General features: G+C 44.3%; 2 protein-coding genes and 1 pseudogene across 2 annotated transcripts; 1 reads left to right on the top strand and 2 right to left on the bottom strand.

Annotated features, from left to right (window-relative positions):
- Window positions 1-7,553: 7,553 nt before the first annotated feature.
- On the top strand, window positions 7,554-15,084 carry LOC136496337 (uncharacterized; annotated as a pseudogene).
- Window positions 15,085-16,264: 1,180 nt separating this feature from the next.
- On the bottom strand, window positions 16,265-21,334 carry LOC136497354 (uncharacterized membrane protein At3g27390-like). Its single transcript, XM_066493150.1, has 10 exons — window positions 20,360-21,334; window positions 19,192-19,300; window positions 18,907-19,099; window positions 18,673-18,809; window positions 18,079-18,367; window positions 17,812-17,918; window positions 17,578-17,734; window positions 17,155-17,353; window positions 16,831-17,071; window positions 16,265-16,737 (listed from the first exon to the last, which is right to left on the bottom strand). Exons 1-10 carry the CDS (start codon window positions 20,451-20,453, stop codon window positions 16,482-16,484), a joined length of 1,782 nt encoding a protein of 593 aa, XP_066349247.1. The 5' UTR covers window positions 20,454-21,334; the 3' UTR covers window positions 16,265-16,481.
- A 3,013-nt stretch (window positions 21,335-24,347) lies between these two features.
- Window positions 24,348-29,430, bottom strand: LOC136497261 (uncharacterized membrane protein At3g27390-like). The gene is made up of 10 exons (XM_066493059.1): window positions 28,443-29,430; window positions 27,275-27,383; window positions 26,990-27,182; window positions 26,756-26,892; window positions 26,162-26,450; window positions 25,895-26,001; window positions 25,661-25,817; window positions 25,238-25,436; window positions 24,914-25,154; window positions 24,348-24,820 (listed from the first exon to the last, which is right to left on the bottom strand). Exons 1-10 carry the CDS (start codon window positions 28,534-28,536, stop codon window positions 24,565-24,567), a joined length of 1,782 nt encoding a protein of 593 aa, XP_066349156.1. The 5' UTR covers window positions 28,537-29,430; the 3' UTR covers window positions 24,348-24,564.
- Window positions 29,431-60,948: the final 31,518 nt, after the last annotated feature.

The following is a 60,948-nucleotide window of genomic DNA, read 5'->3' as shown; positions in this document are numbered from 1 at the left end:
TGCAGAAAAGTAGGGGTTATGCACCGGGGCTTGCCTGGATAAGATATATTAAAAAGTTAGTAGCTGCATCTTCAGATCATCCACCATCAGCTGAAAAACAAGCCCATTGCATCATCTCTCAGAGAGAATACCATCACACCATCTTCAGGAGTCCCAATCATCCTTCAATTGATCCATCATCGTACCTATATGATATGCAATGCGATGCAAAGACATAATTAATCGACTGCAATCGTGACTCATAAATACGATGTATGCCTCTCGAGTTAACGGACTAGTTCTAACGACGATCATACTTAGACTACATATATACTGTTGTCGGATAAGGCGTTATTTCCTCACAATTATTTTAGTTATAGAAAGCAAGGTGTTTCTTTATTTTATTATATCAATTTAATCTTTATTCGCAATAGGACATCATTATCTATTTAGCAAACTAGTTATTCTGGAGCAACCAAAACTTACAGTGAGCAGCTAATAATATTAGTAGTTAACTGTCAAATTTTTAGGGTCAACACTATCACCGATTTATCTCGAAAATTCCTACAAGTCCTTATTTTAATAATATTAGGCATGTTAAAATAATTAGAGAAATCCTAAAAATATACCTGAACCTATGCGAACAAAGTACCCTATTAGATAGATCATAATTTTAGAAACTTAACAGAACTAGTTTCATAATTTTTGGACCACTACGTAAATTTATATTGATTTTACAGGGTAACTAACAACCTATATTAGAAAAGTATTTTAGACAAAAGGAAAAACCATAGGATTTAATTACTTACAAAGAAATTTAGAATTAGCCCAATTCAACCCCTCCTCTTGGGCTATCTTGATTCTTTCAACGTCCTTATATTCGATTTTTATTAATAGCTGTATTAGTTCATTAACTAACCATTCTATATAAGCACATGTACTACTTTTAAGCAGGTTGTAAGCAATCAGATTTCTTTTCCATCTTCCATCTTTCATCTTTAGTTCTTACTACTGATGCTAGGCCGCAGACGAGCTGTACCGGATCTCTCGGTGATTCACGAATCAATGCCCCCAGTTGGGTACCCCGAAAATACACGCCCCGATTGTACCCTAGGCACAAGCAGGATCAACCCATCACACTCCTGTCTCGGGTGTCCAGGTCCTCATCCAAACTGGGACTCCAAGCCCCCGCCCCTGAGTCCTAGACTCAGCGCGGTGCAAGGACCTCCTCCACCAAAATAAAACCCTAACAGTCGGTCCGGAAAGAGCCGGATCCACGACAAGAGAGCAATAAGTCTTCCAAGCTGCCCATACACAAGTATGTGATTGAGATAATAAGTCTGTGACCTGCCTAGAGCCTTATGCAATGATCAGTCCTTAATCGACATAGACAGGGAAAACAGTGTAACCAAGCCATGCCCCGCGTCCACGGCGACACAACCTCTTACACCCACCAATACCCAAACCATAGCCCTGCCCGATCACCATTTTCGTTTCCACCATTTATATATTCCAAGTGATGATAATCCAATAATATATTTCTATCTCTCGTGAGTGACAGCCATCACTCGACTTCTACCGGAGTCCTATAGCATAGCATGCTACACAATCCTATCATACTAATAAGACTCATAGGATAAAGATATATGTGTAAGTGTGTTTCATTCAATTCCTTAAAACTTAATGCACAAATATAATTTAAACTATAGAAAAATAGGGGTTATGCATCGGGGCTTGCCTGGGTAAGATATATTAAAAAGTTAGTAGCTGCATCTTCAGATCATCCACCATCAGCTGAAAAACAAGCCCATTGCATCATCTCTCGGAGAGAATACCATCACACCATCTTCGGAGTCCTGAATCATTCCTTCAATTGATCCATCATCATCGTACCTATATGATATGCAATGCGATGCAAAGACATAATTAATCGACTGTAATCGTGACTCGTAAATACGATGTACGCCTCTCGAGTTAACGGACTAGTTCTAACTGAAGATCATACTTAGACTACATATATACGTTGTCGGATAAGGCGTTATTTCCTCATAATTATTTTAGTTATAGAAAGCAAGGTGTTTCTTTATTTTATTATATCAATTTAATCTTTATTCGTAATAGGACATCATTATCTATTCAACAAACTAGTTATTCTGGAGCTACCAAAACTTACAGTGAGCAGCTAATAATATTAGTAGTTTACTGTCAAATTTTTAGGGTCAACACTATCACCGATTTATCCCGAAAATTTCTACAAGTCCTTATTTTAACAATATTAGGCATGTTAAAATAATTAGAGAAAAATCCTAAAAACATACCGAACCTATGCGAACAAAGTACCCTATTAGATAGATCATGATTTTAGAAACTTAACAGAACTAATTTCATAATTTTTGGACCACTATGTAAATTTATATTAATTTTACAGGGTAACTAACAACCTATATTAGAAAAGCATTTTAGACAAAAGGAAAAAAACCGGCAGCCACCCCTAACTGGCTCCACAGCCCAACATGGCCAGGGCCAGCGGGCAAGCAACCCAGGCGAGGCGGCACACGGCCCAGCGGAGTGGCGCGCGGCGGTCCAGCGTGGCTACCGGCCCACGGGCGGACAAACGACGCCGACGACCCAGTAGAGGGTGGTGGTAGGCCGGCAGCTGGCACGGTCAAGCCAGGCGCGCAGGCTGCGGCCCAACAGCCAGCCCACCCCGCCATGAACCAGAGAGGGCGCGTATATTTTGCAGAAATGACCCTACAGTTCTACGAAACCGCTCCGTAGTTTAGTATACCCTATTAATCAGAGCCTAGCGTTACGCGTTTGGATCCAAAGAAAAACTCTATTCCCATTCCTCACCTTATCTTCTCCTTTCGATACAGAGCAGAGGCAGAGGAGCTGAGGAGGCCAACCGCCGGCCTCGGAAACGGCTCGCCGACAGCGGCGCTGTCGCAAGTCGGCGCGTGGGGTAGCGAGGGCACCAGCCACACCCGAGGGCATAGGCGTCACGGCTAGGGATAGCCCGAGGAGGTCTAGCCGCGAGCGCAGGCGACCGATAGGGCGCACGGAGGTAGGGGGCAGCGGCGGACACGCGACGGGTCATAGCTAGACAGGACGGCGTTTTCGAGTGGCGCGCGGGCCACGACGAGGTGGTGGTGCGGAGCACGCAGGGCTCGGGCGCGCTAAGGAGCGGTGGTCCAGAGCGACCATGGGGCGGCTCCGGTGGTGGGAGCTCATGGGTCGCGGCTGGCGAGGCGAGCTAAGAAGGGGCGGCACCGTGGATCAGCAGAATCGCCGCGGCGGTGGGGGCTCACGCGGGGAAGGGACGGCACCGACGAAGCGCTGCGGCAGCCGGGGGGCGACGGAGGAGCGCGGCAGCGGATTCGTCGGCAGGGCTACGCGTGGCTTCGGCGACGGGAGGTCCGCGGCCACAGCGCATGCTCGGGTGGCGAACTAGCGCAGGCTAGGGTGGAGCAGCTCTGCTGCGCAGCAGGCCCAGCGCGGGGGCGCGAGGAGCTCGGGCACACACGGCTCGAGCGCGCCAAAGGAACCGCAGGTTCATGCCAAAGGAACCGCAGGTTCGCCCGAGGCCGAGGCACGCGCACGGGGAAGGACTGGCGTGGAGGTGGAGCGGCGCTTGCGGCCTCCAGAGCGGGGAAGGAAAGTTGCGCGCGGGCTTGGCAGGCGGAGCTACGAGCGGCCCGGTGAACGGGCCGAGGAGCTTCGCGCGCGGGAAAACGCCAAGACGACGCAGGCGCCGTGGAGCAACTGAGGCAGCGTTGAGGCTTGCGTGCATGGTGGCCAGCCGCTGAGGGTGCTCGTCCTGAGGCTATCCGCACTTGTCCACCTCTATTTCCATCTCTAAAAAAGAATATTCTATCCTAGTCATCGAGATTCTCTACTCTATACCCATTTCTCCTGCACCCGTGTTATCTCTATCCTATACTCTATACCCACTATTTCATATTTTATTCCTCTCCATACCCCTTTCTCTCTCTCCCCAACTCTCTCTCACTCTCGCTACAGTGTTTGGCGTGTGAACAGCCGGCCTCTGGAAATAGCGCTCGCGCAGCCAGCCGCTACGCGCGCGTGCGCTTTACAGGCGCGCGGTGCAGCGTTTACAGGCGCGCGTGCGCGATGCAAGGCCCTTTAGCGTCCAGCGGTGCGGACAGCCTGACGGGTGCTGCGGTAAAGAAAAAGAAAGAGCAAGGAACAAGGCGAGCAGTGATCTGCAGAGGCTGACAAGACAAGGCAGGCAGAGAAGAGTGCACAGCAGCCGCAGTGAGCAGGGACACGCGCGACACGTACGATGCAGGCCTCCGTGCCGGTGTGCACTGCAGTTCATATCCTGCCACTGCACAATAATGATGCTGCTTCCTTCACATGCACACCGGTACATGGTTGTTTTTTGCCGCACAGTCCATCGTACAAGGGTAGCAGCTAGCAGAACCAAGTAGAGACAGACACGCAGAGAAGAGGAAAAGGGAGAGAGTGAGAGGCCAGTCTGGCACGGCCTAACTCGGCCCGGAAAAGCGACTAGGGACCGAGGCCTTGTTTAGATTGCCTCAAAATTTCAACTTTTTTCACTCTCTCGCCATCACATCAACTTTTGGACGCATGCATGGAGCATTAAATATAGGTAAAAAAAATAACTAATTGCACAATTTGGTTATAAATCACGAGACGAATCTTTTGAGCCTAATTAGTCCATGATCGGACAAAATTTGTCAAATACAAACGAAACGTGCTACAGTGTCCAGATTGCAAAAATTTGCAATCTAAACAAGGCCCGAGGCAGACAACGTTGCAGCAGAGAAAAGACACGTAAGAGAGGAGTAGCTCAACGAGCACAGTCTTATAGAGAGCACAGACAGGGACGTTTACTGCAGCACTGTCGGCACTGTTACACGTTCATTGATTTAGAGCTATTGTCATATATATATATATATATATATATATATATATATATATATAACGGTTCACTACTTTAGTCAATTTGTAATGTCTAGGCACCGGAAAATTTCAGCAAGCTCGAATTTAAATTTGATTCAAAAGCTATATATATATATATATATATATATATATATACCGTTCTATTTATTAATGGATTTTATTTTATTTATAAACGTTGTTTTTTATGCTTAATCTAATAGAACAAACCGTTTGCTATCGATTGGCCAGAATTGTCGTTCGACATTTCTAAATATTTCTACGCCCGGCGTGATTTAACTTGAGCGTTTACTTGAGTCCGCGAAACTAAGTCACACAGGATTCGCGTATCGCGTCGAGTACGTTTTAAATCAAAAATCCGCGAAACTCGTTTCGAAATTTTTTCTTAGACCTAAATCGCGGTACTAAACGAGCTCGTAACACCAGGAGTGTTACCATAACTTTACCTTCAGGTGGTTTCTTCCATCCTTCTCTGATTTTCATCCCCTTCTTAGAAGCCATTTTGTAATTCCTAGCTAGAGCTACGATCGACATAGCCGACCTCTATGCCCGCTGGATAGTCTCACCATGAGTGTATTGCCGCCGCTCCCACCAGATATACCAGCTTCCCACCAGAACCAGCTCAACCATGCTAATATCCAGGCTCCTGACTTTCTCTCCCCTTCTTATAGTTTCTTCTAAGACAATAGATCCTGACCGGTCTGTGCCAAGTAGAGAGGCTATCATACCCCAAATAATGCCAATCGTATTCCATATAGCCTTTGCTCGATCACATGTGAACAACAAGTGCTTGATATCTTCAGCCCCGTGTTGGCACATCAGGGCACCCATCCGTGACTGGAATATGCCGGTTTGTAAGGATAGCCCGGCAAGGAATAAAACCATGCAAAACCCGCCACCCAAAGATCTTAATTTTCCCTGGTATCTGCAATTTACACAGCCTCTTCCATGCTTGACTCCTCGCTGCACCGCTTGCAACCATCGAGTTGCATCTTGGCCCAAACTTCTCTCCCATTGGCAATGATAAGCTGAACGCATCGAAAAGATCCTGTTTATATTAAAATGTCACGCCACGATATCTTCCCTCCTCGGGGTGATAGGGATTTGCAAAATTCGGGACACATCGATTTGCAAAATTCGGGACACATCGACATCTCCACCTTTGAAATCAGATCGTTTCCCCTCTGCGTTTGGATCATAAAACAAAGGAAATACCCTTTGCTGATTAAAAAAAGAAGGAAAAATTGGTTGTGTAGCATCCAAAGATCGCGATCTCCGTAAAATATCACCGAAAGTTTGGCGCTCCGTAAAATACCACTGAAAGATTAAACCGTGAACTGAGAGTAGCATTTTATTAAAATGAAGTCACGGGAGTGACAGAAGCCTCCGTCGCACCTGTACGTGATGTTGTCGCGGATGCTCGCCGCAAACAAGAACGGCTCCTGTGGCACCCCGCCACCACGTGCGGCACCCGCAGGTTGTGGTTGCGCACGTCCTTGCCAGATAGGACTATAGGAGCACGCGCCAGGATGTTGGCTCGTAGAACCACTGCACCAGCGCTAGCAGGTTCCAGCGGCCAGAAGCACGCGTCCTTGTCGAGTTGAAGTAGCACATGTCCAGCAGCATGTTCCGGCGGCCAGAAGCAGCGCATCGCCTTCGCCACCGCTGGACCATGGCCCTGTCGGCGGCTTGGACGAGAACGACGAGGCGTCGAGGATAACATAGCTGCCGAGGGTGGAGTTAAAGTTGGCCTTCCACTTTAGGAGCACGCCATCGTCAGTGTCAGCTTGATGTGGAGGCGCTGCAGCTCAGCGGAGCACCTCGGAGCGCGAGTGGTGGATTGGTGGGAGACGTCCGCGACGGGCGTAGGCAGTGGCTCGGAGCGCCAGGAGACGCCCGCCGCGATGGGGGATAGGATTTGGCCGAGCGCGTGGCAATGCCGCCTGACCAGGACGCGCGCGATGTGCACGAACGCGCTACGCCCGCAGCTAGCGCATGGTGCAGTGGGGAGCCCGGTACAGCGGAGGAGGAAGAGGGCGGCGGGATCATCGGGATGACGCAGTCGACGCGGACGAAGACGGAGTCGACGAGCAGCACGAGTGCGTGGAAGTGGCGTGAGACGAGGGCACAGCTGCCGAGCGCCTTGATGTCGCCGATGCGGTTGAGGACGTTCCGCTGCAGGGGCCCTCCTCCTCCTCCTCCATACCACGTAGGTTACAGGCACACAGATCGGGATCGGGGAGAGGTGTTGGCGCGGGGCAGGACCGGGCGGGGCGAGAGCCGAGACGGCAAGGACGTGCGCAAGCACGGACGCTGTGACACGTGGTGCCGGTGGTGCCGCAGGAGCCGTTCCTGTTCGCGGCGAGCGTCCACGAAAACAACCCGTAAGAGCATGACGGCGTGACGGAGGCTACTTTCAGTTTCGTCACTTCAGTCGCTTTTATTTTAACCGAATGCTATTTTCAGTTCACGGTTCAATCTTTTTGTGGTATTTTACAAGAACACAAACTTACAATGGTATTTTACAGTGATTTTTCAATGGTACACAACCAATTTTCTAAAAAAAAAAAAAGAAATACGCACTTTCATGCCCTAAAACGCACCATAAGATCCTCACGACCCGCGGCGCCCCCCTCGCCCCTGCCCTCTGGTAGTCTCGTCTCACTTCCAGTGGCGGCCGCTTGCCCCGCTATGGCCGCCGCCCCGCCGCCGCCGTGGCCCCTAATGGCACACCGCGAAGGAGGAGACGCCCCCGTCTCCCTCTTCCTTGACACCAATCTCGGCACCCATCTCGCCCTGCTCGTCGCCCCGGACACAGCCATCCGTGGCCTAAAGTGTACTCCCCTCGCGCTTCTTCTCCCTGTCTCTTCGTACGGCAGGTGCCCATCGGAACTGATTCGTGTGTTGATCTATGCGCAGCGCAGGTGGCCGCGGAGCACGCTGCCGCCTTCCCCGACCTCGGCCCCGTCACCATCAAGTCCTTCCAGGTCCTGTTTCGTAGCTCTGATGGGTGTTCGTTTTTTAGTGAAGTTTTGTGATTGCAATCAGCCCATGAAGATCGCATAGACGCATTTTTTAGTTTGGCGGTAGAGTTAGTTATATTTCAGTGTTAACTTATTGTTTCTAAGGTTTTGTCGATTGCTTCTTTGGGTGATAAGGTGATTTCAATCGGTGAGGGTTGCATGCTGCAGAGGATTCTTGATGGACTCCTCAGTTGGTGCTGAATTAGTTGTCACACCTTGTGGCCCTATGAGGCCTGTGAATGTGATTTTCTCCATAAACATCAATAGTGCTGTAACTTTAAGTAATGGATGGGTGGTTCTTACATGTAATCAGCCATCTGCTTTGTTGTGTTTTGACCCCCATTAATGTGAATATTGAAATTCAAAAGAGAAGAGCATCTTTTAGTACAATGCTGTGGAATTACTATCTACTGCACTACATGTGTGCAGGCTTTTTTTTCATTTGTACATAATGTACTGCATGCTAAGTCAGTCGGTGTAACTTTGGAAGTCTGTAACTAAGTCGAATGACTTGTGATCTTATTGCAGTTTCATAATCTGGCTAAGCTGTGCATGCAAATTTTGGAAGGTCATGTCGGATGGACATTATTCTTAAGATATATGTAAAATTATGAAATTATTATGTAAATCAAAGGCATAAGGTCGAAGTCACTTATTGATAATTGAGGGAATAACTAGAAGTTTAGCATTTCTATCTGATTGTACCAAAACCTTGCAAAAAGGGTATTGTTAGCTTATATGAGTGTTTTTTTATTCACCAGGTCTGCCGGAAAGGTGTACTGTATCACCTCTCTGATTCAATGACAGTGATGAGTGTCTTCACCAAAATTAAAGGTGGGTGCTTTCTTCACGTCAATATGGCAGAGGCTACAACGGCCACACACTGCTGCCAAGATGCTCCAGCAACTGATGATAGAAGAGTGAGTGATGTTTGTCTTGGAATTCGTGTAAAGAACCATGTTGAGGAGCTGCCTGTGATGGCACCAGATGTTGCTTGTGATATGCTCTCTAGAGGTCTTAAAGGTAAACCACACACCCTAGGAATTATCTCTGGCATATGAAACATATTAAATTAACATTACTTCTTCCTAATTTGCTTGTTATTTATATGCTTGGTTGACTGCATAATTCATTTCAACTGGATGTTCAAGTTCACGTATTTCCAAAAAGAATCTTTATGCATGTCTCTTGCATCAAGATCAATCTAAAGGTGTCTGTCACCCAGCAGATGCTAAAACTGCATAGCCATCCTATTCCACCGAGGAGTTTCTCCTTCATGTTTAAATCTCTCTTCGATGCATTCGCAATTTTGTTTTGTAGAAAACAGCATGTGATTAGTAGTTGTCCTAAGTCTTAACCCTTGACGTGTGAGGTTGAAGCTGCTTGCTTTTTCATAGCTTATAATATCAGTTCTTCTTTTGTCCTTTACCTCTAGCTGTTGTAATCGAATTATCTCTTCTTTTGAAGGTGGTAATGATGATGCCGCGCTGAATAATGTTCGAGCACATGATGTATTGCCAAATTGTTCCTTGGTGCCATCCTCATCACAGCTAAATACTGAAATACTGAAGAACAAAGCAGTGGGTCTGGCCATTGATACAGAAGCAGGAATTGATCAAGTTATTGACAAAGCAAAGAGTTACAGTGGCCAGATAAAACAAGCTAATCAAACTGAAGGTGCTTATATTAGTTCCACATCAATGGCATGTGTTGATAAATCTTCAAACGAGAGTAATATGTCACATGCTGTGGAGGAGCTACATGCAAGTCGAGACCATGGCGTTGGTGATGATGTTTCTGACAAAAAGCAAGTCAGGGTAGAGGAGCAACTGCTGGAAGAGATACAAGCAAAGGAGACTCTTTCACAAGCAAAGGAGAACAAAAAATCTAGGACTGCTTCTTTTGACACATCATGTACTGTGGAATCTTTAAACACTTCTAATCATCAAGAAGTCCATGACACCTTACATGAGGAGTCCATCCATTTAGAAAATCCAAGCACTCTTGGAAAGAAGAAGAAAAGGAAAAGGCGTCAATTGTCCCCGTCAAAATCTGCTTCTGCTCAAGAGACAACAGAACCATCAGCTACGGCAGTAGATTTATTAAAACCCACAGGTGAAGTTCTGCCTCATAACAGCCTAGGGATTACAGATCCATAATATACATGCAATGGATAATCTTTCACAAGAAAAGGAGCACAAAAAATCTAGGACTAGTTCTCCTGACACATCAAGTAGGCATCTACTGGAAACAGACCCTACTTCTCTTAGGGAATCTTTAAACACTTCAAATCATCAAGTCCATGACACTTTACATCAGGAGTCCATCCAGCTAGAAAACCCAAGTGCTGCTGAAAAGAAGAAGAAGAAGAAAAAGCGTCAATTGGCCCCTTCAGAATCTGCTTCTACTCAAATAACGACAGAACCATCGTATGGGGCAGCCCCAGCGGATTTATCAAAATCCACAGGTGAAGTTCTGCCTCATAACAGCCTAGGGTTACAGAGTAATAATATCCATATATTGTATTACATTACTGAAAATTGTTTGTAGTGTAGCATGAGGTGCTATAATGTACCATATGACATTCTTTATGCTTGAATTCAATTGCAAACATATTTATGATGGGCTCGATATATTTCATCTTGCAACTTGGTGTAACCGCATGGTATGATACTTGAGCTGAACAACTAATAATGAAAAATCTGTCTCACATTTTTTTTCCTCTGGCCAAAACTTGGTGTAACTGCATGCTCTATAGTTGCCTTGAAAGTCGTATGTAGAACTATAAATCCACCTTATTTATCTTCTTAACGACAAATATCGAGAGTATTTTCATTGTTCAATGTAGGAGTACTGATTTCTTTTTATTTTTCTTATCATCCAGGTGACGAGGCATATAATGTTGAATTGACTGACAAAGATGAAACTATAGTCAAAGCATCTGGTTTGCCTCTTTCATCATCAGAACTTAATGATGGAAACCAGGGGAGCAAAAGTGCTCAGTTTGTGAGCAATGCTCAGGCATCTACTGATCTAATCTCTGAACAAGAGAAGTTTGATCATGCTCTCAAGGGATGTAGGGATCCTTCAATTGCAGATGCCATTTATTCTACAGGTGAAAGTGTAGCTATTGAAGGAAAAACTACAAAAGGAATGCTGCGCCCCTTTGGATGAAGGGGACAAGCATGAAGAAATAAAACAACACAATGAGGGATTTCACAATGAAGGTGTACCTGAAACAAGCAACATGGAGAAAGATGGCAAAAGTACAGATGTCTCTGACAAGAGGCAAACAGATCAAAATACTTCTCAAGTGAAGAAGCGCAAGAAATCAAAGGTTGGTTCTGTTGACATGCCTTCCGTGGATGCTACTGGTGAGAAAGATCATGGGTATAGTGAAAATGCTGCCAAACAAGCTACAGTTTCTACTAAAAGGGAGATTGTCCATGAACCTTCTATGCAACAGATGTCAAACATTGTGTATCAAGGGGATTCAAATATAATAGAAAATCCAAGTGGTGATGGAAAGAAAAAGAAAAAAAGAAAATGCCGCTCAGAATCCTTAAAGGGTATGAATCCTAGTCAAGATCTGACAAAATCTTCTGGATTTGTAACAAACGAAAGCTCGATACAATGCACAGATGCTACTCCAATAGATGCAAAGCAAACAACCCCGGGCATTATAGAAGGAGAAACAGTTACTGAGCACAAGAAGCTTAGTGAAAGTCCAGATGTAGCGGCAACAAATGTTATTGATGAGGTATTGGCAGATCTAAGATCTAAAGACAGCTTAAGTAAGGATCTGGATGCAGATCTTTTACCAGGACAAACTCACCTAGGCAGCAATCAGAATGGACTAGAAGTTCCTGAATCCATTGCTGTTAAAGTTGGTAGCGTTACTGCCGCATTACCTCCGAAATATCCTGCAGCGGTTCACTCTGCTTCTCCTGTTAGCTCACCTAGACAAAAGAAGTCTAAGCGGAAGAAATCGAAAGTGCTAGCAACCATGACTGACTCTTCTCATCAATCAAGTGGTGTACCTGAAGATGATGCTAATAGAGAATTAAAAGAGTCTGATTCTTTGAGGTTTGCTGATAAAACAAGTGATCTTGAGGATATAGTAACTGGAAATGTGGTTGCGCAAGCTGATGACAAACGCAAAGCCACTAAGCATCGAAGAAAGAAGGGTTCCGTAAAGCAAGTACTCGATACATTGGACTACAAGGAAGCTAATGATACGGAAGAAAATTTGGTTCAGGGAGGTTCTGTAGTTGACACTTCTTTAATCACTGTTGGGAAAGTAGAGCAGAAAGACAGGTCTTCTCAGACTCTTGGGACCCATGATATTGAAAATGCTGCAGGAACTCCAACCTTGCGTGTAGTTCAGAAAGATGCCATGGCTCTCGAATCTGCCAACCCTAATTCTCAAAAGGAAAGGAAAACATCTTCGAACTCTGAACTTCAAAGTCTGGATTGTGCCCTGGAACACGGTTTCAGTGCTGATTTGGTGAACTCCAGGACTGAAAAGGGAGTCAGCACTACAAGTTCTGCTAGTGCTGTTAAACCTGATTACCACACCGTGTTTCATCCTGCTAATGATGGAATCAATTTCCTTGATCATTTTAGCTGCAGCAATCTGAATGATGATCCATCAATAGCCGCAGAAAGTAAGCAAAACAATGAAGATGAATCTTTAAGGGAAGTGAAGAATAAAAAGAAGAAGAAACGAAAGCAACGTACTGGTAGCATTGAACGAAATGATGATACCAGCAAAGCTATTGTGCCATTTATTGCAACAGAAAACATGAACAGAGAAAATGAGAATGTGAATATCGGCAAGGAGAAGAAGAGAAAGGGCAAAGCTAATATGGAAGTACCTACTGCTGAAAGGGACAATCCTAATTGTGATAATCAAGGCATTAATATTGGTACCCAAGATTCACTTATTTCTATTGTACAAAAACAAAGGACAGGTCAGGACAATGGAAAAGAGAGCAACAGCAAAGTTACTCAGAATGTCAGTATAATGCTACATGAACCAGAAGATGCCACTTGGAATCATACTCCTGAGAAGAATCTCCACCAGAGTGTTGATGATCAGAGCAAGTTGCTCACTGAAAAGGATCATGCACATATAACTAAAGAAGTGAGGAAATTCACTTCTCAGACAAAGCCCCATGCTAAGATTAGAATGCCTGATGGGTCTCCTATCAAGGGAAAGGTGGCTCCAAATCCTAAGCCTGTAAGCAATCTTGTGAAGGATTTTTCCATGAGCCCACAAGCGTCAAGTAACAGCATAGAGGGCACGCCACAAAATGCTAACCGATATAGAGTTGCAGTCCGGAAAGTCTCAAGTAAAAGGTATGAAGAGACCAGTGGAAACTCCAAAAAAGCGAGTAGGAAAGTAGGCTCTGGTGCAATATTCAATGACTGTATCAGTGAAGGTTCTGGTGATGAATTGGACACCAAGACTGTCATGGAAGGATCACCTGATAGTTCATCTACATCTGCTGACTCAGGTGGGAACCTTAATGAGATAGTATCACATGGAATAGGATCGCATTTGCACTTGGTCATGCATTAATTCATTCCTTGGGATTTTTAACATCACTTCTTGGGGGTGGATACCTTCCTACAGTCAAAATTGGTGAAAAATTGCTGCCTCCTTTAGAACGCAGATCAGCCCACATCTAGTAGGGATATTCACATGTTCATTGGAAGTTCCTGCACCGATAAGTTCCTTTTTCTTCTCCTCTATCAATGCCATGCTTGAAAATGCTAGATTTACCATTGAAATGCTAGATTTGCCATTCTGGAATATTGCATTAATATCGCTGGTGCTGACGTACTCTAATTGGTAAAAGGTTCATCAGTTCTAGTTAACTTAGGACATGAATGTTTGTAGCAATTTACTCTCTTCAGAGCATGTTTTACAGGTTCATTATTCATCTAAACTGCTTATGGATTATTTTAGACGTGGCATCAGATATCCTGGTCCCCATGTGTCTAACCAATTTGCCTTTGGCAGGTATTTCATCTGCAGCCTATGAAAGCGAGGTTCCTGATGATGGCACCGTATCACTGTAAGTTCTCTGACCTGCAAACTGAGAAAATAGTTATTAGAGAAATGCCTATTTTCTTGCATCAGCTTGCGACGATGTGGATGAGCAAGTATAAATGTTGCATGGTAGGCATTATAGTAACCTAAACCTAATACATACTGTGTCGAGGGGAAAAGGTGTTCTGATACTGACCTAATATACACTTGTGGGTAGAGGATAACGGTGTTTCACCAAATACAGCGAAGTGCTGTAGAGTAGCTGCCTGTAGAATAACCTTAGCTGGTTGCAACAACCATACAGTGACTTGTTTGATAAAACTGTATGTCTACTACTTACCCCTGTTGTCCAGGTTCAGAATCCCTTACAGAATCCCTTATTTTGGAACTGAGTTAGTAACAGTCATGATTGTTTCCTTCTCGTCAGCTGAAGCTTACTGACACCTGAGTCGCTTTCCTCCCACTTGTTCAGATCTCAGAAGAGTCTCAAAGGTGGCCTGGATATTGGCTCCATCCTCCGTGGTTCCCGTAGCTATCAGAAGGCAAGAAAGAAGCAGGCGGAGCTGTTAGATGATGACACCATTGTGCCTGATAGCCAGCCCACGGATGGCCTTTGGGGCTGAACATGGTAATAATGAAGAGAAGCACTGACCCTGCTTCAACCTTTTGCGATTATCCACCTGACCACCTGATACGGTGCAGGTTTCAGGCGAGCCCCAAAGCTGATGGGCTTTACAAGAGTTGTAGCCGAACCTCCCATAATAAGTTGTCTACACCATATGCCCAACTGCGTGATGTTGATGGCATTGTTGTCGGTTATGGCCATACACCACACGCAGTTCCTAATTTTAATTGAGCTTAAACTGTGTTCTGCCTGAGGATGAATCGATGATGTTCATGATACAGCTTCCTAGCTATATATGTAAAGAACAATACGCATGCTTAGTTTCTCATTCAAGAGCCATGGGTCCTTTCAATTTATGGTAGTAATGTTCCCGCAATAAGGCCTTGTTCACTTTGCAAAAAAAGTGAACCTGATGAATAGTACTACTTTCGTCTTATTTGACAAATATTGTCTAATCGTGGATCCAACTAGGCTCAAAAGATTCATCTCGTGATTTCCAACTAAACTGTGTAATTAGCTACTTTTTTTTACCTACATTTAATATTCCATGCAAGCGGCTAAAAATTGACTGTGATGGAGAGAGAGTGAAAAAACTTGGAATTTGGATGGCATCTAAATAAGGCCTAAGTTCAAAATCCTGCGGAGTCCTGACTGATCAGATCTTGTGTGACAAATAATTCGTCTGAACGGGACTTGCAGCCTCCCACGGTCCCAGGGCTGCAGCGAGTTCTACCCTTCTGGGCATCCCCTCCTGGCCTTCTCCACTATTCCTCTCCCCCACATATACAAAGGCCAGGTTTAGATTGTAAAAAATTTCAAACCGATGAATAGTAGCACTTTCGTCTTATTTGATAAATATTGTCTGATCGTGGACCAACTAAGCTCAAAAGATTCATCTCGTGATTTCGAACTAAACTGTGCAATTAGTTATTTTTTTACCTACATTTAATGCTCCATGCAAGCGGCTAAAAATTGATGTGATGGAGAGAGAGTGAAAAAACTTGGAATTTGGAGGTGATCTAAACAAGGCCAAAATCTCGCCGGTGCTCCGCCCTCTACCGCCGGCGTTAGCTGTTGTGGATTGCGTATTTTCAGTTTGTTTTTTTGAGAGAATTTCTTATTTGACACTGGGAAAATGAGTCGTTCCTTTTTTGGCCCTGAAATTTTCTTCGTTCCCTATTTGACACTGACTTCAACTTTCGTTCCTAATTGACACTGACTTCAACTTTCGTTCCTAATTTGACACTGCCGTCAAATCCGTTAGCTAACGGTGTTAACTGGCCGTTAAAAAGACGTTTTTGCCCCTAGAAAAAAAAAGCGGCGAAGCAAATTTGAGAGGAAAAAAAAACCTGCGCCTTTTTTTTTTTAGCTGGGCACATGCATCAGAGGCGGGCGCAGGTTTTTTTTTCTCTCAAATTTGCTTCGCCGTTTTTTTTCTAGGGGCAAAAACGTCTTTTTAACGGTCAGTTAACACCGTTAGCTAACAGATTTGACGGCAGTGTCAAATTAGGAACGAAAGTTGAAGTCAGTGTCAAATAGGGAACGAAGAAAATTTCAGGGCCAAAAAAGGAACGACTCATTTTCCTATTGTCAAATAAGGAATTCTCTCTTGTTTTTTTTACTTCTTTTGAGATGCATTCAATGACTCCATGTGAGTACATATTTACTCTTTCAAACAAAAACATTGCATACACGATACATATAGTACCTAAAATATACAGATCATACACGAGATGACGACAATGGTTAGAATCAGTTCAGGCCGCAGCATCTACTCATTTGTACAAAGCTGGAACGGCATGTGAAAGCTACGTTCCAGACACACCATACCGCATCGTCAAACTACAAACTATCACGGGGTGCGAGACAATCTTGTCATCTGCGCTTCTGGGTCTTCATCCCTGATGTTGGCCGTCTTGCCCATGGATTTCTGGCTGAGCATCCGGGCTACCGAGTTTCGCAGCCTCTGCGCCTGGGAATGGGATCCATTGGCAGACTGGCTGCCACCCATCGTCCTCTCGAGCTCTGACAAGAGCGCCTTCACAAGGTCGTCAAAGCGGCGCTTTGCTGTAGGATATCTAGATATCGACTTTGTGATTCCTTGCAATCTTGCGGCAGCAGAGTGAAAAGATGGATTAGTAAACGTCCATGTTTGCATCCTCCATCAAAATAAAGGCTGAAGGGGGGGACGGAGGAGATACCTGCGAGCAAATGCGTCTATATCTGCCATTTTACGCTCAGTCAAGGATGGAACATGAGGCAGAGAACCTTTCAGGCGACTGGGATCACCAGCCAACAGCACTCGCATTTTCAGATATTCTTCCTCTTCTTCAGTGAAGTTCTCAGCTTTGATTTGTTCCTTTATAACCATAAGCGGGTCAAAGAACCAATCAAAGATGGTATTTTTAGGTCGATTGTCAGATGTAATCTCAGAGCCGTCACCTGCATATTTTTCCAAAGCAAGTCAAGCTAGAGGCATAACAACAGTTAAAATGGAATGACACCTAATTTTGTTGTGCACGTACTTAAAATTAGCCCGACAGAATCAGCTTTTGCAGACCGAAGGAGTGCATTAAGGATAACATATGCTGGTAGACCAACATTAAGAACACCGCTGCCAACTTTTCCAGACTTCGTTTCTTCAATGTCTTTCATTGTTATCACCCCTTTGTTAACCAATGCCTCCCCCTGGTTCCTGCATTCGGCAAATAGGTGGTCCAGCAACTGCATAGCGGTATCATTCAGTTACATAGTGGCCTGACTTCATATGTTTACATATTGCTAGCAGTACAAAAACATTTTTATTGAAGATTTGTTTGCATAGTGAATAATCTATTCTAAGCATGTACTTTGCCGATTGGACTGTACAGAAAGTGAAGGTCTACAGAGTTTGGAGTGCCAATAAGCAATGACATTGCAGCCTGACTATTTTAGGAGAAAAGAATCACCTTGAATGGATTGAACTCATCGATGCTGTTCTTAAATGAAGTAACACGAGATGGAGGTCTTTTCCCTTCTTGCTTCTCCCTGTTGAATGAGGCTGGTCTGGATAACGGAGCACTGTTTCCGTGTGAAGACTCACCTTTGCCCTTCCGATATTTAAATCTATAGATTTCAAAAGTCAACACCAGGCATTTTGAATTGTTTACCATAGCAACCAAAGGCATTCAGTATTGATTTACCTTGGAAAACAAGAACCAGGTGCCATGTCGAGAACATCGTTCGTGTATTCATCAAATATAGACACTGATGAGAACACATAGGCAAGTCCCATGATAAAGGAGGATTCCTGAGACATGAACAGGATCAAGCTTCATGACTTCAACAGTAACAGGTTAAGTGAGCTAATACTTCATCATAAGGTGGCAGTGCTTGCTCAACGAATGATGTGATGAAAGTATGCATTGTTTGTCATCAGTGCACTGAAAAAAGGGGGAATTTTACCATACCTGATAAGCTACAACTGCACCATAAGCACCTAAAGGGACACTGGAGAGTATGGATGCCAGAACAGCTCCTACTACAGCAAATGGCCAAAGAAGAATAGCAAGACCAGCAAATGGCACACAAGCCGTCTCCAGGAAAGGCCCTTCTCTCCCAATCATATCCTCGATCAGTCGTTTCCATCCTTTGAAAAGCATCACAGGGCACTTATAGAAGGCAATTAATGTGAACATTATTCCATCAAGTAGGAGCCCCAATGCGGCCGCTATCAGTGTACCAGGAATATCAAGCAATCTGGGAAAAAGAAAGTCATGTATGTTAGTTTATTTTACATTGTTCTTCAGATGAAAAATAATCAGAAAAGTGCCATCTCAATGCAAAGCACTGGAACAGTGGATTATATTATTCAAAATGACTGTCTGAATGCATGTTTTTTTTTAAATGTTATCTCAAGTCAAGCATAAAGAGTGGTTCTTGCACATTAAATCTAAAGGCCTAATGCTAAAAGGAGAAAAGAGGAAAAAGTAACAACAAAAGTCTATGGTCTTGAGGTGTAAAGTTCACAGATATATACAGCGAACAGTGAACAGGATGAAGACCTTATCTCATATGGCTCCCCATCAGGAGGTTTCTGAAGACGAAGGTCATCCATAATTGAAAAATAGGAGTGGAAAAGCAAATCTTTCACGTCCCTGACTACTGTACAGCTTCCAGTGATAGTACTCCATGTTCCATCCTACAGTTCAGAATAGCAAGCTAAGCAACCTCTAAAAGATATGGTAACAAACGACCACAGAGATAAACATAAACAACTCATACAAAGAAAAACTTACCACAAAGCAATGGACAAATGGCTTTTCTTTGCCTTCTCCAACTGCATCAAATGTAGCCATTATGGGTGCTAGAAAACCATATACTAGTCCAGCAAATACACTTCCCGGGATGCCAATTATCAACCATACGATCAAGACTGCAGTAGCAGCAATAAGAAGCAGAAGCTTTACTACAGGTCCCACCAGCTTGGTTCTGCCTCAAGAAAATGGAGGAAACCAAATGTGAGCACTTTCGGTTAGTAATTTAATGTGAAGTTGCCAAAAATGGAACTGCAGGACATGTACCTGATAATGCAATAGTATGTCCAAATCAGATGCATAGGCCATAAGCCCAGGATTAGTGCAGATATTCCAATTGCCATAATCAGACATGCCCAAGGGCACAACAAAACACCTGACAAATCAACCAAATAATGTGAAATGAGGATTGCGTATCATATACCATGTGTCATTCCATCATTGTTTTTGTAGTAATATGTCGTTTCATCATTTCATCTCCAAAATTGCATTAACTTTTCGGTTGCAGATACTTGCAATTTTGACCGCAGTACATGAATAAATAACTGAATTTTCATTCATAAACAAGCAGTCAAGAGGCCAAAGACACTGGACTGAAACCTAAGCATGACGATAATTCTTACACACAACAGGTAAAGAGACATTTTCAGAGACTAGCCCCCAACAGGTTCTAGTTCCAATGAAACCCGGTCTGAGAATTTCCAATTATTTAAACTTATCCTGCCGCACTGTGAACGTTTAGTTCAAGTCAAAGAAGAACCTAACTGAAAAAAGGACAGCCCACCAATTATTTAAATGGTCCTAACTAATTTCTCAAAGAACAGGGAGGAAATTCTGAATCAAGCAGCCCTTTATGAACAAGGCCTTGTTTAGATTGAGGTTAGAAATCAGTATTGGACACTGTAGCACTTTCGTTTGTATTTGACAATTATTGTCCAATCATGGCCTAACTAGGCTTAAACGATTCGTCTCGTAATTTATAATCAAACTGTGTAATTAAAAAAAAGGGTGTACCCACTGCAGAGAGCTCCCGCTCTGTGCGGGGTCTGGGGAAGGGTGTCAGTGGCAAGCCTTGCCCTCGCTTGTGCAATGTGAGGAGACCGCGACTCGAACCCAGGACCTTCCGGTCACAGGCGGTAAGACTCTACCGCTTGCACCAGGCCCGCCCTTCATAATCAAACTGTGTAATTAGTTATTTTTTTATCTACATTTAATACTCATGTGTCTAGAGATTTGATGTGATAGAGAGAGAGTGAAAAAAATTTGCAATCTAAACAAGGCCCAAAAGGGGAAATCAAGAGAGGCAACCTGTTAAAGGCAGAGAGGTTGCACGATGGTTGCTGACAGCCCTGAGCCCTCCCATTTTACCATCAATCAAACGAACTAAATGCGTGGATTGAAATCAGCAGAGAGAAGAAACAGAACTGCAAGTCACCTTTGATGAACCCAAGGATGAGGAGGCCGCAGAAGTAGGGCAAGAACTTGAGGAAGCTCAAAAGCGAGGCCCAGAACCCAGTCGGCGGCTCCATTGGCAACTTCCTCGGGCTCGTCCAAAGACTCGAATTTTCCTCCAAAGCTCACGATTCTTAATAACCACCGAAAGATTTCTAGATAACCAAAATCCTCTCGATCATTCCTTCCTCCAAGCCGGTTCCTGTCAGAATTCTCAATTCCGCAGAGAGCTCACAGGCGAGAACCCAGAACCCAGGAATACCTTGTTGGGAGGGGAAAGGGAAACTGCGCGCTCCTCTACCGTGTCTCCAGTTCCATCCAAACTCAAAGGATCCGGAGATGGAACCGTGAGGAGGAGAACCGCAAGCGGCGTCAGCAAGAAAACAGGGGAAGTGGGACCGCCTCCGGTGACACACAGGCGTGCCGTTGGCAGGAGGTTGGGGGGGAGACGACTCTGGGGACTCTTGAGGGTAAAAATTGCAGAGAAGCTGCTGGTAGTGGTGGTGGGCAAGAGAGTAGTTGCCACCGCAGTCCGCAAAACTGCAACTCCATCAAATCATCCACCGGTGGTGGTGGGGAGGAAAGGTGAATGGAAGTGATTGGCTCCGGCCTCCGGCGGTCGGGCCTCCGACTCCGAGTAGTGGGAAAATAATGCGAGTGATTATCTGGACTGGATAGAATAGAAACCGCAACAAGAGGGTTTAGTAGGGAATCTGATGCTGGCTGCCTGGCGGGCTGTGATGACTGATGAAGTGAGGAGCGGGTCAGGGTGAGGCTGCTGGAAGGCAGGCAGATTCGTTGCCGTTGGGTGAGGGCAGGAGGGCGGCGATTGCGCAGCGCGCTGGGCAGGTTTGCTTGGCTTGGCTTTGCTTTGTTTATCGGCCAGGATGCCGTCACGCCGTTCGTCCCGCTGGAGAGCGAGGGCCTTTGACTTGACCCTTTTTGCGTTTGCGCGGGCGGTTGCTGCGGATGGGGGGCCCGGAGTACCCACGGCACGGCCGCGCTGGCGACGCGAATCAGACGCTTTTTAAACCAGCGGCTGGGAGCGAGTAGGAAAGTAGGCTCTGGTGCAATATTCAATGACTGTATCAGTGAAGGTTCTGGTGATGAATTGGACACCAAGACTGTCATGGAAGGATCACCTGATAGTTCATCTACATCTGCTGACTCAGGTGGGAACCTTAATGAGATAGTATCACATGGAATAGGATCGCATTTGCACTTGGTCATGCATTAATTCATTCCTTGGGATTTTTAACATCACTTCTTGGGGGTGGATACCTTCCTACAGTCAAAATTGGTGAAAAATTGCTGCCTCCTTTAGAACGCAGATCAGCCCACATCTAGTAGGGATATTCACATGTTCATTGGAAGTTCCTGCACCGATAAGTTCCTTTTTCTTCTCCTCTATCAATGCCATGCTTGAAAATGCTAGATTTACCATTGAAATGCTAGATTTGCCATTCTGGAATATTGCATTAATATCGCTGGTGCTGACGTACTCTAATTGGTAAAAGGTTCATCAGTTCTAGTTAACTTAGGACATGAATGTTTGTAGCAATTTACTCTCTTCAGAGCATGTTTTACAGGTTCATTATTCATCTAAACTGCTTATGGATTATTTTAGACGTGGCATCAGATATCCTGGTCCCCATGTGTCTAACCAATTTGCCTTTGGCAGGTATTTCATCTGCAGCCTATGAAAGCGAGGTTCCTGATGATGGCACCGTATCACTGTAAGTTCTCTGACCTGCAAACTGAGAAAATAGTTATTAGAGAAATGCCTATTTTCTTGCATCAGCTTGCGACGATGTGGATGAGCAAGTATAAATGTTGCATGGTAGGCATTATAGTAACCTAAACCTAATACATACTGTGTCGAGGGGAAAAGGTGTTCTGATACTGACCTAATATACACTTGTGGGTAGAGGATAACGGTGTTTCACCAAATACAGCGAAGTGCTGTAGAGTAGCTGCCTGTAGAATAACCTTAGCTGGTTGCAACAACCATACAGTGACTTGTTTGATAAAACTGTATGTCTACTACTTACCCCTGTTGTCCAGGTTCAGAATCCCTTACAGAATCCCTTATTTTGGAACTGAGTTAGTAACAGTCATGATTGTTTCCTTCTCGTCAGCTGAAGCTTACTGACACCTGAGTCGCTTTCCTCCCACTTGTTCAGATCTCAGAAGAGTCTCAAAGGTGGCCTGGATATTGGCTCCATCCTCCGTGGTTCCCGTAGCTATCAGAAGGCAAGAAAGAAGCAGGCGGAGCTGTTAGATGATGACACCATTGTGCCTGATAGCCAGCCCACGGATGGCCTTTGGGGCTGAACATGGTAATAATGAAGAGAAGCACTGACCCTGCTTCAACCTTTTGCGATTATCCACCTGACCACCTGATACGGTGCAGGTTTCAGGCGAGCCCCAAAGCTGATGGGCTTTACAAGAGTTGTAGCCGAACCTCCCATAATAAGTTGTCTACACCATATGCCCAACTGCGTGATGTTGATGGCATTGTTGTCGGTTATGGCCATACACCACACGCAGTTCCTAATTTTAATTGAGCTTAAACTGTGTTCTGCCTGAGGATGAATCGATGATGTTCATGATACAGCTTCCTAGCTATATATGTAAAGAACAATACGCATGCTTAGTTTCTCATTCAAGAGCCATGGGTCCTTTCAATTTATGGTAGTAATGTTCCCGCAATAAGGCCTTGTTCACTTTGCAAAAAAAGTGAACCTGATGAATAGTACTACTTTCGTCTTATTTGACAAATATTGTCTAATCGTGGATCCAACTAGGCTCAAAAGATTCATCTCGTGATTTCCAACTAAACTGTGTAATTAGCTACTTTTTTTTACCTACATTTAATATTCCATGCAAGCGGCTAAAAATTGACTGTGATGGAGAGAGAGTGAAAAAACTTGGAATTTGGATGGCATCTAAATAAGGCCTAAGTTCAAAATCCTGCGGAGTCCTGACTGATCAGATCTTGTGTGACAAATAATTCGTCTGAACGGGACTTGCAGCCTCCCACGGTCCCAGGGCTGCAGCGAGTTCTACCCTTCTGGGCATCCCCTCCTGGCCTTCTCCACTATTCCTCTCCCCCACATATACAAAGGCCAGGTTTAGATTGTAAAAAATTTCAAACCGATGAATAGTAGCACTTTCGTCTTATTTGATAAATATTGTCTGATCGTGGACCAACTAAGCTCAAAAGATTCATCTCGTGATTTCGAACTAAACTGTGCAATTAGTTATTTTTTTACCTACATTTAATGCTCCATGCAAGCGGCTAAAAATTGATGTGATGGAGAGAGAGTGAAAAAACTTGGAATTTGGAGGTGATCTAAACAAGGCCAAAATCTCGCCGGTGCTCCGCCCTCTACCGCCGGCGTTAGCTGTTGTGGATTGCGTATTTTCAGTTTGTTTTTTTGAGAGAATTTCTTATTTGACACTGGGAAAATGAGTCGTTCCTTTTTTGGCCCTGAAATTTTCTTCGTTCCCTATTTGACACTGACTTCAACTTTCGTTCCTAATTGACACTGACTTCAACTTTCGTTCCTAATTTGACACTGCCGTCAAATCCGTTAGCTAACGGTGTTAACTGGCCGTTAAAAAGACGTTTTTGCCCCTAGAAAAAAAAAGCGGCGAAGCAAATTTGAGAGGAAAAAAAAACCTGCGCCTTTTTTTTTTTAGCTGGGCACATGCATCAGAGGCGGGCGCAGGTTTTTTTTTCTCTCAAATTTGCTTCGCCGTTTTTTTTCTAGGGGCAAAAACGTCTTTTTAACGGTCAGTTAACACCGTTAGCTAACAGATTTGACGGCAGTGTCAAATTAGGAACGAAAGTTGAAGTCAGTGTCAAATAGGGAACGAAGAAAATTTCAGGGCCAAAAAAGGAACGACTCATTTTCCTATTGTCAAATAAGGAATTCTCTCTTGTTTTTTTTACTTCTTTTGAGATGCATTCAATGACTCCATGTGAGTACATATTTACTCTTTCAAACAAAAACATTGCATACACGATACATATAGTACCTAAAATATACAGATCATACACGAGATGACGACAATGGTTAGAATCAGTTCAGGCCGCAGCATCTACTCATTTGTACAAAGCTGGAACGGCATGTGAAAGCTACGTTCCAGACACACCATACCGCATCGTCAAACTACAAACTATCACGGGGTGCGAGACAATCTTGTCATCTGCGCTTCTGGGTCTTCATCCCTGATGTTGGCCGTCTTGCCCATGGATTTCTGGCTGAGCATCCGGGCTACCGAGTTTCGCAGCCTCTGCGCCTGGGAATGGGATCCATTGGCAGACTGGCTGCCACCCATCGTCCTCTCGAGCTCTGACAAGAGCGCCTTCACAAGGTCGTCAAAGCGGCGCTTTGCTGTAGGATATCTAGATATCGACTTTGTGATTCCTTGCAATCTTGCGGCAGCAGAGTGAAAAGATGGATTAGTAAACGTCCATGTTTGCATCCTCCATCAAAATAAAGGCTGAAGGGGGGGACGGAGGAGATACCTGCGAGCAAATGCGTCTATATCTGCCATTTTACGCTCAGTCAAGGATGGAACATGAGGCAGAGAACCTTTCAGGCGACTGGGATCACCAGCCAACAGCACTCGCATTTTCAGATATTCTTCCTCTTCTTCAGTGAAGTTCTCAGCTTTGATTTGTTCCTTTATAACCATAAGCGGGTCAAAGAACCAATCAAAGATGGTATTTTTAGGTCGATTGTCAGATGTAATCTCAGAGCCGTCACCTGCATATTTTTCCAAAGCAAGTCAAGCTAGAGGCATAACAACAGTTAAAATGGAATGACACCTAATTTTGTTGTGCACGTACTTAAAATTAGCCCGACAGAATCAGCTTTTGCAGACCGAAGGAGTGCATTAAGGATAACATATGCTGGTAGACCAACATTAAGAACACCGCTGCCAACTTTTCCAGACTTCGTTTCTTCAATGTCTTTCATTGTTATCACCCCTTTGTTAACCAATGCCTCCCCCTGGTTCCTGCATTCGGCAAATAGGTGGTCCAGCAACTGCATAGCGGTATCATTCAGTTACATAGTGGCCTGACTTCATATGTTTACATATTGCTAGCAGTACAAAAACATTTTTATTGAAGATTTGTTTGCATAGTGAATAATCTATTCTAAGCATGTACTTTGCCGATTGGACTGTACAGAAAGTGAAGGTCTACAGAGTTTGGAGTGCCAATAAGCAATGACATTGCAGCCTGACTATTTTAGGAGAAAAGAATCACCTTGAATGGATTGAACTCATCGATGCTGTTCTTAAATGAAGTAACACGAGATGGAGGTCTTTTCCCTTCTTGCTTCTCCCTGTTGAATGAGGCTGGTCTGGATAACGGAGCACTGTTTCCGTGTGAAGACTCACCTTTGCCCTTCCGATATTTAAATCTATAGATTTCAAAAGTCAACACCAGGCATTTTGAATTGTTTACCATAGCAACCAAAGGCATTCAGTATTGATTTACCTTGGAAAACAAGAACCAGGTGCCATGTCGAGAACATCGTTCGTGTATTCATCAAATATAGACACTGATGAGAACACATAGGCAAGTCCCATGATAAAGGAGGATTCCTGAGACATGAACAGGATCAAGCTTCATGACTTCAACAGTAACAGGTTAAGTGAGCTAATACTTCATCATAAGGTGGCAGTGCTTGCTCAACGAATGATGTGATGAAAGTATGCATTGTTTGTCATCAGTGCACTGAAAAAAGGGGGAATTTTACCATACCTGATAAGCTACAACTGCACCATAAGCACCTAAAGGGACACTGGAGAGTATGGATGCCAGAACAGCTCCTACTACAGCAAATGGCCAAAGAAGAATAGCAAGACCAGCAAATGGCACACAAGCCGTCTCCAGGAAAGGCCCTTCTCTCCCAATCATATCCTCGATCAGTCGTTTCCATCCTTTGAAAAGCATCACAGGGCACTTATAGAAGGCAATTAATGTGAACATTATTCCATCAAGTAGGAGCCCCAATGCGGCCGCTATCAGTGTACCAGGAATATCAAGCAATCTGGGAAAAAGAAAGTCATGTATGTTAGTTTATTTTACATTGTTCTTCAGATGAAAAATAATCAGAAAAGTGCCATCTCAATGCAAAGCACTGGAACAGTGGATTATATTATTCAAAATGACTGTCTGAATGCATGTTTTTTTTTAAATGTTATCTCAAGTCAAGCATAAAGAGTGGTTCTTGCACATTAAATCTAAAGGCCTAATGCTAAAAGGAGAAAAGAGGAAAAAGTAACAACAAAAGTCTATGGTCTTGAGGTGTAAAGTTCACAGATATATACAGCGAACAGTGAACAGGATGAAGACCTTATCTCATATGGCTCCCCATCAGGAGGTTTCTGAAGACGAAGGTCATCCATAATTGAAAAATAGGAGTGGAAAAGCAAATCTTTCACGTCCCTGACTACTGTACAGCTTCCAGTGATAGTACTCCATGTTCCATCCTACAGTTCAGAATAGCAAGCTAAGCAACCTCTAAAAGATATGGTAACAAACGACCACAGAGATAAACATAAACAACTCATACAAAGAAAAACTTACCACAAAGCAATGGACAAATGGCTTTTCTTTGCCTTCTCCAACTGCATCAAATGTAGCCATTATGGGTGCTAGAAAACCATATACTAGTCCAGCAAATACACTTCCCGGGATGCCAATTATCAACCATACGATCAAGACTGCAGTAGCAGCAATAAGAAGCAGAAGCTTTACTACAGGTCCCACCAGCTTGGTTCTGCCTCAAGAAAATGGAGGAAACCAAATGTGAGCACTTTCGGTTAGTAATTTAATGTGAAGTTGCCAAAAATGGAACTGCAGGACATGTACCTGATAATGCAATAGTATGTCCAAATCAGATGCATAGGCCATAAGCCCAGGATTAGTGCAGATATTCCAATTGCCATAATCAGACATGCCCAAGGGCACAACAAAACACCTGACAAATCAACCAAATAATGTGAAATGAGGATTGCGTATCATATACCATGTGTCATTCCATCATTGTTTTTGTAGTAATATGTCGTTTCATCATTTCATCTCCAAAATTGCATTAACTTTTCGGTTGCAGATACTTGCAATTTTGACCGCAGTACATGAATAAATAACTGAATTTTCATTCATAAACAAGCAGTCAAGAGGCCAAAGACACTGGACTGAAACCTAAGCATGACGATAATTCTTACACACAACAGGTAAAGAGACATTTTCAGAGACTAGCCCCCAACAGGTTCTAGTTCCAATGAAACCCGGTCTGAGAATTTCCAATTATTTAAACTTATCCTGCCGCACTGTGAACGTTTAGTTCAAGTCAAAGAAGAACCTAACTGAAAAAAGGACAGCCCACCAATTATTTAAATGGTCCTAACTAATTTCTCAAAGAACAGGGAGGAAATTCTGAATCAAGCAGCCCTTTATGAACAAGGCCTTGTTTAGATTGAGGTTAGAAATCAGTATTGGACACTGTAGCACTTTCGTTTGTATTTGACAATTATTGTCCAATCATGGCCTAACTAGGCTTAAACGATTCGTCTCGTAATTTATAATCAAACTGTGTAATTAAAAAAAAGGGTGTACCCACTGCAGAGAGCTCCCGCTCTGTGCGGGGTCTGGGGAAGGGTGTCAGTGGCAAGCCTTGCCCTCGCTTGTGCAATGTGAGGAGACCGCGACTCGAACCCAGGACCTTCCGGTCACAGGCGGTAAGACTCTACCGCTTGCACCAGGCCCGCCCTTCATAATCAAACTGTGTAATTAGTTATTTTTTTATCTACATTTAATACTCATGTGTCTAGAGATTTGATGTGATAGAGAGAGAGTGAAAAAAATTTGCAATCTAAACAAGGCCCAAAAGGGGAAATCAAGAGAGGCAACCTGTTAAAGGCAGAGAGGTTGCACGATGGTTGCTGACAGCCCTGAGCCCTCCCATTTTACCATCAATCAAACGAACTAAATGCGTGGATTGAAATCAGCAGAGAGAAGAAACAGAACTGCAAGTCACCTTTGATGAACCCAAGGATGAGGAGGCCGCAGAAGTAGGGCAAGAACTTGAGGAAGCTCAAAAGCGAGGCCCAGAACCCAGTCGGCGGCTCCATTGGCAACTTCCTCGGGCTCGTCCAAAGACTCGAATTTTCCTCCAAAGCTCACGATTCTTAATAACCACCGAAAGATTTCTAGATAACCAAAATCCTCTCGATCATTCCTTCCTCCAAGCCGGTTCCTGTCAGAATTCTCAATTCCGCAGAGAGCTCACAGGCGAGAACCCAGAACCCAGGAATACCTTGTTGGGAGGGGAAAGGGAAACTGCGCGCTCCTCTACCGTGTCTCCAGTTCCATCCAAACTCAAAGGATCCGGAGATGGAACCGTGAGGAGGAGAACCGCAAGCGGCGTCAGCAAGAAAACAGGGGAAGTGGGACCGCCTCCGGTGACACACAGGCGTGCCGTTGGCAGGAGGTTGGGGGGGAGACGACTCTGGGGACTCTTGAGGGTAAAAATTGCAGAGAAGCTGCTGGTAGTGGTGGTGGGCAAGAGAGTAGTTGCCACCGCAGTCCGCAAAACTGCAACTCCATCAAATCATCCACCGGTGGTGGTGGGGAGGAAAGGTGAATGGAAGTGATTGGCTCCGGCCTCCGGCGGTCGGGCCTCCGACTCCGAGTAGTGGGAAAATAATGCGAGTGATTATCTGGACTGGATAGAATAGAAACCGCAACAAGAGGGTTTAGTAGGGAATCTGATGCTGGCTGCCTGGCGGGCTGTGATGACTGATGAAGTGAGGAGCGGGTCAGGGTGAGGCTGCTGGAAGGCAGGCAGATTCGTTGCCGTTGGGTGAGGGCAGGAGGGCGGCGATTGCGCAGCGCGCTGGGCAGGTTTGCTTGGCTTGGCTTTGCTTTGTTTATCGGCCAGGATGCCGTCACGCCGTTCGTCCCGCTGGAGAGCGAGGGCCTTTGACTTGACCCTTTTTGCGTTTGCGCGGGCGGTTGCTGCGGATGGGGGGCCCGGAGTACCCACGGCACGGCCGCGCTGGCGACGCGAATCAGACGCTTTTTAAACCAGCGGCTGGGTGGTGTGTGTCACACCTCGCACCTCATTTATTAGATCAACGTCTAGTGATACCGATGGATAGTTTTCAAATTTATACGGATCAATTTATTTACATCTGATATGTTGCCAAACAGGAAAGGGTGACCCTACATGAAACAATGAGTAAAGTGCACCAGCAGTCCCTAAACTTATATCGCTGTGTTATCTCGGTTTCTAAACTTGCAAATCGACCGTTTAGGTCCTCAAACTTGTTCATCTGTGCCATCTCGGTCCCTAAACTTATTCGGCTGTGTCATCCCGGTCTCTAAACTTGCAAATCACCCGTTTAGGTTCTCAAACTTGTTCAGTTGTGTCATCCCGGTCCCTAAACTTAATTTTGAGTCTCATTTGGGTCAAAACAGGGTGATCTAAAAACTTTATATCAAAAAATAATTCATAATTTTTTCATATGAACTCGAATGAAGACAAACTTTATATCAAAATTAAAGCCCTCGACGCGATCTACGACTTTGTAGTTGAAAAGTTTTTGAATTAAAACTATTTAGGGTCTCAAAATATTATTGTATGTTTATAGATTTTAAAAATTAAAATTTTAAATCAAATTTTAGGACACTAAATGACTTTAAACAAAAAAAAAATTTCAACTATAAAGTTATAGATCGTACTGAGAACTATAACTTTCATATAGACTATATCAATAGTCTATATAAAAATTATAGTTCTCAGTACGATCTATAACTTTGTAGTTGAAACGTTTTTTTTGTTTGAAGTCATTTAGTGTCCCAAAATTTAATTTTAAATTTCAATTTTCAAAATTTATAAACATACAATAATATTTTGGGACCCTAAACAGTTTTAATTCAAAAACTTTTCAACTACAAAGTCGTAGATCGCGTCGAGGGCTTCAATTTTGATATAAAGTTTATCTGCATTCGAGTTCATATGAAAAAGTTATAAATTATTTTTTGATATAAAGTTTTTAGATCACCATGTTTTGACCCAGATGAGACTCAAAACCAGTTTAGGGACCGGAATGACACAACTGAACAAGTTTGAGGCTCTAAACGGTCGATTTGCAAGTTTAGGGACCGGGATGACACAGCCGAACAAGTTTAGGGACCGAGATGACACAAATAAACAAGTTTGAGGACCTAAACGGTCGATTTACGAGTTTAGAGACCAGGATGACTGTCGATACGGGACCCACAGGATACCCCGTAAAGGAAAAAGAAGATCTAGTCTAACTAGAATTCTTTCCTTGTAATCCTAGTAGTAGTACTATTCAGTAATCCTACTAGGGAACTCTTATTATAAACCGACTAGGACTCTGGCCTCCTAACTATATAAAGGAGGGCATGGCTCCTGGATGGGAGGACGACAATGGTACAACACAACATATCACAATCAATCCAACGCAAAGGCTAACGCCGATTGAACGTAAGGTTATTACTCGATCCACGATCGAGGGCCTGAACCAGAATAAATCGACTGTCTCTTGCGTTAACCATCGAGTTCAGCATACGCCGAAGCCCGAACATACTGCCCCGGGTACCCCCGTGGCAGGCTATCGGTGGTAAAACATCGACAGCTGGCGCGCCAGGTAGGGTTTTCGATGACTTTGCATCCAAGAGCTCGATGGACCTCGATAACATGATCTTCCCGACGGGATCAACTTTCATCTTCGGCTCATGGATCTGCGAGGCGGACAACTACGGCAGGCTTCAAAGCCATCTCCTCAAAGATCCGGATCATCATGAAGAATTTCCTATTTTGACAATTACGACGGATCAGCTCACTAAAAGATTCGCACAGCTCATAATATCCGATTCGAATAAGATTTCACGGCTACGCGCATCCGACTCGAATTCAAGCTCCATGTCCAAAGATGAAGTCTTATTCGAGTGCTTTCAAAAAATCGAGTTCTTTTTTGGTAGGATTTCAGAGCACAACCCAAAACAACTCGGATTACCCTCAGAGTTCTTTCAAAAAGTCGAGTTCTTTTCCATTTGGGCTCGACAACACGACAAAATCCTACCAGGGACAGATCAAAAGGCCTTTCAATCCAATGCTTGGGATACCACTGACAGGAGCCCAGGAGGGTCTCGTGCTAACGATAACATCGTAAGACCGTATCATTCACTGGCCAGGTTCCGTTCCTGAAGATAGCGGAACCCAACTAGTCGACACAACAACAACAGCTATTCTACCTTACCAAGGAGGCTCGATCTACGACATCGAGGCGTCTACTGAAATCATCAGCAACTCTATGAAAACTAACACCAATAACAGGACGGCTCACGCACGGGAAGTACTTATGGTTCGACGTCCTCGGTCACCATTAAAACCCCTAGAAGCACCCGATGTCAGGTCGTCAGATGAATCAGAATCCAACATATCACCCTTTGCCCAGGGCTACGATGGAGAAACCGAGAGTCAGAAACAGGCTAGAGAAAGGAAAAACAAGTTGAAGCAAGGGCGCCAAAACCGCGCTAGGCAGCGCAGGGAAGCCTGGATCAGATATGAGTCAGATTTGGCTGAATACGACAAAAGAAAATCACAACAAGAAGTCGAAGAAAGACGCACGGTGAATACGCCTTACGATAAGATTCGAGAAGCATTAGAAGAACTCAGGGCAACTTCACATCATGGAGAGAAGTATGAACAGCTCCAGGACTTGCTCCGGTCGACGATCCTAAGAACGCATGAAGAGAGAGCCCGATCAAGACTACCCGCCAGATCAACAACCCACAGGCAAGAAGATCAAAATCAAAGGAAGCCCGCTTTCGAAAGACTTGGGCCAGGTGGAAGCCATAACGGAGAAAGTAGGAAGGAACATAATCAAGGCCACCAATTTGAACAACCAAGAAAGACCAGGAGTAGAGTGCCTACCCAGACAGCCTCGTAGACTTATTCCCATCAAAACAACACTTGGCCAGAAGAAGGAGCTGAATCCAAATTCAAAGAAGCCGGAACGCACGATAGATTCCCCTGTTTCGCGAATAGGTTGGCATCAGTACGATTACCTCACAAATTCAAACCATCTAACTCCAAGTATGATGGCAAAACCGAATCAAGGCAATGGCTCAGAATATATTCACAATCAATTGAACTAGCCGGAGGAGACGACGATATCAAAACCTTATTCTTTCCCATGGCACAAGAAACTATGCCCCTCCAATGGTTCAACAAGTTAAATCCAGGATCTATCAGAAATTGGGAGGACTTGCAAAGAGCTTTTTGTGAAAACTTTGCAGGAATCATTACACACCCAATCACTCATGCAGAACTGAAAGGACTCAAGCAAAAGGGAGGCAAAAGTCTCAGAAATTACTATCGACGATTCGGCGAACTACGGGCTCAAGTGCATGACATCACCGAACGAGAAGTAATTGAAGCTTTCTCTCACGGAATCATGGCTAGGTGGCAATTTTAAGATTTTTGCAAAGAAAATCCGAGAAACAATGAAGAATTCAGGCGAACAGTGGAAAAGATGATTACTGCAGAAGAAAAAACACGAGAGAGGTTTCCAGATAGAAGCAACCAGGACAACCCGGATAAGCAAAATCATCGAAATAGCAGACATCAAGAAAGGAAATGTAGACCAGACAATACCGTGGCAATGGCCGACAAATCAAAGAAGTTTTCCAAACCCAAAAGATATGATGACGTTGAAAACATACGTTGCCCATTGCACCCTAATGGGAGGCACACCATCGGAAATTGTTACACTTTCAATGATCGATACGCAAGAAAAGATAGTAAGGAGAACACTAAAGAGGACAATCAGAAAAAAGACGAAGACAACCACGAGGACAATGGATTCCAAAAACCCAGGGGAACGGTAGCAGTGATCTTCTCAGGGGCTCCAGATTGCAGAAGCAAACATCAAAAAAAACTAGCACTACGGACTATCATGACAGCAGAACCAGCTACACCAAGATATCTCAATTGGTCACAGTATCCTATCCAATTTACCAGAGAAGACCAATGGACTAGCGTGGGAAACGCATGACATTATCCACTGGTGCTAGATCCAACTATTGCTGGTATGACTGTCACCAAAGTATTAATCGACGGGGGAGTCGAACTCAACATCATCTTTTCGGAAACACTAAGGAAGATGGGACTACAACTCACCGGGATGATCACACCAACAAGCACACCTTTTTACGGAATAGTACCCGGCAAAGCAGCCATGCCGCTCGGACAAATTACTCTACCAGTCACTTTTGGAACACCCTCAAACTACCGTACGGAATTCATCAAATTTGAGGTGGCAGACTTTGAGTCATCATACCACGCGATTCTCAGACGGCCAGCACTAGCGAAATTCATGGCGATACCGCATTACCCGTACTTGCTGCTCAAGATGCTAGGACCTAATGGAGTACTTTCCCTTCGAAGTGACTTGAAACGCGCCTTTGACTACGATGTTCAAGCAATCCAGATTGCAGCCAGAGCACAAGATGATCAAAGTAGAAAAGAAATAGCCACAATTGCTGCAGAAATAAGCCAAGAAGAATTAGAAATACCGGCTAAAAAGCCCAGTATCATCACGCCACCAAAAGAAGCTGACGTCAAGCAGATCGACCTGGGTACTGGTGATACCTCCAAGACGGCCACTATCAGTGCTCACCTCTCGGTAAAATAGAAACACGCGCTCACCAACTTTCTTCGGGACAACAAAGATATCTTCGCTTGGAAGCCGGCCAACATGCCAGGTGTCCCAAGAGAGTTGGCTGAGCACAGAATTGATGTTAATGAAAGCTCCAAGCCTATAAAGCAACGGCTACGACGATTCTCACCCGACAAAAAGGCAGCGATTAAAAAGGAAATCACAAAACTGATGGCAGCCGAATTCATCAGAGAAATCCTTCATCCAGACTGGCTAGCAAACCCAGTCCTTGTGCAGAAGAAGAACACAAACAAGTGGCGTATGTGCATCGACTACACAGATCTCAACAAACACTGCCCAAAAGATCCGTTTAGGCTACCATGCATTGACCAGATAGTCAACTCAACAGCAGGGTCTACACTATTATCCTTTCTCGATTGCTATTCAGGATATCACCAGATCGCATTAAAAGAACAAGACCAGAGCAAGACATCTTTTATTACTCCATTCGGTGCTTACTGTTACAAGACCATGTTGTTTGGACTAAAGAACGCCAGTGCTACATACCAAAGAGCTATCCAAACTTGCCTTGGGGATCAAATTGGTGAAAATGTGGAGGCATACGTGGATGATGTAGTAGTGAAAACAAAGAACCCAGACACTATGATTGAAGATTTAGAGCAAACATTCAAAAACTTGAAGAGATGGAGATAGAAGTTGAACCCAAATAAATGTGTATTCGGAGTTCCTTCAGGGCAACTACTCGGATTTTTAGGCAGTCAGTGTGGGATTGAAGCCAGCACCAAGCAAATTTGAGCTATAACAGAAATGGGTCCACCTAGAAGTATCAAAGATGTGCAAAAACTAATAGGATGCATGGCGACCCTCAACCATTTCATATCAAGACTCGGCGAAAAAGGGTTACCTTTCTTTAAACTACTAAAGAAGACAGACAAGTTTGAATGGACAAAGGAGGCCGACGAAGCCTTCAAGAAACTTAAGGCATACCTCATATCCTCACCAATTCTCACACCCCCAAGGAAAGACGAAGACATGATGTTGTACATTGCGACGACTACTGCTGTGGTCAGCACGGCAGTAGTCATAGAAAGAGAAGAAGAAGAACACGTGTATAAAGTGCAACAACCCGTATACTACATCAGCGAAGTATTATATGAATCAAAAATATGGTACCCGTATGTACAAAAACTACTCTACGCCCTATTGATCACTTCACGCAAGCTTCGCCGCTATTTTGAAAGCCACCAGATCACAGTAGTGACAGACTTCCCGCTCGGAGACATCTTACACAACAGAGATGCAACGGGACGCATATCAAAGTGGACAGTCGAACTCGGAGCTCTTAACATCAATTTCACCCCGCGGAAGGCAATCAAATCTTAAGCCCTTGCCGATTTTGTGGCCGAGTGGACAAAGATTCAACAGCCTTTATCAGATACAATCCTTGACCACTGGAAGATGTACTTTGATGGGTCACTCAAACTAGGTGGAGCCGGTGCGGGTGTCCTCCTCATTTCTCTAGAAGGAAAACAACTCAAGTATGTCCTTCAGATATTATGGCAAGCTACAAATAACGAAGCAGAATATGAAGCCCTCATCCATGGGCTACGAGTGGCAATTACCCTCGGAATAAAAAGATTACTCATATACGGCGATTCAGCAGTAGTCATCAACCAAGTCAACAAAGATTGGGATTGCATCAAAGAAAACATGGATGCTTACTGTGCTGAAATACGGAAACTTAAAAAACATTTCCAAGGATTAGAAATTTTACACATCCTACGTGATTCCAACATTGCAGCAGATGTCCTTGCCAAGCTCGGATCAGACAGAGCGAAGGTTCCACCCGGCGTATTCATAGAAGAGCTATCAGTTCCCTCTATCAAACAACCCGGTGAAACAACACATGAAATTCAGGCTAAAAGCGTTCAGATCTTGGTAATCAACACTTCATGGAGCCAAGTTTTCATCGACTATATCAAAGAAAATAAATTGCCAGCAGATAAAGCAGAAGCCACCCAAGTTGTTCGCAGAAGCAAAAACTACATCCTAGTAGGAGATAGACTTTACAGAAGAGCAGCATCATCAGGAGTACTCCTAAAATGTGTCTCATTTAAAGAAGGCAAAGAGATCCTAGACGAAATACACTCAGGTTGCTGTGGAAATCATGCCGCCTCAAGGACACTGGTTGGCAAAGCATTTTGCACCGGATTCTACTGGCCAACCGCTTTGAAAGACGCAGAAGAACTTGTTAGAAAATGCAAAGGTTGCCAAATGTTTGCAAGACAAGCCCATGTACCAGCTCACAATCTTATCTGCATCCCACCCGCTTGGCCTTTTTCCTACTGGGGGCTGGATCAAGTAGGACCCCTAAAGAAAGCAAAAGGCGACTTCGAGTACATCTTTGTAGCAATCGACAAGTTCACCAAGTGGATTGAATACAAACCACTCGCGAAATACAGCGCAACCAAAGCAGTCGAGTTCATCCAAGACATTACGCACCGCTTCGGCATGCCCAATCGAATCATCACAGATCTAGGCTCCCCCTTCACAGCTACAGAATTCAAGAGCTAGGCACAAGACTGTGGTTTCAGTATAGACTATGCGTCTGTTGCACATCCAGAAGCCAACGGACAAGTAGAAAGGGCTAATGGACTCATACTAGCCGGATTAAAACCAAGGTTATATGAAGAACTAGTGGACTATGGGTCCAAATGGATTGAAGAATTACCAAAAGTAGTATGGGGGCTACAAACTCAAATAAGCAGAGCAACAGGCTACTCACCCTTCTTCCTAGTTTATGGGTCAGAGGCCGTACTGCCTGCCGACTTGATCTAGACATCACCAAAGATAGAACAATACGATGAAGGAGAAGCAGAACACACAAGAAGATTAGAACTCGACAGCTCAGAAGAAGTCAGAGTAAACGCCACCCTCCAATCAGCTAGATACCTACAAGGTCTAAGACGACACTACAACAAGAGTACCCATCCTCGATCACTACAAGTCAGAGACTTAGTGCTAAGAAGGATACAAAAGACTGATGGACGACATAAGCTACTCAGTCCATGGGAAGGTCCGTTCATTGTCACAAAAGTCACCGGACCAGGCACATACAAGTTAATAACCGAAGATGGAAAAGAAGTCAGCAATATATGGCACATCAGCTAGCTAAGAAGATTCTACGCGTAAAAACAACTCAAGAAAAAACAGATATGCAAGCCACAAGGGACCAACGTTCATAATCGACAAAGGACAATATTCTTCAACAACATATGTATTAGTTTATATTCATGATCAATAAAGATGATATTCATCCACAGCATGTCTTGTCATGACTTCCAACGAGTTGTTTTCACGAAACAAAAAGCAAAATGGCTGAAAACATGCCTGAGCATCCCGGCCGAGAGCAAAATAGCTAAAAATACGCTTGAGCCCGCCGATGAGGGTAGCTAAAAGCTAACACCCGAAACAAAAAGCAAATTGGCTGAAAACATGCCTGAGCATCCCGGCCGAGAGCAAAATAGCTGAAAACACGCTTGAGCCCGTCGATGAGGGTAGCTAAAAGCTAACACCTGAAACAAAAAGCAAAATTGCTGAAAACGTGCCTAAGCATCTCGGCCGAGAGCAAAATAGCTGAAAACACGCTTGAGCCCGCCGATGAGGGTAGCTAAAAGCTAACACCCAAAACAAAAAGCAAAATGGCTGAAAACATGCCTGAGCATCCCGGCCGAGAGCAAAATAGCTGAAAAGACGCTTGAGCCCGCCGATGAGGGTAGCTAAAAGCTAACACCCGAAACAAAAAGCAAAATGGCTGAAAACATGCCTGAGCATCCCGGCCGAGAGCAAAATAGCTGAAAACACGCTTGAGCCCGCCGATGATGGTAGCTAAAAGCTAACTCCCGAAACAAAAAGCAAAATGGCCGAAAACATGCCTGAGCATCCCGGCCAAGAGCAAAATAGCTGAAAACACGCTTGAGCCCGCCGATGAGGGTAGCTAAAAGCTAACACCCGAAACAAAAAGCAAAATGGCTGAAAACGTGCCTAAGCATCCCGGCCGAGAGCAAAATAGCTGAAAACACGCTTGAGCCCGCCGATGAGGGTAGCTAAAAGCTAACACCCAAAACAAAAAGCAAAATGGCTGAAAACATGTCTGAGCATCCCGGCCGAGAGCAAAATAGCTGAAAAGACGCTTGAGCCCGCCGATGAGGGTAGCTAAAAGCTAACACCCAAAACAAAAAGCAAAATGGCTGAAAACATGCTTGAGCATCCCGGCCGAGAGCAAAATAGCTGAAAACACGCTTGAGCCCGCCGATGAGGGTAGCTAAAAGCTAACACCCAAAACAAAAAGCAAAATGGTCGAAAACATGCCTGAGCATCCCGACCAAGAGCAAAATAGCTAAAAAGACGCTTGAGCACACCGATGAGGGTAGCTAAAAGCTAACACCTAAAACTAGTCGACCAAAATTGAACTTCAAAAGACCCTCCAGCTCTTCGTTCCGAAAAGCAAGAGGCTCGGGGGCTACATCCAGATAGGAATACTTTTTCCTCAGAAAAGCACAAGCGCCACTCAAAAAAGCATTCGGATGCCGAAGTTCGTCAAGGCAACATTCTATGCCGAGTCATTTTTACATAGCGCGGACGAAATGTTGTCAACACAAAGATTTACATCTAACAAGTCATAGCATGGACAAAGCACTCGACGGATCACAAAAGAGGAAGAAAAGAAAAGTACTCGACAAATCGAGGGGTCTCGTCAGGATAACGCACAAAGTTGTTTTGCGGAGCAGAGACAAAAACGGGACAAAGTACTCAGTAAGTCAAGTAACTTCGACCACACCCAGGCAAAGAATACATCAACGAAAATAAAGAATCTTCATTTAAAGAGGAGTGTAATATTACAAGGGGCTGGTCAATCGGATCAGGCATTGTCATCAGGAAGGAAAATGTCAATATTTAGACTGTCTACAACCCTACTGGCTAAACCTTCGACCTTAGGCTCCATCCTCTCAACGGCGTCAAGGTATTCTTGGCTTTCAGCCTCCTCTGCTATCTTAGACAGAGGCGCCTCTGGAGCAAGGACCCGGACCTGGGCAAGCACATTCTTGGTACATACTTGAGCACACTTCTTCACGAACTCTTAGAAATGAGTCAGAATTCGAGGAATGAACTGCGCCCAAGATTGCCCGTCATCCGCTGGAGTCCGAAGAACATCGGCTATTGAACGAAAAGATTTCCACAAAACATTCTAATTTTCAGTAGCCGTCGCCAGCTTCCCGGACAAGCCTTCAATAGTTTTTTGGGCCTGCACAAGATCTCTGTCAGCTCCGCGCCTAATTAGCTTAGCAAGGGCAAGTTCTTCCTCAGCATGAGTAATTACCTCCTCAGCCTTATTATGACTAGAGCAGACAAGAGCCTTCATTTCATCGATACTCTCTGAGAGCTTCTGCTTCTCAACTCGGAGAACTAGACAAGACACCCAAGAATAAGTCAGCGAAAAAAGAAGTCAAAATACAAGAAGAAACAAGCAGAACCCACGGCACCTTTGCATTCATTCTTCGTAGACTCCACCGTGGCATCTCTCTGCTTCTCCGTCTCCACTACCCGGGCACGAAGGGTCTTCTCCTCCTTCTGGTGCATTTGATGCTCTGTCTCCAACTCAGCCCGGAGAAGATCGAGATCGGCTTTCAGAGCGTCCACCTCAGAAGACAACTTTCTCTCATTTTCAGATGAGAAAAAGAAGCTAGAATGATCACGAGAGAAAGACTGAGCAAAAAGAGGCAAAGAGAAACAAGGCGTAAGGACAGAAGAAAAACAAGCACGCAAAAAAGGAGTGGCAGTAAAACCTACCTGGAGCTTTTCACCAAAAGAAGTCGCGAGGGTCGACAAGCTCCCCCAAGATGTGGTCAGCTCCGATAACCAATGGGTGGCATCGAACTATTGCACCACGTCACCGGAAAAAGAGGGACCGCCGAAAGCAAGGGAAGGGGAAGGAGAGGCCGGCTGGGGCGAAGAAGGAGCGACCAAAGCAACCTCCAGGGAAGCCAGAGCCAAACCCTCAGAAGGACCCGGCACGACGGCCACAGTCACCTCCGGAGTGGCCAAGTCCGCAACTTCGCCAGGTAGCTCCGAAGCCCCCGCAGCAACTTCATCAACAGAATGTTGTGAGTCCTGAGGCTCGGAACTCATTGGCACGGCGGGAAGCAGAGAAGAAGTCGATGAAGAAACGAGAGAAGATGAAACACTGAAAAGTGATAAAAGGAAGCACCGATAAGAACTAGAAGAAGGAAGATAGAAGCCAAAAAGATAAAAGCCAGAATTTACTCACCCGACCACTTTCTTCTTCACAAAGCCAAAAGAAGGCCTCACAGGGGGAACCACGACGGCGAAAACGTCCCCGCCACCCAGCGACGGGAGCGGGATAGCCGACAACGGAGCCGCGGAAGAAGCCGGGGCTGGAGCCGTGGAAGAACTCCGCACTAGAGGAGCGGTAGAGCTCAGGACCGAGGCTACCAAAGAACTCGACACCGAAGCTTCAGAAGAAGTCGGCGCGGGAGCCTCGGAAGAACTCACACCCGACCTCTGATTACTTCAAAAAGTTCAAGACTAAAAGTCAAGACAAAGAAGAGAAATTCAATGCAATAGGAATATAAAAAACAACTCACCGCCGCATGATGAGGGGTACTTCATCATCCTCTTCTCCCTCAGCCAAGGAAACCAGAGCACCTGCTGAAAAAAGGATAAAAAGTACTCGGTTCAAGAGAGAAACAGGAAAACAAAGGAACAAAGAGTATTAAATGTGCTCACCTAAGAGCATGCTAGCAACAACTGGAGTACCTGAGAGAGTACTTGGTTTGTGAGGCTTCTTGGAGACAGGCAGGACAGATGAAGACCCATCCGTTCGCCCCCTCTTTGGGACACTACGAGGACCGCGAGGGACTAGACGAGGAACATATTCTTCATATACATCAACAAATCCAGAAGAAACCCTAGGAAGGGCGGTAGAGGTTTGGGACTTACTAGTTGTAGAAGTTCCAGCAAGTTTATCCCCAGTTTCCGCCACGGCGGGGAGAACATCAAGAGGGATCGGGTCAACAAAGTTCCGCCCAAGCTCCTACGAAAAAGGATAAAACACCGAGACAAAGAAGAGCTAAGCAAAAACGGATGCAACAAGAGTACATAAAGTACTCAAACAAAAAGATAGACAACTCATAGCTGGGGGCGGGTTGTTGGCTGAGAACTCGGAGACAGCAGGAGGAATGACGCTCACTCCTTTCAGCATCTTCTGGAGATGCTCGAGTACCTCCTCAACGGTCAGCTCAAGAGTTGGGACCATGCGTGAAGGATCCTCGGCCCCAGAATACTCGAAGCCAAGGTGCTCCCGCTCTTTCAAATGCTGAACCCGGTGACGAAGAAAGCTCGAAACGATACCGAAGCCAGTCAAACCCTGCTGTTTCAGCATACTAATCCTATCAAGGAGTGGCTGGATCACTTAAATCTCAGCAGGTGACTCAAGTTTCTTATCCCATCGGTCATTCACCACAGGACCAGATCCAGAGTGGATGACAAGGGAAGGGATCAAATTGGCAGCGTAAAACCACTCGGCACGCCAATCTTTTACAGAATTGACCAGGTCATAGTCAAAAAACTTAATCTTGAGACCCTGGTGAAACTAAATCCCACAACCGCCAAGAATGCTGGTTTCTTCATGGCGGGGTTGAGGTTTCAGACGAAAGAAAAAGAAAAAAAGAGAACGAGAAGGAGAACGGCATTAGGGGTTAGATGGTTCAGACTAACCCTGAAATAACCAAGAAACTGATGAAGGAAGGCGAAAGTAGGAAGGCAAAGTCTGGTGCGGACAAAGGAAATGAAGAGGACAATCTCACCAGGACCCAGAGCTAGAACCCGATGCTCGCCCGGAACTCTCCATTCAGCGATGACTTTGCTTTGGATCAAGCCGTCGCTAACGAGCTCGCGCAACTAGTCTTCGCTTGTTGTTGGAGCCGGCCAAACCTTCTGAGCAGCCCTCATGGCCACGAACTCCTGGTTTTCGATCAAAGAAAGGGATAGTCCACGAAGGTCGCCTGAGACTTGCTTGCGGTTTTCTTCTTTCCCATGAACTGGCGGAAGCAAAAAAGGCGCTAGGGAAGATGAAGCTAGGATGATGGTGCTCGGGTGACTACGACAATGACGGCGGTGGATTTTTGTAAGCTAGGATTCAAAGGCAAGAGCTGGGCAGCAAGGGAAAGGAAGATAAAAGGTCTTTAAATAGATTTTTCAGTAATAAAAACGGCCCACAAGGCCCGTTAAAACACAGTGTGAGAACGCAACGGTCCATTTACCGATGCAGCTAAAACGACGGAGGGCACAAATCCACACAGCGGTACAAACCAACGGGCAGATTTCAGACTTATCCGTCCAACACCACGGCAGGGCTATTAGATCGCTACAAGAACAACTCGTCGAACCAAGAAGAAAGAAAGGGCTACCTCACAAGGAACGAAGGAACCCGGTTATTTAAGAAAGAACTCGATAATCTTATGAACGAATAGGGATCACAGCAGAAAAGTAAAAGACAACTCAGAAGACAAGATTCGTTCTATTACAAGTGGCTTCAAAAATAGAAGATTACAAATTTTACAAGACCCAACGAACTCGGTACCACGAAAAGCAAAGTAGCAAAGAGGAACACGGACATGGCTAGGCTCTGGAATGACTATGTGTCCTAAATTGCTACTCGGAAGGACAAACCGCCATCAGCTACACTATTTTCTTCAAAGGACGGACGCAGTGCATCCAAGGCGGAAATCGGCAGCACGGCAGGGCAACGTGGAGCAGAGAAGGCCGGCGGGCATCTGTCTACCCAAGACCGATGTGATGCTGGATATGGTGTTGATCTGCACCAGACAGTCTCAAGACAGGCGACGAGGATCAACCCAGAACTGCCAGATGAAGGAACGAAGCCCACATCACAAGACTTCCTCCAACTACCGCCATGTACATCCTGGCACAATGCTGTCGCGGGATTAGCCTACCTCTAATCCCTATCACAAGACTTCCTCCAACTACGACAAGACACACAGGAACTACAAAATATGCCTGGGGGCTGCTCTACTTCACAAACTACCATGTTCATGACCACGAAGGTTTCAACAGAATGTCCAATGGATGAAAACAAGCACTCTGGGACAGTATTTATAGATCAAAGGAGCGGTGCACGTGGACTAGGAGTACCAACGAAATAAAGGACATAGTGAAAAGACAGGACTCAATAATGGATGACTCAAGCGAGAAGGAACAGTACTCGAAGATGGGCATATTCGGAAGAATATACCGGCACAGTACAACCCGTGAACAAAAGGCATTTACACTCAACTACCATCATACAACTACATCTGACAACAGCAGACTATCAAAGAATACGCCAAGACCTCGCATCCGAGTTCTTCCTGAATAAAACAACAAGGATATACGCTCGGAAGCCGCATGCTACGAAACTACTCAGATAATGGTTTAATCCAAGACTAAAGGGCTGCTTCAGAAAGATGCCGCAAAACTACTCAAATGACGACATAATCCAACTTTCAGGAACTACTTCAGAACATAAATTTTAATACAACATAAAGATTCAAGACCCTCCAACTTTTTGTTCCAAATAGCAAGAGGCTCGGGGGCTACACTCAGTGAGTGCACTTTTTTTCGAAAAAGCGCACGTCACCAAAAGACTTCCTCAACGCAGACCACTTCAAGACATTACGACAAAAAGAACCCGGAACAAGCCATATTCGAGTTCTTTTTTGATAAAACTTCAACGAACAAACAGAGCAACTTCAAGACAAGATCCTCCAGCTCCTTGTTCCAAATAGCAAGAGGCTCGGGGGCTACAACCAGATGGATGTACTTTTTCTTCAAAAAAACACTCACCACTCGAAGGTCCCAAGAAGCGCTACAAGGTTTCACTCTAGAAAGCACTCGGATGATGTTTGTTCTTACTCATCAAAACTTGAAGGAGCAAAGCAAGACTTTCAGAGCTCAACCATGAAGTGCTCGGAGGCTTGTCGATATGGGACCCACAGGATACCCCGCAAAGGAGAGAGAAGATCTAGTCTAACTAGGATTCTTCCCTTGTAATCCTAGTAGTAGTACTATTCAGTAATCCTACTAGGGAACTCTCATTATAAACCGACTAGGACTCTAGCCTCCTGACTATATAAAGGAGGGCAGGGCTCCTGGACGGGAGGACGACAATGGTACAACACAACATATCATAATCAATCCAACGCAAAGGCTAACGCCGACTAGACGTAAGGTTATTACTCGATCCACGACCGAGGGCCTGAACCAGGATAAATCGACTGTCTCTTGCGTTAACCATCGAGTTCAGCATACGCCGAAGCCCGAACATACTGCCCCGGGTACCCCCGTGGCAGGCTATCGGTGGTAAAACATCGACAATGACACAGCGGTACAAGTTTAGGGACCGCTGGTGCACTTTACTCTAAAACATGGCCAAATTTGGCAGACGTGCCGCTGGTAGCCTCGCCTTTTTGTTTCTTTTGTTTTGGGTTCTTGGATTCGACTGCGGCAGTGGCCAACTCATGGGCTACTTGTCCACCGGCATACACAGTACTGTATCATGCGAGAAAGTCAAGCGGCGGGACCGCTGGAGTGTTGTTCCGATAATGATACGCGCCACTCACCTGCGTTGTGCACCACGACCCTAAATCGCGTCGCCCGTCCATGTCGCGCACCGCACGCCCCGCCTGACTCCGCACTCGCTGCCGTCGCCAAACTTCGCCTCGCTCCCTCCCTCCCGTCGCACGTGAAGCCTGCACCCACCCATCACGCGCGCCGCCTGCCCGATTGAGCCTAGGCCTGTGTTAGTGGTGCTGACGATGGTGGTGCTCGTGTGCCGCCGCCGGTGCTGGTGCTAGTGGAGCTCACGCGTCGCTGCTCGTCGCTGGCTCCTACCCCGACGACCGAAATCAACTAGCCTCAACCTTCCCTATGTTGCAAAACGCGTGTTTGAAGTGTTTCAGAGATATATTTAAGATGTTTTACATGGATGTCGCAATGATAGTTTTCGGATGTTGCACATGTTACAATGGTTATACACGAATGTTGCAAGAGTTTGTTCAAAATATTTTATCTATTTTCAGACGCATGTTGCAAGTGTTTTATCTATATGTTGCATGTGTTAGAATGGCTATGTTGTAAATATATGTTCTAAATGTTGTATCTTTTAGTCGTATGTTGCAATTGTGTTTATCTGGGTGTTGCAAAAGTAGATCTAGATGTAAGGTTGTTGAGCGAGGAAGAGAGAGCTAGCGTGGGAGCCATGGTGGCGTCGATGTGGGGAGGAGGCGTAGGCTGCGCGACGCCGGTGTGGAAGAGGCGGGGGGAGTCATCCGAGCGGCGTGAAAGAGGTGGGCGCGAAGCGGTGTGGAAGAGGCGGGCGATGGAAGAGATAGGATTGAGTCATCCGAACGCCGTGGGCAGCGGAGCAAAAGGAAACGGTCCGAACGTGGGCATGGGAAGCGGAGCTGGCCTCGAGCGGCGGATTTGACGCGGAGGCGTGTGAATCTAAGAGACCAGTGCGAAGCAGGCGCGAACGTCCTGACGTGCGCAACCGTCCAAACGTCCGGGAGCTAGTCTTTCTGATCTTGTTCCCAAAGGTTGAGCATAGCCTCTCTTGCTGATTAGCAGTGAACTGAGGATGTTTGCGTCACAAAATTGGTTCGTTCCAGAAAAGGGACCAGTCGATGCGGTGTATTTACCGATAAAATTCTAGTTCTGTCGACTATCAAAGGTTTAATTGAATTTTATAAAAATAATATTAACATTTATGGCCCTAAATAGATATATTAAAAAAGTATATTTATGACACTTATTCATTCCATAGGTACTGCCTACATTTTTTCTTACAAATATGTCTTAAATTGTCATATTATTTGTATTTAGGTAGCAACGGTTTCTCATGTCATCACCCCTGGAAAAATCTAATGAACAAATAATTCATATTTTCTTCAAATATAGTTAGATGAATACAAACTTTATGTAAAAACTATAGAGCTTGACAATATCTAAAACTTTGTAGTTGCCATGATTTTTATTTGATTTTGTTTAAGGGCCCAAATTTACATTTTTATGTTCTCTGGTTTGAAATTTGAATTTTAAATCTTTTAAATGATTTTTAGCAAATTTATTTGTTTTAAAACAATTTTAAAGTAATATAGAGTTTGAAATTTATTTTAAAAAATAGAAAACACTTAATGATCCAACAGTTCTCTAGTTTAAAAATGAACACTAAACACACTTACTTTCAGAAGCGGTCAACATAAAAACACCTAAAATATTTTTATAGGTTGGTTTTTTATGTCAACCACCTTTGAAAATCAGTAGATTTCTAGGAGCAATTTTATTAAGCCACTGGGTTAGTATATTAGCTATTTTAGCAATTTTATTAAGCCGATGCCCATGGTTTATTATATTAGCCTTTTTGAAAAAAAAGAGACAATATTATGTATCATGTTAACGTGAAACGTGGGACGTCAAATAATCTACGACTTCATATGTGCTTATTTTTTTAGATTTACTTTATGATTTAATGGTGCTATTATTTTATTTTCGATTTTTTTATGTACTGAAGTCGTAGTGGTATTTGCCGTATTGGCCTATTGAGGTGGCTCTCATGGTTGGCTAGAGCTAGTGAGTAGGTTGCTCTCCCGATCTTCCAGCAACGTGTTCCTTGTTGCATACTTGCATCTACTATCTCAGATGCTGTAAATTTTGAGCGTTTGTTTTAAACGAACGAATGAGCCGAGCCAGCCTTGTGGTCTTAAAAGAGGGACGAGACGAAAACAGCCACCGGTACACCACCGTAGTCGCTTGTACGTGGTACGCTAGTTCCTGCTCAAAAGTTTACGTACTATTTTATCGAATATTTACACGAGTATTAAATATAGACTAAAAATAATAATTAATTGTACAGTTTGTGACTAATTTACGAAATGAATTTTTTAAGTCTAATTAGTTCATGATTTGACAACGTGGTACTACAGTGCATATGTGCTAATAACAGATTAATTAGACTTAATAAATTTATCTCGCGGTTTACTGATGGATTCTATGATTTATTTTTTATTAGTACTCGAACACTCAATACGACGTCCTCGTATACCACTCGACGTGACGCTCTAAAACTTTACACACTGATGCCTTCGTCAGGAGATCGTACAACACTGGTTTTCTTTTCTGGCAGGCCGCAGGAAAGAAGAGGTGGAAACGCGGCCTATCCGCGTCGAGCGTCGTCGTCTGTCGTCTCCACCCGCCTTTTCCTATGCACGGTCCGCGTGTGTGCTGGGCAACCGGTTACCGTCGTTTTCGCATGCGATGCATCAGAGGCAGCTGAACAACCGTACAGTAGCCTAGATGTTTGTTCAGAGCCATCCAGATGGATCTCACGATCCCATGTCATTATCGATCCACCGTGCCGGAGTTCATGTATATTCCGCCGCAAGACAGCACGCATCAGTGAGCGGAATACGTGGGCTTTGAGAACTGTCTGTAGCGCTATCTACCTCTGTTAGTCAGTCGCGGCGACCGAGAAAATAAAAACACCTGCCAGTATCTTTACCCGCTTTCAAGCAGCAGAATTGCTCGCCCGGACTTTCTTTCCTTCCTTAAATCTTTTCTGTGAGCAACCACCCAATTTGGCTTAGCTTCTCTAACGACATCAGAAGTCACGAGGTTTTTTCTTTCAAACGAGTTAAAATGAAACATCTCTTCAAACAAAGCTCTTAAACCCGATCTCACGGAAAGGTGAATGCCAGATAGAGCTGAAAATATTAGCATTTTTCAGCTCTCTATTCTAGATCTATTATGAAAATCTGTTCTACTAAAGTTTTTTTTCCCCAAAATTGTTTCAAGTCCATTGGTACTGACAGAGAAAATAAAAACAGGTACGCTCCGAGTGGGCCACTAGACAGGTCAGCTATGTTCCTTTTCATGTGTTCTCAGTTTTTTCTAGGCTTAATGCTGAAGCCGGGTTCTAAAACTGGTTAGGCCGAGTTTGCGCCAAGATGATCTTTGTGCAATCAGAGTGTTCTAACTCTTTGGATGTAGAATTAGATTTTTGTCAACATCGCCCTAATGACGTTGATTGTAGGGCTTTTTGGATCGGTGCCATTACAATTTTTCAAGTTTAGAGAAGTGCCATAGCTATTCGTCTATTTGAAAACTTACCATTATAATTTTTCTTTAGCTTGCCATCTTATACGTATTCAACAGTGTCGGGCCCACCTGCAGTGACTAAAGGCCAGTGTATTTTCGTATGGCCCAAAATACCCCTACAGCTTCCCTCCCTCCACTCACTGACATGTGGGCCCACACGTCAGCATCTCCTCCAACCTCCCGCCAGCTTGCATCACCTTGCCTCTAGGAGCCACCCTGGCCTTGGCATTGCTGAGATGCACCTGGAGCACTGGTAGGTGCACTAGGAGCCACCCAGATTCGAGCACAAGTAGGTGCACTCGAGTGGCTTCATCCATGTCACGCATTTCCTCAAGCAGCTTGACTGCACGAGCTCCGCCATTTTTCCATGCGCATGAGATTGCCACGGGCCGCAAGCACAAACTAGATTGAGGTGCCCGTGGTGTCCTCCAGCCCTAGAGTGCTCGTTGCCGACCACGAAAGCGCCGACGGAGAGGACGGCGTCGAGCCCCGCACGCGCATCCACCAGAGCGCGTCCTCCCCGCCGCCTCCCGCCATGGCCGCGCGCGAGCTTTGCCCAGGCCTCTCCTCGACGCCGGCAGCTGGCCCGCGGCCGCTCGAGCCTTGCCGCCGCTCCTGCTCGCGAGCCCGGCCGTCCGCTGCAGCCGCTCGCGCTCGCAAGCCCGGCCTCTTGGCATGGCCGCGCGACAGCTCCGTCCAGGCCTTTCCCCGACGCCGGCAGCCATGGCCCGCGCCCGCTCGTGCCTCACCGCCGGAGCCACCGCTCCTGCTCGCGAGCCCGGTCGCCCGCTGTAGCCGCTTGCGTTCGCAAGCCCAGCCTCCTCACATGGCCGCGCGGGAGCTCCGCGCCGCCATGCTCAGGCCACGCCGCGCCTGCCGCGCGTGTGCCCTGCTGCTCCGTGCCACATCGCCCCACAGCGTGCTGCCGGCGCACGGTAGTCGTTGCCTCGGCTTGGCGTGGCACTGCCGTCGCCGACTCGTCGAGTACAGGGAGCTGACTGGAATGCTTGCAGTGGCCCGAGGTTGAAGGAGAAGCTGGCGTGTGGGGCCATACGTTAGTGAGCGGAGGGAGAGAGAAGCAGGTTGGGTATTTTGGGCCATAAAAAATACAGTGGCATTTAGTCATCTGCATGTGGGTCCAACACTGTCGAATATGTATAAAATGGCACGAGCTGAAGAAAAATTGGCCCCGTTCGGCTTGCTGAATCTTGACTGAAATTGGTTGAAAACACTGTTCTGGCTGAAAAAAAGCCAAACAAGCCGAATATAGGATAAGTCGAACAGGGTAATTATAATGGCAAATTTTCAAATAGATAAATAGTAATGACACTTCTCTAAACTTGTAAAATTGTAATGGCACCCATCAAGAAAACCCTTGATCGTATGATGTGGTCGTGTGTTGCCTTCTTGATAACTCCGGATGCTCCGGTGTTTGAGTAGTCTAGCTGCAAATCTAATTCAAAAGAAAAATGCTGAGAAATGGTACAACAATAATGCAATGTGTGAGATGATGATGACGAAGAGGATGATCTACATCACTAGGGTTGTGGATGCTTCCATGAGGATTGAGTACTCTTCAATTCAACATGGATAGCTGCAAATTTAATTCAATGGAAAATGTTGAGAAATGGTATGGTACAACAATAATGCGTGAGATGATGATGAAGAGGATGGTCTACATCACTGGTGTCGTCCACGCAAGTCACATGACTATAAGCAGTCAAGGAGCAAATAGAACCAAGGTAAAGCTAATCGAAACCAGGGTTCAAAAATTCAAGGAATTTTTTTCATAAATTTCGGTAATTTAAGAGGTGTCCGAAAGAAAAAAATTTCTAAAATTTTGGATTACCCTAATACATGTGTTATATAACTCTATAACTCGTATTTTTTCTATTATTTATGTTTTATATTCTTCTACTCAATAGATGTGTAGTCTAGTCATAAATAATGCTAAAATTTTGTTTGGATCTAGAAATTTAATTTAGAAAGAAAATCAAACTTTTCTTTCGCAAAAAAGAAAGAAAATCAAACTTCATGTTTAAGTCTCTAAAAGAATTTTGTTGAAATTTTAGCCGAATTTCATGAATTTTAGTAATTCTAGTGGTGGCCCCTATACCCATATGAACTTCTTTGGAGACCGGACCGCTAAATCATCGAGATTAACAAAGTCACCACAGGCGTCTCACCATCAATGAGAACGTCGCTTATCACTGAAAACACAACGCCGTTAAATATAACCATTAGGCTACACGCCCTTTCGTCTGTACTAGCGTTCATGTAATGGAGAAAACAAGTGCCTATATGGGGAAAGGTGTTAAGATTGTTACGACTTAGGAGAAAGCGTGCGATGCAGCTTGTCATGTGGTAGTGCTGCAGTGGACGAGCAATCAGCCTGTTCGCTTGCTCGTAAATGATCGTAAATTTCCAGCCGAGAACAGTGTTTTTCTCTCACACCAAACTAGCCAGCAGTAAATAATCCACGATACGATACGGCCTCCCGAGCAGGCTGCCTCAGGAATGAGTTTTTGACCGTTTGCTCGAGAAACAACTGCAACTAACACACGATACGTGGTGGGGGCAAACGGCCGCACCAATCCGTCGCCTCCATCGTACTTATGTTGAGGTCACTTTCTTCGTGTATACAAAGGAAGGCAGCTGAACATAATTTAGGTAGTGTTTAGATTCAGTGATTAAAATTTAGAAGATAGGTTGGAAGGATGTTGTATGGGGTGTTCGGATACTAATAAAAAAAACAAATTACATAATCCGTCAGTACTCCACGAGATGAATTTTTTAAGCCTAATTAATCCGTCATTAGCGCATGTTTACTGTAGCACCGCATTGCCAAAATCATGAACTAATTAGGCTTAAAAGATTCGTCTCGCAAATTAGTCGCAAACTATGTAATTAATCTCATAATTAATCTATATTTAATACTCCATATATATATCCAAACATTCGATAGAACAACGACTAAAATTTAGGAGGGGCAACCAGTAAAAAAACCTTAGTCCTTACGTGTCCACATGTAGCAGTCGTGTGGACTGTGGACCATGGGTGTGTGAGTGTGTCTACCGAGCGGTCGGGTGTTTCGGGTGCATGCGTCACCCGAGTGCTGGGCGGCACACAACACTCGAACGAGAGGGGAACAAAAATCAAGTGTTTTAACTCCACCAAACACTCGATTCCAGATTAAATAGACCAAAAAAATTATCCAAATAATATAAAATTTTAAATAAATAAAAAATTAATTAGATTATTTTTATGAAAGCCAAACTAAATTTTTTCAAAGAAAAACCAAATAAAACATATAGGAAACAAAAAAACAAAAAAAATGATCAGCAAACTGTTCGAATAATTTTCACCGTTCTCATTTACCAATAATCAATTTACATCGATTAAATACATGTCACACCCAATTTTAAAGATAAAATAGGATGCATCAATCTTATGTGCGCCCAGAGATCAGTCGCATATATAAGCTAATAAATTATAAAGTATCATCACAGTGTCTATTACATTGCGAGCAATAATCCATTACAATAATATCAAGTCTATCATGAAAGCGGAAAAACTATATAACTACTCTCCACTAGAGCATCAAACTCCACAGGGACGTCAATTGGTGAAGCACAAGTCTAGTAATCCTCAGGGTAGTCCTCATAAATATTACCATCTGTTATCCATCTAGGATTTTTATCCAAATAGTAAAAATAAACAAACATAAGTAGATCTCGTACTCAACAAGAATAACATGGTTTATGAAGCTCAGGAGGCTGGCACTGGCTTACTGCGGTTAACATTTTAATAAATCAAAGTTTCAACACTATATTAGCATTTAGTTGTGCTTAAACCCCAGTTAAACCACATGATCATAAACACGAATAATATTCAGCATTAGAATTATCATCATTAATAACATCATCATCAAGTGGTCAACTATTCCGTCAGTTTTTCGGGCTGCTCGTGTCCGTGAGCACGACTGATATACCAGTTTTAATACTTTGCAGAGTTTGTACATCTTTACTCGAGAGCCGTGATTCACCCTTTCGCCCGAGGTAGCTAATCTCTTGACCCCCTCCCTAAAGAGGTCGTCAAGGTTCACTATGAAGCCTTTCAAAGGTTTTTCTAACAAATTAGTAGCCGCTAGGTTTTCCCGGCAAGGGAATATAGAGCCCATCTTCCGAATGGCACATTCCGCGCATGCTATACACATAGAGACAGAGGCCGCACTATACTCAGCTCAGCAGGCCCCATTTGCGCTCGTTTCGGGTAACTACTAACAAGCTAGAAAATGTCCTACTACTGAGCTAAAGTCAGAGCCATGTGACACCCCCAGTTGTACTGTATGTCCTAGCTTTTGCTAACAGATAAGTCCTTAGGGAGGGCCAAGAGCATCTTGTACAAAAGCCAATTGCTCTCTCGCCCTATCATCCAGTTACTAAGAGCAAGTTTTACCATCCATTCCATAGTACCATTAATCATCATTTAGATCATGTATAGTTAATATGAGCACTAGCAAACTACCCATATGCAGGTATAACCCATCGGAAATCAAGATACAAGGTAACAATATCTAGGAGATCCTTACGGGTATCAAATTAGACACATGCACATGACTAAATAATTAAATGGTGAATAGGACAAGGAGATTCCATGCTATACTTGCCTTGCTCAAAGTTTCCCTACTGGTCTTGGTCGTCAAAGTAGTACTCTTGATCACCCGCGAACTACTCATCGTCTATACTCGATCATCACATCAACATACAAGCATCCACGAGCAATCATGCATAGCTAACAAAGACTATAGATTAGAATAGTACACCAACAATGATAAAACAAAATAAAAGGTTTATAAAATGAATCTACGTCCCGCTATGAACACACAGACGCAAAGATCACAAAAATCAAATCTAATACGTGAAAGTTATGAGTTAAACAAGATTTCCTATAGTAGTTTAATAGATTGAATCTAACCACAAATTTTAAAAGTAGAAAACATGATTAACAGTACCATAAACATGTAGATTACTTAATTACAAACCTAACACAACTTGAACGGATCAAATCGAACCTAAAACGTAGTTTTTATGAGCAAAACAAGTTTTGGGGCAAATTTGTAATTAAACTGAACCGTAAATACGCTTTTAAAATTGAGAAGGTGCACTATAGATCTAAACAGAGATGGTTTACGCTTTCAAAAAGGAAAAACATAATCTAGAATTGCGTAAAGGACTGTGGGTTCGATTATGAAAAAGTCGAGGGGCTCTTTACGAAAATCGACCCGCGAAGGGGTACCGGCCATCCTGGGTCATTGGATCTAAACTGACCAGCCCAGATAAGATCGTTAGGGGAGAGAGAGGCGTCAGCCGGCTGAAATAGTGACGGCACAGCGGCGCGGCCATGGCCGATGGCGAAACCTCGCCGGCACGAGCTAAAAAGAGCCCTACAGGCCACAGCTTGAAGAACTGAGGGCATGGGGATAACGCAGGGGTGATGGCGATCACACCTAGGGCCTTTACGTGGCTGGGGAATAACCCGCGCGATGACTGCCATGGCCGACGGCGAGGAGTGCTAACCGGCGCGCGCGGAGATGGCCCTAGAGGCCATGATTTGAGATGGAAAGTACGTGAAACGAAAGAGGGGGAAGTAGGGATGCTCACCGCGGATGAAACGAAGGCGGACACGATGGTGAGGCGGCGGAACGTCATGGCGGCTCTGGCAGCTTGCTCCGCTAGGGTTTGTGGTGGCTTGGCAAGCTTGAATGAGGCGGCGGCTGGTGCTAGGAGTAGCAGGGGGCGACGGTGGCTCTAGGGGTCCTTTTATAGAGGCGCGACACACATGGGATAAGCACAAGTGCCGAGAAATCAGGGCGCGGCGGCGACGGGATAAGCACAAGGTGTTCTCCCAATTCGGTGGGAGGTTGGGGATGACCCCCGATAGGTGGGCCCTAGCTGGCAACGAAAGTAGGAGGATGAAACAGCAGCGGTGCTACACCTTCGTGGTGCTAGGCTGGCCCAAGAAGGAAGGGCGCGTGCGCCGCCTGGGGGAAAGGAGAAAGGGCAGAGGCAGGCTGGGTCGGGAACTAGGCCAACAGGCCGGAATGGAGGGAAGAGAGGGAGAGGAGAAAAAAATTTCCTTTTCTTTTTTCTAAATGATTTTCCAAATCCATTTTCAAAACATTTTGAATTCCTTTTGAATTTTGGTCAAAACCAATCATTACAAAAATAAGAGTGTAGCAGCATGAATGCATCAACCTGTGTCTAACCTTATAGTTGATTTTAATTTCATAGAAATTATTATTTTCCTAAGTTTGAATGCTCACAATAGTGCATAAATAAATTATTTTAGGCTATTTTCAAAGAGTGCAAATTTTTGGATGTTACAATTCTACCCCCCTTAAGAGAATCTCATTCTTGAGATTGGTTGGTGCTTACTCAAACAACTGCAGATATGCTTTCCTCAAATCCTCTTCTCTTTCCCAAGTAGCCTCATCCTCTGTGTACCGATTCCACTATACCTTGCACATGTTTATGACTCGGCTCCTTGTAACTCTTTCTGCTATCTCCAATATCTTTACCGAGTGCTCTCATAGGTGAGATCTTCCTTAACAGCAAGCTCTTTGAAAAGGATCTGCTCTTCTGGTACTCGTAAACACTTCTTTAATTGAGACATATGAAACACATCATGCACACCTGATAGACTCTCGGGCAATTCTAGTTGGTAGGCCACTTCTCCACGTCTCTCTAGAATCTTGAAGGGACCAATGTACCTTGGTCCTAACTTTCCTTTCATATTGAGCCTCTTCACACTTCTCATTGGTGACACCTTCAAGTACACATAATCCCCTACTTTGAAAGTCAAATCTCTTCTATGAGTGTCAGCATAACTCTTCTATCGAGGTTGTGCCACTCTCAAGTTGTCTCTGATCATCCTCACTTGTTCCTCAGCATTTCTAAGAACATCCGGTCCAAATAATTGAGTCTCTCCTGTTTGGTTCCAAAACAGCGGGGTTTTGCACTTACGTCCATACAAAGTCTCAAAAGGTGCCATCTTGAGACTCTTCTGGTGACTGTTGGTGTATGAGAACTTAGCATATGGCAAACTCTTATCCCAACTAGTACCATATTGCAACGCACAAGCTCTCAACATGTCTTCTAAAATCTGGTTGATCCTTTCAGTTTGCCCATCAGTTTGGGGGTGATGAGCAGAACTAAAATTCAACTTGGTTCCCAAAGAGCTATGTACCTTCTACTAGAATTGCGATGTAAACTGAGTACCCCTATCAAACACGATCTTCTTCGGGACTCCATGCAGGCACACTATCCTTTCCATGTACAGCTCTGCTAGTCTCGCTCCTGAATAGGTAGTCTTGACTAGTAGAAAGTGGGCAACTTTAGTAAGCTGATCCACTATTACGCATTGTTAACACTGGATTTTGGTCGATTCTGGAGGATGACAGGTGGACCCGCATGCGGGAGGAAGGGTATTCGGCAAACAAAACAAGCGGTCGGCTAAATGCTTGTGCGGTCGGTTACTCCAGAAGGCGGTGACTCCATTCGGGAAAGCAGAAGATGGCAGGCGAGGCCGATCGAAAAGATGAAAGTTGTAATAATAAAGGACTCTAAGAGTTTAGGGTAAGGAATCGTAAGTTTCCAAGTTTGTTTAAAAGTTCCTTTGTAAATCGTAGTCTTCTAGGACTCGTGTTTTGTCTAGGGTATAAATATTGACCCTCGACCATTGTAATAGGGGTTCACAACCAAATCAATACAACCGGCCCCGTGCCAACTTTCGAGTCCTTTTGTCGTGTCGTCGAGTTCTTCGAGAGGAGTCATCGATCCGTCGACCTCCATAAGTTCCGACAACCTTGTTATCATGTTTAGTATCATGCGGTGGATTTAAACATGATGCAAGTAGTCTTGTTTGTTTTCAATGGTCGTGCGGCGGATCTTTGCTTGACAATCAAAAAGTCTTTGCTTATGCTTTGTTTATGAGTAGATACCGTGCGGCAGGCGTTTGCTCAATATGCTTAGTGAAAGCAAGATAGTTATCGGCTCTATTAGATATGGCAAATCTAAATAGATTCATTAAGTTATCCAGTGTTGCATGTTTTAAATATTTTATATATTTGTAACACACTTCTGCCCAATCTATATTGATATTGTTCGGCTCTCTCTTATGGTTTTATTCGTGCTTCGACGATCATTGCTTTTCATACTACCTTTGCAAATAGATAACATGCTCATAAGTGCTGAGTTATTTTAATCTAGATTGTCACATGTCACGGGTTCATGCATGTTAATCACGTTTAAGCTTTAACGAAACCAGGTGTCGTGCGGCAGATGCAGGTTTTAGATTAGTTTAATCGTTTTTATTTGCACGTTCCTTCTTCATGGACCCCAATTCGGCTGGACTGCTGAGCTTGGTTATGCATTAACTCATAATTAATTTCACTTGTTTCAAACATGTCTCCCCATGCACATGCATTCGGCAATCAGGTCTTTACGTGCATTCATCTTATGATTAGCTGAATGGTTTATAAACTTGTTGGCAGACAGCTCTCTATAGCCGTATGTCGTTGTAAGTGGCTTCAGGGCCGTATATGTGGAACTGTCTGGTCTCACCCGACATGTTCCGGTTTGGCATTTAATTGTTTTATCCCTTGTTAGTTTTCAGGTCAAACTGACTGGCACGCTTCCGGATCACGAAGCGCCCGGGAACCCGATTGAAGCCACGCTTTCCGGCTTGCTGTGTGTGAGGCACAGTGTGTCACATTTTGTGTCAACACACTTTTTGGCATGCCCGGTAGGACCATTTGTTAGTTCAAGATGGCGTCTGAGATCAACAATGATCATGTTCTGGATGTGAGCATGGCAGAATTGCCAGATAATTACAGGAATTTAGTGCTACAAGCATGTGAGCAATACCAACGGAAGTGTTTGATGTCTTTTTCCAAAAACAAGAGCAATAAAGTGTTTCAAAAGCAGTCAATGCCAAGGGTTCTTCTTCCGCATCAAACTGATTACACTGAAGAGGATGATGCTTAGAAGATGGCAGCCCTGGTCTATAAAGCTATAGGAGAAACCATGACAAACCATCACACAGCTTTTCTGAATACCTTTCGGGCAATCATGATCAGTACTTTTAGTCCAATGGTTGATAAATACTTCGAGGAAAATGTTGGACCACTCAGTGGACCGATGCTTTTCAATGTTCCAAAGCATCAAGAGAAGCCTGTTGGAAAAGAAGTAGCGTCGCCTTCAAATATAGGTGGATTGACTCACATTGAAAAGCAATCACATCCCACCTATGGCCAGGTGACATTTGGTACCACAGGAGAAGTGCCACCTTTAGCTTATAGAGTTTCTCCAGCATCAAACAGATTGCAGAAGAATATGTATGGAGATGGGTATCAAGAATTTACTAATTACAGTGCTATCAATGCTGTGCCAAATCCAGGGTATAGGAGTGTTTTAGGATTGCCTTCTGGAGTGCAAGTACAAGGAAATTAGGATTCAGGCATTGATGTTTTGATGCACAGGATGGTTGATATGATGCAGAATCAGTTTGGCTTGAAGCTAAAAAATCAATCCTATTCATACAAGTCTCCTTATCCAGAATGGTACAACAGAGTGGCATTACCTCCAAGGGTGAAGCCTCCAACATATTTGACCAAGTGTTCTGGTCAAGATGATACTAGTACCATAGAGCACGTCAGTCGGTACTTAATGCAGCTTGGAGAAGCTGCTTCAGATGAAGCTTGGAGGATTCGATATTTTCCTTTGTCTCTTACAGGACCAGCTTTCACGTGGTTCACGTCTTTACCAGCTCATTCCATCGGTATGTGGGCAGAACTAGAGCAGAAATTTCATTCATATTTCTACACGGGTACTAATGAGAAGAAGTTGGTTGATCTCATGAGTCTGAGGATGAGAACAAATGAGACACCATTGGAATATCTTCATAGATTTAGGGAGACCAAGAATATGTGTTATTCTCTGAATTTACCAGATGATCAACTACCTGGAATAGCTATAGCAGGAATGTTGCCGAATATCAGGGAGAAGTTGTTCGGCATGGAGTTTGATGATCTTGGCCAACTTGCGTAGCGTTTAGCAGCTATGAGTAATTAGGCCCAAGGATTCAGGAGAGATAATCGCTTTCAGAAGAACAATGCCACTAATGAGGTGTATCAAGGTTTTCTGGAGGAAGCGACTGAGTATATTGATGAAGATGAGATAGCTGCAGCTGAGTTGAATTGGGCAAAGGAACCCACTCAAGTTAGTCAACGCTGGCTGAAACAACAAAAAGGAACCTATGATTTTGATGTTACTAAGGCAGATAGGCTTTTTGCATTGTTGATAAAGGAAAGACGCATCAAGCTGCCAGAAGGACATCCTATGCTACAGTCTAAAGGAGTGAAAGACAAAAAGTATTGTGGCTTCCATAACACTAATTCTCACTCTATCAATGATTGCCGAGTGTTCAGAATACGAATCCAGAAAGCTATCCAAGAGGGACATTTGAAGTTTGATGGCAAGATGAAAATTGATGATCAGCCTTTTCCACAAAATATGATTTCTTTCTCTATGAATATGGTCTCTGCCAATGATCTCAAAGGTAAAGGCAAGGTAAAGGTGTTGACCTCTGATAGAGCAAAGGAAAGTGGTGCTGTTGACCCAGATCGGCAAGTCACCAGTAGAGAGCTGCAGCAACGAGTTCGGTTTCAGAATAGCCAAACCGAGAAAGGTCAAACTTCCAAACCTAGAGTTACATCACGTATTTTGCTAAACAAGTGGCAGAGAGAGCAAGAGAAGGAATACTATAAGAAGCAATGGTTTATGGAAGAATGCCGGAGGTATGAGGAAGAGGTATACCGAAGGGAGCAAGAAGAATACATGACAGAACAGGAGCAGTCTCATTGGGGTTGTTCGTTCTTTAGGCATTGTTGGAATGAAGGCTTGAGGTTGCCTGCAAGAAATAATTGTCTGGAGTGTAGTGCTCAGTACTCCGAGTATAGGCAATCTTGAGTCAACCGCCGTCCCGTCTATAAAATACTTGGAACGAAGGTTCCTGAAGATGATCGGCGCTTAAAAATAGATGATTTTGAGAATCAGCAAAGGAAAAGATTTGCAGGTCAAGGTTGGATTCATGATAGGGTGCATGACGAAGAAGCTGATTCCTATAGATACGTATGGCAAAAAGAACAGTGGTGTCCTCCAGGCCTGAAGAAAAGTCAGAAAAGAAGAGTTCAACGGTTGAGGAATAGGGAGTTGGAACAGGAAGTTACTGAGACAAAGCAAATATAGCGTCCTAAGAAGAAGCCTGATGGATGTGGTCCTTCGGCTGATGCTTGTATGGCTTTTTTCCTCCCATCAGAGTTTATAGCTCCCGAAAGCCAAGATGTCTAAGAAGAGGTGTACTCTGATTTTGATGAAAGTGAATGTCAGGATTTGATGGCTCAGCTTGTATTAACACGGTAGGCTGTTTTTGACAAACCGGTCAAGAATCATCACTTGAGACCACTCTATTTAAAAGGATATGTCAATGGCAAGCCTTTAACCAAGATGTTTGTTGATGGAGGGGCTGCTATCAATATCATGCCTTATACTACCTTCAGAAAGCTTGGGATGACTAATGAAGAATTGTTGAAAACTGACATGGTGCTTAGGGACTTTGCTGGCAATCCTTCCGATACCCGAGGTGCTATCCATGTTGAGCTGACTATTGGGTCAAAAACTCTGATTACTACCTTTTTTGTCATTGATGGCAAGGGGGCATATAGCCTACTCTTGGGCAGAGATTGGATCCATGCTAATTGCTGCATTCCTTCAACCATGCATCAAATTCTCATTCAATGGATTGGAGATGACGTTGAAGTTGTACATGCTGATGATTCGGTAAGTGTTGCTACCACAGAATCTACCTACTGGGAATATGAGGGCGTTGATTGTTTCTCTGGAAAAGTGTGGAAAGAAGGTCCTATAAATGTTTTCAGTGAGGGTCAACAGCCGATCCAAGCAGTCGGCTCTCATAGCAATTTTTAATGGGAAATCTCGTCGATGGCAACAAAGGAAAGTTGGGACGTGGTTTTATGTCGGCTGATAAGTTGGAAGAAATTAATGTTGGTGATGGTTCTAAGCCAAGGCCGATGTATATTAGTGCAAAGTTAGACCCAGAATATAAATCAAAGTTGATAGATCTGTTGAAAGAGTTTAAAGATTGTTTTGCTTGGGATTACATGGAAATGCCTGGATTGGATCATTCTATTGTTGAGCATCGATTACCCATTAAACCTGGATTTCGTCCTTACAAACAACCTCCACGGAAGATATACAAAGAGGAAGTATTGGCCGATGTGAAGAAGGAGGTTGAAAGATTAATAGAAGCAAACTTCATTCGGCCATGCAAGTATGCAGAGTGGATTTCAAATATAGTACCGGTATACAAGAAAAATGGAAAAATGAGAGTTTGCATAGATTTTAGAAATCTTAATAAGGCTACTCCCATGGATGGTTATCCAATGCCAGTTGCCGATTTACTGGTAGATGCAGCAGCAGGTTATGAAGTCATTAGTTTTATGGATGGTAATGCCGG

The sequence above is a fragment of the Miscanthus floridulus genome, chromosome 12, assembly GCF_019320115.1.
Source record: "Miscanthus floridulus cultivar M001 chromosome 12, ASM1932011v1, whole genome shotgun sequence".
In the NCBI taxonomy this organism is placed as follows: domain Eukaryota; kingdom Viridiplantae; phylum Streptophyta; class Magnoliopsida; order Poales; family Poaceae; genus Miscanthus; species Miscanthus floridulus.
This window is presented reverse-complemented; position numbering and strand designations above follow the sequence as displayed.

Coding starts and splice junctions, on each gene's coding strand:
- LOC136497354 (XM_066493150.1), bottom strand. CDS start 20,453: ATGGAGCCGCCGACTGGGTTCTGGGCCTCGCTTTTGAGCTTCCTCAAG. Junction 19,100..19,191: donor ACATACTATTGCATTATCAG/GTACATGTCCTG, acceptor TTCTTGAGGCAG/AACCAAGCTGGTGGGACCTG. Junction 16,738..16,830: donor ATAGACGCATTTGCTCGCAG/GTATCTCCTCCG, acceptor TGCTGCCGCAAG/ATTGCAAGGAATCACAAAGT.
- LOC136497261 (XM_066493059.1), bottom strand. CDS start 28,536: ATGGAGCCGCCGACTGGGTTCTGGGCCTCGCTTTTGAGCTTCCTCAAG. Junction 26,451..26,755: donor GGGGAGCCATATGAGATAAG/GTCTTCATCCTG, acceptor TCTTTTTCCCAG/ATTGCTTGATATTCCTGGTA. Junction 25,818..25,894: donor CCTGGTTCTTGTTTTCCAAG/GTAAATCAATAC, acceptor TGAAATCTATAG/ATTTAAATATCGGAAGGGCA.